The 72,089-nt window shown below is 43.0% G+C and overlaps 2 protein-coding genes across 3 annotated transcripts; both read right to left on the bottom strand.

Moving 5' to 3' along the window:
- Positions 1 to 47,286: 47,286 nt before the first annotated feature.
- LOC123066591 (glucan endo-1,3-beta-glucosidase GI-like) lies at positions 47,287 to 47,958 on the bottom strand. The gene has a single exon (XM_044489642.1). The coding sequence runs from the start codon at positions 47,890 to 47,892 to the stop codon at positions 47,446 to 47,448; it is 447 nt and encodes a 148-aa protein (XP_044345577.1). The 5' UTR covers positions 47,893 to 47,958; the 3' UTR covers positions 47,287 to 47,445.
- A 1,484-nt stretch (positions 47,959 to 49,442) lies between these two features.
- On the bottom strand, positions 49,443 to 53,642 carry LOC123066589 (uncharacterized). Of its 2 annotated transcripts, XR_006431380.1 has the most exons (6): positions 53,132 to 53,642; positions 52,012 to 52,109; positions 51,604 to 51,684; positions 51,410 to 51,514; positions 50,890 to 51,108; positions 49,443 to 50,187 (listed from the first exon to the last, which is right to left on the bottom strand). XR_006431380.1 is itself a non-coding variant. In XM_044489640.1 (5 exons), the coding sequence occupies exons 1-5, from the start codon at positions 53,304 to 53,306 to the stop codon at positions 51,082 to 51,084; spliced, it is 486 nt and encodes a 161-aa protein (XP_044345575.1). In that variant the 5' UTR covers positions 53,307 to 53,642; the 3' UTR covers positions 49,443 to 51,081. The 2 variants fall into 2 exon arrangements, 1 of the variants encoding a protein (XP_044345575.1); XM_044489640.1 differs by having other exon boundaries at positions 49,443 to 51,108.
- Between the last annotated feature and the right edge of the window lie 18,447 nt (positions 53,643 to 72,089).

Raw genomic sequence — 72,089 nt, 5'->3', positions numbered from 1 at the left:
TGTATTAGTTGTCTGACTAGATATCGATAATGGTGTGAATAGTGTTCTGACAAACGTACCCAGTCCTGTCTTTGAGATCTGCTCCTTTCGGATGCCATCATGCGAATGTTCTCGCAAACGTAGTATGCACACAAATTATTCCCCGACGCCTGCTTCAGGACCTTTACGAGAATGGAATTGAATCAGATAATGATTAATCAAGCATGATAATTAGTTAATGATACTGAAACAAGAATTAAAGAGATGGTAGCTAGCTAGCTAGCTAGTACTATTTAATTACTTACCTTTGGTCGATACCAAAACAACTTTTTGCCCATTTGCCTGGAGTCACCTTGATGAACTTTGCCCAAGCCCTGCTCGCTGGCAAAGAAAATTAATAAATGGGTTATTAAATAGTTCATATCAGGAAATGGCTAACTAAATAGGTCAAGATATAGTTAATAATGATTGAAATTACCTGTTGACTATCCCCTTCACGATGGTGAAGTCACTTTCTTCTTTAAGTAGTGAGTCCAGTACTTCAACTTTTCCTTCGTCAACTTTAATGTCTAACAAGATCCAGTGGAAACTGCATGCGCACACGTTTGCATGTCTTAATTAAGCGGGCATGTGCATAACACTAATCAACTACCGTAAACCCTATACACTTAATTATTAACATCTAGCTAGCTAGTAAGCAAAAACAGAATTTATAGTACAAGATAGTGTGACTCACAGGAAGTTGTAAGGAAGTAGTATATCTTCATTGGTTTTGAGGCGCTTGAAGAACTCTAGCATGCTTTCCTCTGAACTTACTCGACAAGTTGGAAGATTCCATGTGTACTCATTAATGGTATTTGGGTCAATGAACCCAATGCCATAGCGTCCAGATTTTTTCATTTCATACATCTTGATCCTGCATATAATACCACAGAAAAGAATATAGTGAGCGTAATTACATATAATGATTGATCAAAATGGTCACTACAGCTAGCTTGAGACTTAAATTACAGAAAGAAATCACTTACAGACAATAGCAACAGACGATAGATTTGTCGAGTGCGTCTTGATTGTATAACTGAAATAGTTTTGAATACTCAACGGACAGAGCTTTCTCATGGAAGTAATGCTCCTCCTTGACATTCACCATGAGGGATTCTCGATTGGAAATCTTGGTAATGTTCATGTACCATTGATGTAATTCATACATTCTCGTTGGGAGGTTCTTGACCTTGTCTGGCTCGACCAAAGGTTGGCCCCAGACATATTTCTGTTTTATTTCATCCTCTCTAAGCGGAGACATGGGCTCGATTTCGAGGAGTTGTCCAACAGTGATCTTGAGCATTTCGTCCTGCATTATATGCTCCTCCGTTATTACCACATCGCCTAGCTGGGGAACGTTAACGGTTTGCCCACAATAATATTGGGCGCGCGTACTCCTCTCATGTGTTGTTGGCATAACAAGCGGGGGGATCGATTGCGTCACCTGTTCTCCCAGCTGGGGAACGGTTTTCCGGCATTTTTTGCGAGTTGCTTGTTGGCTCGAGCTCGAGCTCGCTTCCTTTTGTAGTCGTGCTCGATGTGCCTTCCTGATTTGGCGCTCATAGTTTGAGTCAACAGGCTTGGGAGATGGTGGTCTAGCCATACGAATGAAGTGGTCAATCTTTTCCTCGAGCACTTTCTCCCTTGGCGCCGGTGCCGGTTTCGGTCCAAAATGGGCGTCCACTTGGGCCCGCACTATGGCTGCATTTTGCTCCTCGGTCATGTTGTAAGGCCTCTGAGGAAGAGGAGCGAGGCTTGGACCATATTTATATCGCTTGTCTCCGCCTGTACTTCCTGTACTACCTTGACTCATACCGCTACGCACCATAGTTGCGGCATGTCTCTTCTGCGATTGCCGAGGCGGCGGAGACGGTTGACGTGGCTGAGTTGGAGCAGGAGGAGTGGCCTGACGCTGTGCCGGACTTGAAGGAGGAGGTGTGGCCTGACACGGTGTCGGACTTGAAACAGGAGGAGTGGCCTGACGTTGTGCCGGACTTGAAGTAGGAGTCTGCTCACGCGTTCGTGGACTTGGAGAAGGTGGCAGACTTCAAGGAGGAGTCGGCTCACGCGTTCGTGGACTTGGAGGAGCGGGAGTCTGCTGACTCGGTGGCGGACTTCGAGGAGGAGTCGGCAGACACGGTGTCGATGGACTTCGAAAGATGATGCAATCCTTTCTCCATAGGATGATACGATGTATGGCCTCTCCCAGTGTGCGCTCCTCGTCACCACCAGGAATGTCAAGCTGTAGCCCCAAATATGGGTCCACCACTTCATCAACCAAGACACAAGCATAGCCCACTAGAATCGGGGTGCAATGGAAGGTTGCTTCGGGGGTAATTGTAAAAGCAACGACGTCCGCCACCTTCATGGATATGTTCTTCATTTTGGAGTGTAGCTCACAGTTAGTGTTAACTATGATGTCATCCATAGGGTATGTATCCAGCAGTGTGTCGCCTGGGGCGGAACCAACGATGCTTCTCGGCATGGATGGGACGGTGCTATCCAATGTTGGACAATCATCCGCTTGCTGCTGCCACTGCTGAGACCCCCTTTCCTGGCTAAGTGAGTCGATCTGCTGCTGCTGCTGCTGCTGGAATTTGAGTGCCAAGTCCGCGTGCCTTGCCTCTAGGCCTTGAAGGTGTTCTGTGTCCTGCTTCCTCTACTCCTTCTCCAGCTTCCTCTTCTTCTCGTCTTCCATCTTCTTTCTTGCACGAGTCCTGTAGTCGTCGTTCCATTCCAAAAAGCCCTCATACCAGGGAATAATGCCCTTGCCTCGTGTTCTTCCCGGGTGTTCAGGATTTCCCAGGGCGCGCGTAAGCTCGTCGTTCTCTCTGTTGGGCGTGAACACCCCCTTTCGAGCATCTTCTATTGCGTCAAGTATCTTTTGTTCGGCTCCTTTTAGACTTGCCTTCTTCGAAACCAGGCATGTCTTCGGGTCCAACGCCCCCCATGCACATAGAACCAAGTTCTGCACCTGGGGGGCCAGCTCCTAGTAACCGGAGTGACCCCTGCATCCTCCGTCCCTTGCTCAGACTTATCCCACTTAGGCATTCCCACCGCATAGCCACCTGGACCCAGCATATGGAACTGCGTCTTTTTTGCGGCATTGGCTTTGTTTTTTATCGACCGTTCCTTAGATAATTCTGATTCCTTGAATTTCATGAAATCGGCCCAGTGTTCTCTTTGCTTCTCCAGTGTTCCCTTGAATTCTGGAGTCTTCCTTTCTGCAGCGAGGTAGTTGGCCCATAAAGTTTTCTTGTGGGTGTTGAATGCAATTGCCATCTTCTTAAGAGCAGCGTCCTTGACTTTCTGCACATCTGCATCAGTGAAATAATCTGGTAGGGTGAAATGTTCCATCAGAGATTCCCAAAGGTTTTTTTTGCTCTGTCGTCGACCCAAGTAACACCTGGACGTTTAGTTTTTGGCTCTTTCCATTCTTGAATGGAGATCGGGAGTTGGTCCTTCACAAGAACTTCACACTGACGAGTCCACTTGTTCGCAATGTTCTTAGGCGTGAGGGGTTCGCCACTAGCTTTGATGGAGTCGATGTTGTACTTTACACCCTCCTTCAACTTTTTGCTCAGGCCTCGCTTTGTCCTGTTGTCTGTAGAAGCAGATTTGCTCGATCCGGAGGACTGAAAGAAGAAAGATTGATTCATTAATATATCTTCAAATAAAAACATGTGATGATCACCAGATGCCTGCTTATATAAATATACCTCGCCGGTAGTCTTTGTTATTTCAAGATCAACATTGTGGTCTGTGTCATCATAAACATTGTCTGCGTCATCGTAATCATAATCATAGTTCATGACTTCATCAGTTCGGTCGTCGAGATCGAATATCTTATCATCACCCTCTCCGGTATTGTTCAGATATTGGGAGCCGTCATCTGCTTTATTCAGATCATCTAGCCTGCGAGGGCTGCGTATGATCTAGAACAATTCCTCTTCTCTCTCTCTGCCGGTGTTGTCTGCCATAGCTTTTACTTAACTAATACAGAAGAAATATAAAACAATTTAGTATTTAAATTACAATGCATGGATGCAATCAATAAGGAAAAACTGAATCATATAGTACATAATATGCATCGTCTCGATTAATATATAATCTCGAATACATCGTCTCGAATAATATATATAAGCTCGAATACATCGTCTCAAATATTATATATCGAATACATCACTGGCTAGGTACATAATAAGATCGAATACTATAGAAGAATCTAGGCCACTCGTGGTTCCTGGGGCGCTAGCGGTGGACACCCAAAGGGAAGGAACCATCACAGGATCATATCTCCGGTCATCTGCCCAAAGAACCTGCCAAGTATTGGAGACCCTGACGTCCATAACAGCCATGTAGCAATGGACGTGCTCCTCCTCCTCCCTGACACGGTGACGCACCACCTCCGGCGGGGCCGGCTCCCTCTGCACCGAATGTGGCCCATGCGAACGCCACCAAAGGAGATCAGGGTCGACGACGGGACCCGAGGCCGGGTTCCTCACCAAGCGGCGTGCCCCTCCAGGTAGCACCTCCCATTTCTAGCCCGGCAGAGCCCAGTCCCCGACATGGGTCAGCCGGACATCGTCGCGAACGGGTCGACGGCGAGGATGCGGGGCGGGCATATCGTCGAGAACAAATACTATATGCCCGCAAAAAGTAACATTTTTTAAATGATTGGATTGTGATAACTAAAATTCTATATGCAAATTCTAACAATTTGACATTAATCTAATTCATCTAACTAAAACTAATTCTAAAATTTCTAACGTTTCTATATATATAACTAACATTTCTATAACATTTCTAATATTTCTGTAACTAAAAAATAGAAAAATTGCTAACATTTCTATAACTAAAAAACAGAAAAATTTATAACATTTCTATATAACTAACATTTCTATAACATTTCTAATATTTCTATAACTAAAAATAGAAAAATTTCTATAACTAAAATTTATAACTAAAAAACTAATGTGTGTGTGTGTGGACATGGCGGCCGGGGCAGGAGCTCACTGGCGAGGCGCGGCGACGGGGGGCGGCGACGGGGACGGGGACAGGCGGTGACGACGGGGATGGGGATGGGCCGGGCGGGGACGACGGGACGACAGGACGGAGCGGCGATGACGGGGAGGGGCGCGGCAACGGGGACGACGGGGACGGGGACGGCCGGGCGGCGACGGCGGCGGCGGGGGCGGGGACGGCCGGGGCGGCGACGACGATGGGGACGGCGACGAGGGGCAGCGGCGACGGGGCAGAGGGGAAAGAAGCAGAGGGACAGATGAGAAATGATTTTTTTTTGAAGTGCTTTCTTATATAGAACACCCCTTTAGTACCGGTTGGAGCCACCAACCGGTACTAAAGGTCTGTTTTGGCCACGCCAAGCGGCGGGAAGCGCCCCCCCTTTAGTACCGGGTGGTGGTACCAACCGGTACTAAAGACCCACCCTTTAGTACCGGTTGGAGCCACGACCCGGTACTAAAGGTGGTGCGCTGGCGCAGGTGCGGTGCGGCAAGTTTAGTCCCACCTCGCTAGCCGAGGGGCGTTCACGCTGGTTTATAAGCCCATGTGCGGTAGCTCTCTCGAGCTCCTCTCCAAAGCAGGCCTACTGGGCCTACGTGTTATGTGTTGTCCTGTGGGACTATTGGGCCTCTGCGGGCCTGCATCCTGGCCCAACATCACATTGTGTTTCTAGTCGTATGCAGGCCGCTCTGGCCCAGTAGGCGGGCATTTTTATTTTCTTATTTTTTCTCTTTATTTATTTTTGTTTTCTTTATTTTTGAGTTGTTTTTTGCTGAATTTAGAGTTTCTTTGTGAATATTTTTGTTTTAGGTACAAAAAATTACCAACTTTCTGTAAGTGCCGGTAGTTTTCAAATTTGAATAGTTTAAATTTTGAATTATTTGAAATTTGTGTGAATCACTAGTTTGTGAATAACGTAACTTTGAAAATAGATTTTTCAGTGATTCTTTTTTCTTATGTTTAATATTAGTGTGTTTTATCATTATATTCAATTTGGTAATGCTTAGGTTATTTAAAAAACGAAATGCCTATGTAACAGATGAGTTTTTGTCCGAAACCCTGATACTTCGAAAGAGATTGTCCATTTTGTACACGAAGTGCATCTAGTTTTTGCCGTAACCCTCTCTACTTTTTTGCATATGCTATGTGGGTGAAATTATGATACCATGCCAACTTTCAACCTTTTATGAGTTCATTTGAAATGCTTTTCAATTTCAGGGTCATTTAGTTGAAAAAATTAGTAAATGCATGAAAGAATTTGTTCGCACATAAAATTTCTTCGCGTTTCAAATGCCAAAACACATAACTACCCTAACTATTACAGAGATTCCCTCCTGGGTGTGAAACACAGAAGAAAGTGATGATAGTGAAGCCGATCACATCCCAGATCTTTGGGTGTGAAACTTTTTCTTCGCGTGTGTCCCTTTGCGCCGTAGCCATGGAAAATCTTCATCATTTAACTGGATGCTCGGGTCAATATTCACTGTGAATGGAGCAATTTCATCAAACTTTTCATAATCTTCTGACATGTCTGTCTTGTCATCCACTCCCACGATGTTTCTTTTCCCTGAAAGAACTATGTGGCGCTTTGACTCATCGTATGATCCATTCGCTTCCTTATCTTTTCTTTTTCTCGGCTTGGTAGACATGTCTTTCACATAAAAAACCTGTGCCACATCATTGGCTAGGACGAATGGTTCGTCTGCATACGCAAGATTGTTGAGATCCACTATTGTCATTCCGTACTGCGGGTCTTCCGTTACCCCGCCTCGTGTCATATTGACCCATTTGCACCAAAACAGAGGGACCTTCAAACCACCTCCATAGTTAAGTTCCCATATGTCCTCTATGTAACCATAATATGTTTCCTTTCCCGTGTTGGTTGTTGCATCAAAGCGGACACCACTGTTTTGGTTGGTGCTCTTCTTATCTTGGGAGATCGTGTAAAATGTATTCCCGTCTATCTCGTACCCTTTGAAAGTCATTATATTCGAATATGGTAACTGGGACAGCGAGTACAGGTCATCTTCAATATCGCCATCATGCATGGAACGTTTCTGCAACCAACCGGTGAAAGTCCTCGTTTGTTCACGTGTAATCCAGTCGTCAGACTGCTCCGGGTGTTTGGACTATAGAAAATTCTTGTGTGCCTCCATATACGAAGCCACCAAGGTGGAATTCTGTAGAACTGTGTAGTGTGCTTCAGTGAGAGAATGCCTGTCCATACATATTATTTGGTCCCCTCCTAGCGTGCCTTTTCCATCCAGTCTGCCCTTATGCCGCGATTCAGGAACACCAATCGGCTAAGGTTAGGAATAAAGTCAATACAAAACTCAATGACCTCCTCATTTTCATGGCCCTTCGAGATGCTTCCTTTTGGCCTAGCACGGTTATGAACATATTTCTTCAAGACTCCCATGAACCTCTCAAAGGGGAACATATTGTGCAGAAATACAGGACCCAAAACGTTAATCTCTTTGCAAAGGTGAACTAGGACGTGCGTCATGATGTTGAAGAAGGATGGTGGGAACACCAACTCAAAACTGACAAGACATTGCACCAAATCATTCTGTAACCTCGGTATGATTTCTGGATTGATTTCCTTCTAAGAGATTGCATTGAGGAATGCACATAGCTTCACAATGGCCAATCGAACGTTTTCTGGTAGAAGCCCCCTCAATGCAACTGGAAGCAGTTGCGTCATAATCACGTGGCAGTCATGAGACTTTAGGTTCTCGAACTTTTTCTCTATCATATTTATTATTCCCTTTATATTTGACGAGAAGCCAGACGGTACCTTCATACTGAGCAGACATTCAAAGAAGATTTCCTTCTCTTCCTTGGTAACAGCGTAGCTGGCCTCACCCTGATGTATGTCGTCTTTTCCGTGCATACGTTGCTGGTCCTCCCGTGCCTCTGGTGTATCTTTTGTCTTCCCATACACGCCCAAGAAGCCAAGCAGGGTCACGCAAAGATTCTTCGTCACGTGCATCACGTCGATTGCAGAGCGGACCTCTAGGTCTTTCCAATATGGCAGGTCCCAAAACATAGATTTCTTCTTCCACATGGGTGCACGTCCGTCAGCGTCCTTCGGAACAGGTTGTCCTCCAGGACCCTTTCCAAAGATTACCTTCAAATCCTTGACCATATCATGTACATTAGCACCAGTATGGTGGAGAGGCTTAGTCCGGTGATCCGCCTCACCTTTGAAATGATTGCCTTTCTTTCTTAAGGGATGCATGCTCGGAAGAAATCGATGATGTCCGAGGTACACATTCTTCCTACAACTATCCAAATATATACCGTCGGTATCATCCAAATAGTGCGTGCATCCGCGGTATCCCTTGTTTGTCTGTCCTGAAAGGTTACTGAGAGCAGGCCAATCATTGATGGTCACGAACAGCAACGCCTTTAGGTCAAATTCTTCCTTTCAGTGCTCATCCCACACACGTACACCTGTTCCATTCCACAACTGTAATAGTTCTTCAACTAATGTCCTTAGGTACACATCAATGTCATTGCCGGGTTGCTTAGGGCCTTGGATGAGCGCTGACATCATAATGAACTTCCGCTTCATGCACAACCAAGGAGGAAGGTTTGAAGGAAATACGCCCTAGAGGAAATAATAAAGTTATTATTTATTTCCTTATATCATGATAAATGTTTATTATTCATGCTAGAATTGTATTAACCGGAAACATAATACATGTGTAAATACATAGACAAACAGGGTGTCACTAGTATGCCTCTACTTGACTAGCTCGTTAATCGAAGATGGTTATGTTTCCTAACCATAGACATGAGTTGTCATTTGATCAACGGGATCACATCATTAGGAGAATGATGTGATTGACTTGACCCATTCCGTTAGCATAACACCCGATCGTTCAGTATGTTGCTGTTGCTTTCTTCATAACTTATACATGTTCCTATGACTATGAGATTATGGAACTCCCATTTATCGGAAGAACACTTTGTGTGCTACCAAACGTCACAACGTAACTGGATGATTATAAAGGTGCTCTACAGGTGTCTCCAAAGGTACATGTTGGGTTGGCGTATTTCGAGATTAGGATTTGTCACTCCGATTGTCGGAGAGGTATCTCTGGGCCCTCTCGGTAATACACATCACTTAAGCCTTGCAAGCATTGCAACTAATGAGTTAGTTGCGGGATGATGTATTACAGAACGAGTAAAGAGACTTTCCGGTAACGAGATTGAACTAGGTATTGAGATACCGACGATCGAATCTCGGGCAAGTAACATACCGATGACAAAGGGAACAACGTATGTTGTTATGTGATCTGACTGATAAAGATCTTCGTAGAATATGTGGGAGCCAATATGAGCATCCAGGTTCCGCTATTGGTAATTGACCGGAGACGTGTCTCGGTCATGTCTACATAGTTTTCGAACCCGTAGGGTCCGCACGCTTAACGTTACATGACAGTTATATTATGAGTTTATATGTTTTGATGTACCGAAGGTTGTTCGGAGTCCCGTATGTGATCACGGACATGACGAGGAGTCCCGAAATGGTCGAGACATGAAGATTGATATATTGGAAGCCTATGTTTGGATATCGGAAGTGTTCCGGGTGAAATCGGGATTTTACCAGAGTACCGGGAGGTTACCGGAACCCCTCGGGAGGTTAATGGGCCTTAGTGGGCCTTTACAGAGAAGAGGAGAAGCGGCCAAGGCTGGGCCGCGCACCCCTCCCCCCTAGTCCGAATAGGATAAGGAGAGGGGGGCGGCGTGATACGTCTCCAACGTATCTACTTTTCCAAACACTTTTGCCCTTATTTTGGACTCTAACTTGCATGATTTGAATGAAACTAACCCGGACTGACGCTGTTTTCAGCAGAACTACCATGATGTTGTTTTATGTGTAGAAAAGAAAAGTTCTCGGAATGTCCTGGTAATCTATGGAGGCACTTTTTGGAATTAATAAGAATTTTTGGCGGAAGAATTAATGTCAGGGGACCACAGCCTGTCCACGAGACAAGGGGCGCCCCCCCTAGGGCGCGGCCTCCTATCTCGTAGGCCCCCTGGACCTCCTCCGACCTCAACTCCAACTCCATATATTCCGTCTCGGGGAGAAAAAAATCATAGAGAAAGTTTCATCGTGTTTTACGACACGGAGCCGCCGCCAAGCCCTAATCTCTGCCGGGAGGGCTGATCTGGAGTCCGTTCGGGGCTCCGGAGAGGGGGATTCGTCGCCGTCATCATCATCAACCGTCCTCCATCACCAATTTCAAGATGCCCACCGCCGTGCGTGAGTAATTCCATCATAGGCTTGCTGTACGGTGATGGGTTGGATGAGATTTACCATGTAATCAAGTTAGTTTTGTTAGGGTTTGATCCCTAGTATCCACTATGTTCTGAGATTGATGTTGCTATGACTTTGCTATGCTTAATGCTTGTCACTAGGGCCCGAGTGCCATGATTTCAGATCTGAACCTATTATGTTTTCATGAATATATGTGTGTTCTTGATCCTATCTTGCAAGTCTATAGTCACCTATTATGTGTTATGCTCCGACAACCCTGAAGTGACAATAATCGGGATACTCCTCGGTGATGACCGTAGTTTGAGGAGTTCATGTATTCACTATGTGTTAATGCTTTGGTCCGGTTCTCTATTAAAAGGGGGCCTTAATATCCCTTAGTTTCCACTAGGACCCCGCTGCCACGGGAGGGTAGGACAAAAGACGTCATACAAGTTCTTTTCCATAAGCACGTATGACTATTTACGGATACATGCCTACATTACATTGATGAATTGGAGCTAGTTCTATATCACCCTATGTTATAACTATTGCATGAGGAATCGCATCCGGCATAATTATCCATCACTGATCCATTGCCTATGAGCTTTTCATATATTGTTCTTCGCTTATTTACTTTTCCGCTGCTACTGTTACAACTACTACAAAAAACCCAAAACATTTATATTTATTGTTGCTACTGTTACCTTTATTATCATACCACCTTTGCTACTAAATACTTTGCTGCAGATACTAAGTTATCCAGGTGTGGTTGAATTGACAACTCTTGCTAATACTCAAGAATATTCTTTGGCTACCCTTGTGTCGAATCAATAAATTTGGGTTGTACTTCACCCTCGAAAGCTGTTGCGATCCCCTACACTTGTGGGTTATCACGGCGCCCCCCTTCCTTCCTCTCTCCCTCCTCTTTCCCTCTCCCAAGTCCTAATCCAACTAGGAAAGGGGGGAGTCGTACTCCCGGTGGGAGTAGGACTCCTCCTTCCGCGCCTCTCCCCTTTATATACGGGGGAAGGGGGCATCCTAGAGACACAACAATTGATCGTTTGATCTTTTAGCCGTGTGCGGTGCCCCCTCCACCATAGTCCACCTCGATAATACTGTAGTGGTGCTTAGGCGAAGCCCTGCGTCGGTAGAACATCATCATCGTCAACACGCCGTCGTGCTGACGAAACTCTCCCTCAACACTCGGCTAGATCGGAGTTCGAGGGACGTCATTGGGCTGAACGTGTGCTGAACTCGGAGGTGCCGTACGTTCGGTACTTGATCGGTCGGATCGTGAAGACGTACGACTACATCAACCGCGTTGTGCTAACGCTTGCGCTTACGGTCTACAAGGGTATGTAGACAACACTCTCCCCTCTCGTTGCTATGCATTGATACGTCTCCAACGTATCTATAATTTTTTATTGTTCCATGCTATTATATTACCCCTTTTGGATGTTTATGGGCTTTATTTTACACATTTATATCATTTTTGGGACTAATCTACTAACCGGAGGCCCAGTCCATATTGTTGTTTTTTTGCCTATTTCAGTATTTCGAAGAAAAGGAATATCAAACGGAGTCCAAACGGAATGAAACCTTCGGGAGCGTCATTTTTGGAACGAACGTGATCCGGAGATCTTGGAGTGCAAGTCAAGAAGCTCCCGAGGACCCCACGAGATAGCCCCCCCCTGTAGGGCGCGCCCCCTGTCTCGTGGGCCCCTCGGGAGGCCACCGACGTATTTCTTCCTCCTATATATACCTATGTACCCCGAAAACATCCAGGAGCACCACGAAACACAATTTCCACCGCCGTAACCTTCTGTATCCGCGAGATCCCATCTTGGAGTCTTCGCCGGCACTCTGCTGGAGGGGGAATCGACCATGGAGGGCTTCTACATCAACATCCTTGCCCCTCCGATGAGTTGTGAGTAGTTTACTACAGACCTACGGGTCCATAGTTATTAGCTAGATGGCTTCTTCTCTCTTTTTGGATCTCAATACAATGTTCTCCCCCTCTCCTGTGGAGATCTTTTCGATGTAATCTCTTTTTGCGGTGTGTTTGTCGAGATCTAATGAATTGTGGGTTTATGATCAAGTTTATCTATGAATAATATTTGAATCTTCTCTTAATTCTTTTATGTATGATTGAGTTATCTTTGCAAGTCTCTTTGAATTATCAGTTTGGTTTGGCCTACTAGATTGATCTTTCTTGCCATGGGAGAAGTGCTTAGCTTTGGGTTCAATCTTGCGGTGTTCTTACCCAGTGATGGAAAGGGTTGCAAGACACGTATTCTATTGTTGCCATCGAGGATAACAAGATGGGGTTTATATCATATTGCATGAGTTTATCCCTCTACATCATGTCATCTTGCTTAATGCGTTACTCTGTTCTTATGAACTTAATACTCTAGATGCAGGCAGGAGTCGGTCGATGTGTGGAGTAATAGTAGTAGATGCAGGCAGGAGTCGGTCTACTTGTTATGGACGTGATGCCTATATACATGATCATGCCTAGATAATCTCATAACTATGCGCTTTTCTATCAATTGCTCGACAGTAATTTGTTCACCCATCGTAATACTCATGCTATCTTGAGAGAAGCCTCTAGTGAAACCTATGGCCCCCAGGTCTATCTCTTATCATATTTGCTTTCAATCTAATTTTATTTGCATCTTTACTTTTTGCATCTATATTATAAAATATCAAAAAAAATTATCTTATCATACTATCTCTATCAGATCTCACTTTCGCAAGTGGCCGTGAAGGGATTGACAACCCCTTTATTGTGTTAGTTGCGAGTTCTCAGTTTGTTTGTGTAGGTGCGTGGGACTTTTGAGGAGCCTCCTACTGGATTGATACCTTGGTTCTCAAAACTGAGGGAAATACTTACGCTACACTTGATGCATCACCCTCTCCTCTTCGAGGAAAACCAACGCAAGCTCAAGATGTAGCATGCATCACCGTGATCTTGCATGTGCGTAGGATTTTTTTTGAAATTACTACGTTCCCCAACAGTGGCATCCGAGCCTGGTTTTATGCCTAGATGTCATATGCACGAGTAGAACACAAGTGAGTTGTGGGCGATATAAGTCATACTGCTTACGAGCATGTCATACTTTGGTTCAGCGGTATTGTGAGATGAAGCGGCCCGGACCGACATTACGCGTACGCTTACGCGAGACTGGTTTCCCGCCACGAGCACTAGTTGCTTAAAGGTGACCGGCGGGTGTCTGTCTCTCTCACTTTAGTTGAACCGAGTATGGCTACGCCCGGTCCATGCAAAGGTTAAAATAGCACCAACTTGACAAACTATCATTGTGGTTTTGATGCGTAGGTAAGAACGGTTCTTGCTCAGCCCGTAGCAGCCACGTAAAATTTGCAACAACAAAGTAGAGGGCGTCTAACTTGTTTTTGCAGGGCATGTTGTGATGTGATATGGTCAAGACATGATGCTAAATTTTATTGTATGAGATGATCATGTTTTGTAACTGAGTTATCGGCAACTGGCAGGAGCCATATGGTTGTCGCTTTATTGTATGCAATGCAATCGCCCTGTAATGCTTTACTTTATCACTAAGTGATAGCGATAGTCGTAGAAGCATAAGATTGGCGAGACGACAATGATGCTACGATGGAGATCAAGGTGTCGCGCCGGTGATGATGGTGATGATGACGGTGCTTCGGAGATGGAGATCACAAGCACAAGATGATGATGGCCATATCATATCACTTATATTGATTGCATGTGATGTTTATCTTTTATGCATCTTATCTTGCTTTGATTGACGGTAGCATTATAAGATGATCTCTCATTAAATTTCAAGATAAAAGTGTTCTCCCTGAGTATGCACCGTTGCCAAAGTTCGTCGTGCCCAAACACCACGTGATGATCGGGTGTGATAAGCTCTACGTCCATCTACAACGGGTGCAAGCCAGTTTTTGCACACGCAGAATACTTAGGTTAAACTTGACGAGCCTAGCATATGCAGATATGGCCTCGGAACACTAAGACCGAAAGGTCGAGTGTGAATCATATAGTAGATATGATCAACATAATGATGTTCACCATTGAAAACTACTCCATTTCACGTGATGATCGGTTATGGTTTAGTTGATTTGGATCACGTGATCACTTAGAGGATTAGAGGGATGTCTATCTAAGTGGGAGTTCTTAAGTAATATGATTAATTGAACTTAAAATTTATCATGAACTTAGTACCTAATAGTATCTTGCTTGTTTATGTTGATTGTAGATAGATGGCCCGTGCTGTTGTTCCGTTGAATGTTAATGCGTTCCTTGAGAAAGCAAAGTTGAAAGATGATGGTAGAAATTACACGGACTGGGTCCGTAACTTGAGGATTATCCTCATTACTGCACAGAAGAATTACGTCCTGGAAGCACCGCTGGGTGCCAAACCTGCTGCAAGAGCAACACCAGATGTTATGAACGTCTGGCAGGGCAAAGCTGATGACTACTCGATAGTTCAGTGTGCCATGCTTTACGGCTTAGAAATGGGACTTCAAGGACGTTTTGAACGTCATGGAGCATATGAGATGTTCCAGGAGTTGAAGTTAATATTTCAAGCAAATGCCCGGATTGAGACATATGAAGTCTCCAATAAGTTCTACAGCTGCAAGATGGAGGAGAATAGTTCTGTCAGTGAGCATATACTCAAAATGTCTGGGTATAATAATCACTTGATTCAACTGGGAGTTAATCTTCTAGATGATAGCGTCATTGACAGAATTCTTCAATCAATGCCACCAAGCTACAAGAGCTTCGTGATGAACTATAAACATGCAAGGGATGGATAAGACGATTCCCGAGCTCTTTGCAATGCTAAAGGCTGCGGAGGTAGAAATCAAGAAGGAGCATCAAGTGTTGATGGTCAACAAGACCACTAGTTTCAAGAAAAAGGGCAAAGGGAAGAAGAAGGAGAACTTCAAAAAGAACAACAAGCAAGTTGCTGCTCAAGAGAACAAACCCAAGCCTGGACTAAGCCTGAAACTGAGTGCTTCTATTGCAAGTAGACTGGTCACTGGAAGCGGAACTGCCCCAAGTATTTGGCGGATAAGAAGGATGGCAAGATGAACAAAGGTATATGTGATATACATGTTATTGATGTGTACCTTACTAGAGCTCGCAGTAGCACCTGGGTATTTGATACTTGTTCTGTTGCTAATATTTGCAACTTGAAACAGGGACTACGGATTAAGCGAACACTGGCAAAGGATGAGGTGACGATGCGCGTGGGAAATGGTTCCAAAGTCGATGTGATCGTGGTCGGCACGCTACCTCTACATCTACCTTCGGGATTAGTATTAGACCTAAATAATTGTTATTTGGTGCCAGCGTTGAGCATGAACATTATATGTGGATCTTGTTTAATGCGGACGGTTATTCATTTAAATCAGAGAATAATGGTTGTTCTATTTATATGAGTAATATCTTTTATGGTCATGCACCCTTGAAGAGTGGTCTATTTTTGATGAATCTCGATAGTAGTGATACACGTATTCATAATGTTGAAGCCAAAAAATGCAGAGTTGATAATGATAGTGCAATTTATTTGTTGCACTGCCGTTTAGGTCATATCGGTGTAAAGCGCATGAAGAAACTCCATACTGATGGACTTTTGGAACCACTTGATTATGAATCCTTGGTACTTGCGAACCGTGCCTCATGGGCAAGATGACTAAAACACCGTTCTCCAGAACTATGGAGAGAGCAACAGATTTGTTGGAAATCATACATATAGATGTATGTGGTCCAATGAATATTGAGGCTCGTGGCGGATATCATTATTTTCTCACCTTCACAGATGATTTAAGCAGATATGGGTATATCTACTTAATGAAATATAAGTCTGAAACATTTGAAAAGTTCAAAGAATTTCAGAGTGAAGTTGAAAATCATCGTAACAAGAAAATAAAGTTTCTATGATCTGATCGTGGAGGAGAATATTTGAGTTACGAGTTTGGTCTACATTTGAAAGAATGCAGAATATTTTCGCAACTCACGCCACCTGGAACACCACAGCATAATGGTGTGTCCGAACGTCGTAATCATACTTTACTAGATATGGTGCGATCTATGATGTCTCTTACTGATTTACAGCTATCGTTTTGGGGTTATGCTTTAGAGACGGTCGCATTCACGTTAAATAGGGCACCATCGAAATCCGTTGAGACGACGCCTTATGACCTATGGTTTGGCAAGAAACCAAAGGTGTCATTTCTTAAAGTTTGGGGTTGCGATGCTTATGTGAAAAAACTTCAACCTGATAAGCTCGAACCCAAATCGGAGAAATGTGTCTTCATAGGATACCCAAAGGAGACTGTTGGGTACACCTTCTATCACAGATCCGAAGGCAAGATATTTGTTGCCAAAATTTGATCCTTTCTAGAGAAGGAGTTTCTCTCGAAAGAAGTGAGTGGGAGGAAAGTAGAACTTGATGAGGTAACTGTACCTGCTCCCTTATTGGAAAGTAGTTCATCACAAAAATCGGTTCCTGTGACATCTACACCAATTAGTGAGAAAGTTAATGATGATGATCATGAAACTTCAAATCAAGTTGTTACTGAACCTCATAGGTCAAACAGAATAAGATCCGCACCAGAGTGGTATGGTAATCCTGTTCTGGAAGTCATGCTACTAGATCATGATGAACCTACGAACTATGAAGAAGCGATGGTGAGCCCATATTCCGCAAAATGGCTTGACGCCATGAAATCTGAGATGGGATCCATGTATGAGAACAAAGTATGGACTTTGGTTGACTTGCCCGATGATCGGCAAGCAATTGAAAATAAATGGATCTTCAAGAAGAAGACTGACGCTGACGGTAATGTTACTATCTACAAAGCTCGACTTGTTGCGAAAGGTTTTCGACAAGTTCAAGGGATTGACTACGATGAGACCTTCTCACCCGTAGCGATGCTTAAGTCTGTCTGAATCATGTTAGCAATTGTTGCATTTCATGATTTTGAAATTTGGCAAATGGATGTAAAAACTGCATTCCTGAATGGATTTCTGGAAGAAGAGTTGTATATGATGCAACCGGAAGGTTTTGTCGATCCAAAGGGATCTAACAAAGTGTCCAAGCTCCAGCGATCCATTAATGGACTGGTGCAAGCCTCTCGGAGTTGGAATAAACGCTTTGATAGTGTGATTAAAGCATTTGGTTTTGTACAGACTTTTGGAGAAGCCTGTATTTACAAGAAAGTGAGTGGGAGCTCTGTAGCATTTCTGATATTATATGTGGATGACATATTACTGATTGGAAATGATATAGAATTTCTGGATAGCATAAAGGGATACTTGAGTAAGAGTTTTCAATGAAAGACCTCGGTGAAGCTGCTTACGTATTGGGCATTAAGATCTATAGAGATAGATCGAGACGCTTAATTGGACTTTCACAAAGCACATACCTTGACAAAGTTTTAAAGAAGTTCAAAATGGATCAAGCAAAGAAAGGGTTCTTGCCTGTGTTACAAGGTGTGAAGTTGAGTAAGACTCAATGCCCGACCACCGCAGAAGATAGAGAGAAAATGAAAGATGTTCCCTATGCTTCAGCCATAGGCTCTATCATGTATGCAATGGTGTGTACCAGACCTGATGTGTGCCTTGCTATAAGTCTAGCAAGGAGGTACCAAAGTAATCCAGGGGTGGATCACTGGACAGCGGTCAAGAACATCCTAAAGTACCTGAAAAGGACTAAGGATATGTTTCTCGTTTATGGAGGTGACAAAGAACTCATCATAAATGGTTACGTTGATGCAAGCTTTGACACTGATTCGGACAATTCTAAATCGCAAACCGGATACGTGTTTACATTGAACGGTGGAGCTGTCAGTTGGTGCAGTTCTAAACAAAGCGTCGTGGCGGGATCTACATGTGAAGCGGAATACATAGCTGCTTCGGAAGCAGCAAATGTAGGAGTCTGGATGAAGGAGTTCATATCTGATCTAGGTGTCATACCTAGTGCATCGGGTCCAATGAAAATCTTTTGTGACAATACTGGAGCAATTGCCTTAGCAAAGGAATCCAGATTTCACAATAGAACCAAGCACATCAAGAGACGCTTCAATTCCATCCGGGATCTAGTCCAGGTGGGAGACATAGAAAATTGCAAGATACATACGGATCTGAATGTTGCAGACCCATTGACTAAGCCTCTTCCACGAGAAAAACATGATCAGCACCAAGGCTCCATGGGTGTTAGAATCATTACAATGTAATCTAGATTATTGACTCTAGTGCAAGTGGGAGACTGAAGGAAATATGCCCTAGAGGAAATAATAAAGTTATTATTTATTTCCTTATATCATGATAAATGTTTATTATTCATGCTAGAATTGTATTAACCGGAAACATAATACATGTGTGAATACATAGACAAACAGAGTGTCACTAGTATGCCTCTACTTGACTAGCTCGTTAATTGAAGATGGTTATGTTTCCTAACCATAGACATGAGTTGTCATTTGATCAACGGGATCACATCATTAGGAGAATGATGTGATTGACTTGACCCATTCCGTTAGCATATCACCCGATCGTTTAGTATGTTGTTGTTGCTTTCTTCATAACTTATACATGTTCCTATGACTATGAGATTATGCAACTCCCGTTTACCGGAAGAACACTTTGTGTGCTACCAAACATCACAACGTAACTGGGTGATTATAAAGGTGCTCTACAGGTGTCTCCGAAGGTACATGTTGGGTTGGCGTATTTCGAGATTAGGATTTGTCATTCCGATTGTCGGAGAGGTATCTCTGGGCCCTCTCGGTAATACACATCACTTAAGCCTTGCAAGCATTGGAACTAATGAGTTAGTTGCGGGATGATGTATTAGGGAACGAGTAAAGAGACTTGCCGGTAACGAGATTGAACTAGGTATTGAGATACCGACGATCGAATCTCGGGCAAGTAACATACCGGTGACAAAGGGAACAACATATGTTGTTATGCGGTCTGACCGATAAATATCTTTGCAGAATATGTGGGAGCCAATATGAGCATTAAGGTTCCGCTATTGGTTATTGACCGGAGACGTGCCTCGGTCATGTCTACATAGTTCTCGAACCCGTAGGGTCCGCACGCTTAACGTTACGATGATAGTTATATTATGAGTTTATATGTTTTGATGTACCGAAGGTTGTTCGGAGTCCCGGATGTGATCACCGACATGTTGAGGAGTCTCGAAATGGTCGAGACATGAAGATTGATATATTTGAAGCCTATGTTTGGATATCGGAAGTGTTCCGGGTGAAATCGGGATTTTACCAGAGTACCGGGAGGTTACCGGACCGCCCCCCCCCCCCCGAGCTTAATGGGCCTTAGTGGGCCTTTACGGAGAAGAGGAGGGGCGGCCAAGGCTGGGCCGTGCGCCCCACCCCCCCTAGTCCGAACAGGACAAGGAGAGGGGGGCGGCGCCCCCCATTCCTTCCTCTCTCCCTCCTCTTTCCCCCTCCCAAGTCCTAATCCAACTAGGAAAGGGGGGAGTCCTACTCCCGATGGGAGTAGGACTCCTCCCGGCGCACCTCTCCCCTTGGCCAGCCGCACCCCCCCCCCCTTGCTCCTTTATATACGAGGGAAGGGGGCACCCTAGAGACACAACAATTGATCATTTGATCTTTTAGCCGTGTGCGGTGCCCCCCTCCACCATAATCCACCTCGATAATACTGTAGCGGTGCTTAGGCGAAGCCCTGCGTCGATAGAACATCATCATCGTCACCACGCCGTCGTGCTGACGAAACTCTCCCTCAACACTCGGCTGGATCGGAGTTCGAGGGATGTCATCGGGCTGAACGTGTGCTCAACTCGGAGGTGTGATAACCCACAAGTGTAGGGGATCGCAACAGCTTTCGAGGGTGAAGTACAACCCAAATTTATTGATTCGACACAAGGGGAGCCAAAGAATATTCTTGAGTATTAGCAGTTGAGTTGTCAATTCAACCACACATGGATAACTTAGTATCTGCAGCAAAGTATTTAGTAGCAAGAGTGGTATGATAGTAATGGTAACAGTAGAAACAGAAAAGGTAAATGTTTTTGGGTTTTTGTAGTAGTTGTAACAGTAGCAACGGAAAAGTAAATAAGCAAAGAACAATATGTGAAAAGCTCGTAGGCAATGGATCAGTGATGGATAATTATGCCGGATGCGATTCCTCATGCAATAGTTATAGCATAGGGTGATATAGAACTAGCTCCAATTCATCAATGTAATGTAGGCATGTATTTCGTAAATAGTCATACGTGCTTATGGAAAAGAACTTGCATGACCTCTTTTGTCCTACCCTCCCGTGGCAGCGGGGTCCTAGTGGAAACTAAGGGATATTAAGGCCTCCTTTTAATAGAGAACCAGACCAAAGCATTAACACATAGTGAATACATGAACTCCTCAAACTACGGTCATCACCGAGAAGTATCCCGGTTATTGTCACTTCGGGGTTGTCGGATCATAACACATAATAGGTGACTATAGACTTTCAAGATAGGATCAAGAACACACATATATTCATGAAAACATAATAGCTTCAGATCTGAAATCATGGCACTCGGGCCCTAGTGACAAGCATTAAGCATAGAAAAGTCATAGCAACATCAATCTCAGAACATAGTGGATACTAGGGATCAAACCCTAACAAAACTAACTTGATTACATAGTAAATCTCATCCAACCCATCACCGTCCAGCAAGCCTACGATGGAATTACTCACGCACGGCGGTGAGCATCATGAAATTGGTGATAGAGGATGGTTGATGATGATGACGACGACGAATCCCCATCTCTGGAGCCCCGGACGGACTCCAGATCAGCCCTCCCTAGAGAGATTAGGGCTTGGTGGCGGCTCTGTGTCGTGAAACACGATGAAACTTTCTCCTGGATTTTTTTCTCCCTGAGACGGTATATATGGAGTTGGAGTTGAGGTCGGAGGAGGTCCGGGGGGCCCACGAGATAGGAGGGCGCGCCCCTAGGGGGGCGCCCCCCTGTCTCATGGACAACCCGTGGGCCCCCTGGCCTTGATTCTTCGCCAAAAATTCTTATTTATTCTGAAAAGTGCCTCCGTGGATTTCCAGGACATTCCGAGAACTTCTCTTTTCTACATATAAAACAACATCATGGTAGTTCTGGTGAAAACAACGTCAGTCCGGGTTAGTTTCATTCAAATCATGCAAGTTAGAGTCCAAAATAAGGGCAAAAGTGTTTGGAAAAGTAGATACGTTGGAGATGTATCAACTCCCCCAAGCTTAAACATTTGCTTGTCCTCAAGCAATTCAGTTGACAAACTGAAAGTGATAAAGAAAAACTTTTACAAACTCTGTTTGCTCTTGTTGTTGTAAACATGAAAAGCCAGCATTCAAGTTTCAGCAAATATTATGAACTAACCATACTCACAATAACACATAGGTCTCACAATTACTCATATCAATAGCATAATCAGCTAGCGAGTCATAATAATAAAACTCGGATGACAACACTTTCTCAAAATAATCATAACATGATATAACAAAATGGTATCTCACTAGCCCTTTCTGAGACCGCAAAACATAAATGCAGAGCACCTTTAAAGATCAAGGACTGACTAAACATTGTAATTCATGGTAAAAGAGATCCAGTCAAGTCATACCCAATATAAACCAATAATAATGAATGCAAATGACAGTGTGCTCTCCAGCGGGTGCTTTTAATAAGAAGGATGATGACTCAACATAAAAGTAAATAGATAGACCCTTCACAGAGAGAAGCAGGGATTTGTAGAGGTGCCAGAGCTCGATTTTAAAATAGAGATTGAATAACATTTTGAGCGGCATACTTTCGTTGTCAACGCAACAACTATGAGATGGTTGTATCTTCCATACTACATGCATTATAGGCAGTTCCCAAACAGAATGGTAAAGGTTTATACTCCCCTAACCACCAACAAGCATCAATCCATGGCTTGCTCGAAACAAAGAGTGCCTCCAACATACAACAACCCTGGGGGAGTTTTGTTTAATTATTTTGATTTGCTTTGATCTTTTTGGATCATGGGACTGGGCATCCCGGTTACCAGCCCTTTCTCGTGAATGAGGAGCGGAGTCCACTCCTCGTGAGAATAACCCACCTAGCATGGAAGATATAGGCAGCCCTAGTTGAAACATGAGCTGCTCGAGCATACAAAACAGAATTTCATTTAAAGGTTTGGAGTTTGGCACATACAAATTTACTTGGAACGGCAGGTAGATACTGCATATAGGAAGGTATAGTGGACTCATATGGAACAACTTTGGGGTTTAAGGAGTTTGGATGCACAAGCAGTATTCCCGCTTAGTACAGGTGAAGGCTAGCAAAAGACTGGGAAGCGACCAACTAAGAGAGCAACAACAGTCGTAAGCATGCATTAAAATTAATTCACACTGGATACAAGCATGAGTAGGATATAATCCACCATGAACATAAATATCATGAAGGCTATGTTGATTTGATTCAACTACATGTGTGAACATGTGCCAAGTCGAGTCACTCAATTCATTCAAAGGAGGATACCATCCCATCATATCACATCATAATCATTCTAATAGCATGTTGGCACGCAAGGTAAACCATTATAACTCATAGCTAATCAAGCATGTCACAAGAAACTATAATCTCTAAGTGTCATTGCAAATATGTTTACTTCATAATAGCTGACTCAGGAACGATGAATCATCATATTTACATAAACAAGAGAGGTCGAGTTCATACCAGCTTTTCTCATCCCAATAAGTCCATCATATATCGTCATTATTGCCTTTCACTCGCACGACCGAACGAAGTATATAATAATAGGAGTGCACGTGCATTGGACTAAGCTGGAATCTGCAAGCATTCAACTCAAGAGAGAAGACAAGTAATATGGGCTCTAAATACAAATAATCAATCATGCATATGAGAGCCACTAAGCATTTTCAATATGGTCTTCTCGACCCTCAAAAGAAAGAAAAGAAAAGAAAAGTATTTACACGGGAAAGCTCCCAACAAGTAAAAGAAGAACGAGAAATCTTTTTGGGTTTTCATTTTAATTTCTACTACAAGCAAGGAAATTAAAGTAACTAATTCTTTTTGGCTTTTCTTAAGGTTTATCAAACAGACAAGAAGAAAACTAGAAAAATAGATTTAAACTAACATGGATAATACAATGAAAAAGTATGAGCACCGGCAACTAGTGTGTGAACATGAATGTAAAGTCGGTGAGAATTGTACCAAGGACCGGCAACTAGCTTTTGGCCTAAGTTGGTTTAATACCAAGGACCGCCTGGCTGATATCCAAAAGTGAAACTGGGATTGTACTGAGATGTAGAGGCAACGGCCTCCTGGGCAGCAGCGTGTTGGCGAGCTGCCTCCATTCCCCTCTCATATTCAGTGGCTTCTTCCCTGGTGATAACATATCCTCCTCTTGCCTGATAATCAAAAAGGTAGGGGGCAGGAAGAGTGACAGGGACGACGTTGCGTCTATCATAGATTAGTCGATAATGGAGGAATTGTTCATTCCTCTCAAGAAATTGATGATCAAACATAGCTTCTTTATCTAAATAGGCAGGAGGTACAATCATATCCCCCTCTCGTGGAGCTATATTAAGAAAATTTGCCACACGGGTTGCATAAATTCCTCCAAAGAAATGTCCCTTTTTACTATTATTATGCAACCTACGTGCAACTATTGCCCCCAAGTTTAACCTCTGTAACCAGACACAACACTCTTGAGGACACAAAGATCAGGGGCACACAAGTGACTTACTTCGTCCTTACCGTTAATGCATTTACCAATAAAGAGAGCAAAGTAGTGTATAGTAGGAAAATGAATGCTCCCTATGGTAGCTTGTGCTACGTCCCTAGATTCTCCCACAGTAATACTAGCAAGAAAATCTCTAAATTCAGATTTGCGAGGATCATTGATATTACCCCACTGAGGGAGTTTGCAAGCAGTTGTAAATGTTGGAAATATGCCCTAGAGGCAATAATAAAATGGTTATTATTATATTTCTTTGTTCATGATAATTGTCTGTTATTCATGCTATAGTTGTGTTATCCGGAAATCTTAATACACGTGTGAATACATAGGCCAGAATGTGTCCCTAGTGAGCCTCTATTTGACTAGCTCGTTGATCAACAGATAGTCATGGTTTCCTGACTATGGACATCGGATGTCATTGATAACGGGATCACATCATTAGGAGAATGATGTGATGGACAAGACCCAATCCTAAGCATAGCTCAAGATCATGTAGTTCGTTTTGCTAGAGATTTTCTAAATGTCAAGTATCATTTCCTTAGACCATGAGATTGTGCAACTCCCGGATACCATAGGAGTGCTTTGGGTGTGCCAAACGTCACAACGTAACTGGGTGACTATAAAGGTGCACTACGGGTATCTCCAAAAGTGTCTGTTGGGTTGGCACGAATCGAGACTGGGATTTGTCACTCCGTATGACGGAGAGGTATCTCTGGGCCCACTCGGTAATGCATCATCATAATGATCTCAATGTGACCAAGTGTCTGGTCATGGGATCATGCATTACGGTACGAGTAAAGTGACTTGCCGGTAACGAGATTAAACGAGGTATTGGGATACCGACGATCGAATCTCGGGCAAGTAATGTACCGATTGACAAAGGGAATTGTATACGGGATTGATTGAATCCACGACATCGTGGTTCATCTGATGAGATCATCGAGGAGCATGTGGGAGCCAACATGGGTATCCAGATCCCGCTATTGCTTATTGACCGGAGAGGCGTCTCGGTCATGTCTGCATGTCTCCCGAACCCGTAGGGTCTACACACTTAAGGTTTGGTGACGCTAGGGTTGTAGAGATATTAGTATGCAGTAACCCGAAAGTTGTTCGGAGTCCCGGATGAGATCCCGGATGTCACGAGGAGTTTCAGAATGGTCCGGAGGTTAAGAATTATCTATAGGAAGTCAGGTTTCGGCCATCGGGAAAGTTTCGGGGGTCACCGGTATTGTACTGGGACCACTGGAAGGGTCCCGGGGGTCCACCGGGTGGGGCTACCTATCCCGAAGGGCCCCATGGGCTGAAGTGGGACGGGAACCAGCCCCTGGTGGGCTGGTGCGCCCCCCCTTAGCCCCCCCTGCGCCTAGGGTTGGAAACCCTAGGGGTGGGGGCGCCTCCACCTGGCTTGGGGACAAGTTTTCCCCCCTGGCCGCCGCCCCCCCTTGGAAATTGGATCTCCTAGGGCCGGCGCCCCCCCCCCCCTTAGGGGGCCTATATAAAGAGGGGGGAGGGAGGGAAGCCGTACCCATGCTCTTGGCGCCTCCCTCTCCCTCTACAACACCTCTCCCTCTCGTAGAGCTTGGCGAAGCCCCGCCAAGATCGCTGCTGCATCCACCACCACACCGTCGTGCTGCTGGATCTTCATCAACCTCTCCTTCCCCTGTGGGGACCGATTCTCCGGGTACTAATTCCTAGAAAATGGCCCTTGTGCTCATCAGCCCCAGGATAACTGTTAGCTGATGAGGCACCAACTTGATACAGAAGTTCCAAGCAAATACAAAATATGTAGTATAAGACCATTCTGGTCTGTGAGTACAACAATTGGTTTCTAGTGATTGATGGCGGAAGCGGGCTGTGAATCATCAGTGTCTATGGGACTCCATTTCCCACGAAAACAGCTGACCAGGTTAACTCCTATCTTCGCGGGGCTGCTATCACCATTACGTGGGTTTCGGGGCTGTCCTCACGGCCGCTCCTCTTCACGCAAGAAATCTGGCCAAGACAATAGCCAGGGACAAGCCAGTGAGTACTTTGAATGTACTCGCAAACATTATGAACACGGGTATAATATAACAACGATGTTCCGAAATATTAATGCTCATGACGTCAGTCACAAAAATAAATCTCTGATGCATGTAAGCAGGTTATTTATGAAAATGCAATAACATAGCAGTATTAAAATTATGAAATAAATAACAAATATGCCACAGTCGGGCGTCTTAGCGACACCACATAAAGGGCTTTAAAAGAAATGCCACAGTCGGGCGTCTGAGCGACATCACATAAAGGGCTCTAAAAGAAATGCCACAGTCGGGTGTCTGAGCGACACCACATAAAGGGCTTTAAAAGAAATGCCACAGTCGGGCGTCTGAGCGACACCACATAAAGGGCTTTAAGAGAAATGCCACAGTCGGGCGTCTTAGCGACACCACATAAAGGGCTTTAAAAGAAATGCCACGGTCGGGCGTCTGAGCGACACCACATAAAGGGCTTTAAGAGAAACAATCATAGTGAATATACCGGAGGTAAAACCATCCTAGGGATATTCGATAATACCAAAAATATCACGGTTAGTCCACAACAAAATAATAATCATCATTATCACATGTCACAAGTTGTAATATCAGTTCTGATTTAACAGTTTCACCTCCGAAGACCGACACTAAGACCGACACTTGACCCATCCCAGACTGTAATCCTTAACCATGGACACGGCTATTAGAATAGGTTTAATCTCTGCAGAGGGTGTACTCTTTACCCACGAGTAACGGATTCCTTTAGTCCATCGGGACTAATTCCGTCTACGGTCTTTTAAATGAAAACGCACCTGACTTGCACACACCAGCTTAACTCACCGGTGTCTGGAATCACCCATGACACTCGTTAAGCAAAACTCTAAGTGGGGAGGCTACAACCTTGATTAGCATGGGATCACAAAATTTATACCGCGTGCAAAACTGGGGAAGCTACCCCCTAGGCTACAACCGAAAACACCCATGCCCCCTGACCGGATGACTGGCTTTAATCCATGGCCGTGGTACCCTCATCCCGGCCCCTCTGTACGGTGTGTGCTAGAAAGGGGTTGACAAATTACTGAACCGTACTCTACTTGTTGTAGAGATGAGTGGTAGTACGAAACAAGTATGGGGGTTACTGGAACAAGACCCGATCTACGGTCGACTCAGGAGGTTTATAGTTTTCCTGCATGACATGAATAACAGATATATTTCAACCAACACAATCAACACTCATTATATCTTACTATGCCATACCGAACATACCCGTCCCGACGGAGACCGGCGACAAGCTCACGCCTACCCAAGGCAGAGGCTTTCCCGGATTCCTTTCCGGCATGCATGCAAGATACATGAGGATGATTACCTTCACAAGTATACTTATTTCCAACAGTATGGAAATCACTAATATGTATCCATGCAAATGATCATATCACATGAAATAACAAGTCCTTCGAAATGAGGTGGTGTTATAAACGTGTCAACGAACACACCAAAAATATTATGCCGGGGTTCAGAATGCTTGCCTTCAATGTGTGGAAAGGCAGGGTGCACTCCAAAACTTTTTTGAAAGTTTTCTTCTCTCTCTCTCCAAGGTCCTATTGTAAATAAATTTGAATTAACACACAAATTCAAAAACAGCACAAAAAGTTGTTTGAAATTTTTTTAAATAAATCTTAAAATAAACTAGGTTAAATTTGAGAGAGGTAGGAAAAAGAATCAAATCATTTGGAGTTATATTTTAAAAGATATAGCCAGTCAAACATTTGGTCAAAATCTGTTTTTTTATAAAAAAAAATAAAACAGAATTAAAAGAAAACGATTCGAAAACACGTACACGTCAAAGACGTATTCCGACTATACGCCTCCACTTACTCCAGCGTGGACGCGCGTGGGTCACTGACAGTGGGCCCGCCTGGCCCACTGGTCAGGTTTGACCAGTCGCCCTCCCTCCTCTTCCTCTGGCCAAACAGAGGCGGGGGCTCCGGCGATTCTTCGCCGGCGTTTGGCAGCTCTTCGCGGGCATCCGAGTGCAGGAATGGATCCGCCACTCCTAGGCGGTCCTTCCGGTGGTCGCAGGGTCGCCGGAGGTGGAGGGAGTCGCCAGCGGCGAGCTCCGCGGCGGAGGGGGGCTTCGGTGACAAAGTGATTTTTGGGCTGCGGTGGTCTCCGACGAAAATTGATCTATGGGTTGCACTCGCGAGAGGGAGGGGGAGTTCTTGGTGGAGAGATTGGAGAAGGAGAGGCCCTGGTGGTGACGGAATTGACCGGGGCTTGGCGGCGACCGAACTGGCCGGACTTGGGGAAGAAGACCTTCCCCTCCTCGAATGCTGGCCAGGGTAGCTCTAGGAGGATCACTAGAGGTTGATCAAGGGCTAGATGGAGCTCCAGGGCCCTTATATAGGCGGTGGAGGTCGGTTCGATGCGGCCTGCGATAAGGACGACGGCGAACCGCCTCCCTGTAGTGTCAGGGCGTCGTGGCGACGACGGTAGCTAGCCGGCGGGCGAGGTGATAAGTTTGTGCTGTTCACAGGGGCAGGTGGCGAGCCGGGGTGGCTTGGGCGGCGCTGGCTTGAGCAGGGTTGTCGGGCGGCCGTGGCGGCTAGTCCTTGGCTTGCCGGGGACGCGGCGAGGCTCTGCTTGGCGCGTTGCGGTGAGGGGGGGCATGCAGCGTGCAAGGGGACACGGCGTGCTGGCTGCGGTCGGTCACGGGCTGGGGTGAGTGCGGGGCGTGACGTGGCGGCTCGGGCACACGCGCATGCAATACGCGCGCTCTGGGCACGTCCAGTGCACGCACGGAAGGTGTTCGACACAATGTCGTGGCACGCTACAGGTCATAGGTGAGGTTGGCAAGCAACATAACTAGGCTAGTGATAGAGGGAAACTCCAGGGACAAGGTGGTTTGGTCAGGTGGCCAAGTTCATAATGTATACCTGAGATCATGCCAAAACAGTCCATGCACTCCAGGTGTTTGTCAAAATGCCAAAGGCACCTAGGCTATTCTTGGAGGGGCCAAATCTTCCAGATCAGTGTCTCATTGGATGCACAAGAGGGTGGTGAGGTTAGTTGGTGAAAAGCACAAACTTGCTAGTGCAAATTTTGCAGAACTTCAAATCTGGACAGGATGTGAGTGGCATTATTTCATGAACCAAAAATATGCCAATGGTTGCATGCTCCTGGACTTAGGGGTTTAGCATGGAGGACTACAAGTAGGAGAAGGAATCAAGGGCCAAAGAGCAAGCAATAATAGGGATGCTGAACAAACCATCTTGATGGTCCAGAACGAAGATTAGGTTGATTTACTCAAAATTTTCAAAGAACATCATTGGGTCTTTGCATATAATGGAAACATATGCTGCTACTGACATCCCATAATTTTGGTGGAAGCTAGAAACAAATATTTAAAAGGATTGCGGTGCAAAAATGCCTACTGGACCAGAGAAGAAAAACATGTGTAGCACTCAAAATATGCAATGAATGAACTATATTATTGCATAAAAATGATTTAGAGGCATCACATGACATCTCCAAATTTTGCTAGAATTTTAGTTAATTTTATCAAATGGTTGTAGTACAAAAAGAGCTCCAAACTTAAAACAAGTCATTTTAATGTTTAAAGCTCAGGGTGAAATAATTCTATAAATAAATTTACTGATTAGGAAATTGTTTTAATGAGATGGCATAGAAGTTCAATAAGCTTGGAAGGATCCACTTGGGAAAAATAAATCCTTAACATTAAAAGAAAGGTTTTAAAAACAACAAAAATTCCTTGCAGGCAAAATTTTAATAACTAAAACCTGGTTAAATTTTTGGGGTGTTACAACCCCCTTGCTGGATCAAGAAGGAAGAGACGTCTTCCCAATCGTACGTGTGTTGAACGCGGAGGTGCTGTCCGTTCAGCACTAGGATCATCGGTGATTTGGATCATCACGAGTACGACTCCCTCAACTCCGTTCTCTTGAACGCTTCCACTCGCCATCTACAAGGGTATGTAGATGCACTCCTCTCTCTCGTTGCTAGATGAACTCCATAGATTGATCTTCGTGAAGCGTAGGAAAATTTTATTTTTCTGCAACGTTCTCCAACAGTAAAATCCTCTAAATCCATGGTATAAGATGTATCATAAATATCAAACATAACACTAGGATAATTACGCGAAGAAATATATTCGAACCTCCGCACAAAGGAATCAGTCAAATGATAATATTGAGAAAACTTATCTTGTAAGAAGTCCTCCAGCTCGGCATTACGCACATACGCGTCAAATTCCTCCTTGAAGCCTGCTTCGACCATAAAATCATTGGATGGCCACTCACAAGCCCGTACATATGCATCCCTCGGCAAATTAACATCTTGTTCACGTATAGCAATCCTAGGCCCTTTCTTTGCCGAGGAACCACCTTGGTACATTCTTCTAAGCATATTTCTTTTTCTGAAAATTTCTGAAATTTTAGTAACTTCAAAATAAAAGTGAATAAACTAAACAAGATTGATAGCAACTACTCCTACAAGTGCCTAGAGCATATATCATGCATTGAAATTGCTTGGGACCTCAAAAATTTAACATGCAAGCTCAAGGACAGGGTCACCAAGGCAGCAAGGATTTGCAATGAATAAAGCACTAGAACAAAAACTAATTGGACCAATGGAGGAGTCACATACCAAGCAACAATCTCCCAAAGCAGTTTTGCGAATGGAGCTTTGAGCTAAGAGATCGAAAATTGCAGCAAAACGAGCTAGAACTCGTGCTTGAGATGGATGGGGATTTTTTTGGGTAGAAGATGGAGTGTGTGGGTGCTGGCATAAGTGGAGGGGAGTCACCAGGGGCCCACGAGACAGGGGGGTGCCCTATAGGAGGGGGCGCGCCCTCCTCTCTCGTGGCCTGGTGCTTGGCCCTCCTGCAGTGTTTTCAGTGCCTAAAATCCTCAAATATTCCAGAAAAAATCATACTAAAATTGCAGGGCATTTGGAGCACTTTTATTTCCGGACTATTTTTTATTGCACGGATAAATCAGAAAACAGACAGATAATACTATTTTTTTCTATATTTATTCTAAATAACAGAAGGTAAAAGGAGGGTACAGAAGGTTGTGCCTTCTAGTTTCATCCATCTCGTGATCATCAAAATGAATCCACTAACAAGGTTGATGAAGTCTTGTTAACAAACTCATTCCGAATAACACGGAACGGAGAAATTTCGAATAACACTAAGTTACCTCAACGGGGATATGAAAATCCCCAACAATAAGAATATCATTCTTTTTCTTGACAGTAGGGAGAGGAAATTCAAAACCTCCAAAAATGATAGTTGGAACTTTTTCAATAGAATTGATGATATGAACTTGAGATTGTTTCCTCGGAAAGTGTACCGTATGCTCATTACCGTTAACATGAAAAGTGACATTGCCTTTGTTGCGATCAATAACAGCCCCTGCAGTATTAAGAAAAGGTCTACCAAGGATAATAGACATACTATCGTCCTCGGGAATATCAAGAATAACAAAGTCCGTTAATATAGTGACATTTGCAACCACAACAGGCACATCCTCACAAATACCGACAGGTATAGCAGTTGATTTATCAGCCATTTGCAAAGATATTTCAGTAGGTGTCAACTTATTCAATTCAAGTCTACGATATAAAGAGAGAGGCATAACACTAACACCAGCTCCAAGATCACATAAGGCAGTTCTAACATAATTTCTTTTAATAGAGCATGGTATAGTTGGTACACCCGGATCTCCAAGTTTCTTTGGTATTCCACCCTTAAAAGTGTAATTAGCAAGCATGGTGGAAATTTCAGCTTCCGGTATCTTTCTTTTATTTGTGATGATATAATTCATATATTTAGCATAAGGATTTACTTTAAGCATATCAGTTAAGCGCATACGTAAGAAAATAGGTCTAATCATTTCAGCAAAGCGCTCAAAATCCTCATCATCCTTTGACTTGGATGGTTTAGGAGGAAAGGACATGGGTTTCTGAACCCATGGTTCTCTTTCTTTATCGTGCTTCCTAGCAACAAAATCTCTCTTACCATAACGTTGATTCTTTGATTGTGGGTTATCAAGATCAATAGCAGGTTCAATCTCTACATAATTATCTTTGCTAGGTTGAGCATCAACATGAACATTATCATTAACATTATTACTAGGTTCATGTTCATCACCTGATTGCGTTTCAGCATCAGAAATAGAAATATCATTGGGATTCTCAGGTGTGTCTACAGTAGGTTCACTAGAAGCATGTAAGGTTCTATCATTTTTCTTCTTCTTCTTAGAAGAACTAGGTGCCTCTAAATTATTTCTCTGAGAATCTTGCTCGATTCTCTTAGGGTGGCCTTCAGGATACAAAGGTTCCTGAGTCATTCTACCAGTTCTAGTAGCCACTCTAACAACAAAGTCATTTTTATTATTCAATTCATCAAACAAATCATTTTGAGCTTTGAGTACTTGCTCAGCTTGAGTAGCAACCATAGAAGCATATTTGCTAATGCGGTGAAGTTCATCTTTAACTCTAGCCAGATTATCACCTACGCGTCCTATCTCGAAACCATTATTCTTTAACTCTCTACCAACATAAGCATTAAAACTTTCTTGTCTAGCCATAAAGCCATCAAATTCATCTAAGCATGGGCTATGAAATTTAGTAGAGGGTATTTCAACTTTATCGTATCTATAGAGAGAATTTACCTTCACTACCCGTGTCGGGTTATCAAGACAATGTGGTTCTTCAGGCGGTAAATTAAGACCATGTATTTCTTCAATAGGTGGTAAATTCTTAACATCTTCAGCTTTAATACTTTTTTCTTTCATTTATTTCTTTGCCTCTTGCATATCTTCAGGATTGAGAAATAAAACACCTCTCTTCTTCGGAGTGGGTTTAGGAATAGGCTCAGGAGTTGGCTCAATTGGTTCAGGAATTACTTCAGGAACTGGCTCGGGAAGAGTCCAATTATTTTCATTAGTCAACATATTATTCAATAGTATTTCAGCTTCGTCGACTGTTCTTTCCCTGAAAACACAACTAGCACAACTATCCAAGTGGTCCTTGGAAGCATCGATTAGTCCATTATAAAAGATATCAAGTATTTCATTTTTCTTAAGATGATGATCAGGCAAAGCATAAAGCAACCGGAAAAGCCTCCCCTATGCTTGTGGGAGACTCTCTTCTTTGATTTGCACAAAATTATATATTTCCCGCAAGGCAGCTTGTTTCTTATGAGCAGGGAAATATTTAGAAGAGAAGTAATAAATCATATCTTGGGGACTACGCACACAACCAGGAACAAGAGAATTATACCAAGTCTTAGCATCACCCTTTAATGAGAATAGAAATATCTTAAGGATATATAAATAGCGAGACTTCTCATCATGAGTAAATAGAGTAGCTATATCATTCAACTTGGTAAGATGTGCCACAACAGTTTCAGATTCAAAGCCATAAAAAGGATCAGATTCAACTAAAGTAATAATATCAGGATCAACAGAGAATTCATAATCCTTATCAGTAACACAGATAGGTGAAGTAGCAAAAGTAGCATCAGGTTTCATTCTAGCATTAAGAGACTGCTGCTTCCATTTAGCTAATAATTTCTTAAGATCAGATCTATCATTGCAAGCAAGAATAGCTTCAGTAGCTTCTTTGTTCATAACATAACCCTTAGGAACAACAGGTAAAACATAATCATTGGGGGAACGTTCATCATCACTATCATCAATAGCATCTTCAATATTTTCATTCCCCCTAACTCTAGCAAGTTGTTCATCTAAAAATTCACCTAATGGCAAAGTAGTATCATGCACAGAAGTAGTTTCATCATAAGTATCATGCAAAGCAGAAGTGGCATCATCGATAACATGCGACATATCAGAATTCATAACAGTAGCAGGTTTAGGTGTCGCAAGCCTACTAATAACGGAAGGAGAATCTAGTGCAGAGCTAGATGGTAGTTCCTTACCTCCCCTCGTAGTTGAGGGAAAAATCTTGGTCTTAGCGTCTTTCAAGTTCTTCATAGTGATCAACAGATATAAATCCCAAGTGACTCAGAGAAGAGAGCTATGCTCCCCGGCAACGGTGCCAGAAATTAGTCTTGATAACCCACAAGTGTAGGGGATCGCAACAGCTTTCGAGGGTGAAGTACAACCCAAATTTATTGATTCGACACAAGGGGAGCCAAAGAATATTCTTGAGTATTAGCAGTTGAGTTGTCAATTCAACCACACATGGATAACTTAGTATCTGCAGCAAAGTATTTAGTAGCAAGAGTGGTATGATAGTAATGGTAACAGTAGCAACAGAAAAAGTAAATGTTTTGGGGTTTTTGTACTAGTTGTAACAGTAGCAACGGAAAAGTAAATAAGCGAAGAACAATATGTGAAAAGCTCGTAGGCAATGGGTAAGTGATGGATAATTATGCCGGATGCAATTCCTCATGCAATAGTTATAGCATAGGGTGATATAGAACTAGCTCCAATTCATCAATGTAATGTAGGCATGTATTCCGTAAATAGTCATACGTGCTTATGGAAAAGAACTTGCATGACATCTTTTGTCCTAACCTCCCGTGGTAGCGGGGTCCTAGTGGAAACTAAGGGATATTAAGGCCTCCTTTTAATAGAGAACCGGACCAAAGCATTAACACATAGTGAATACATGAACTTCTCAAACTACGGTCATCACCGAGAAGTATCCCGATTATTGTCACTTCGGGGTTGTCGGATCATAACACATAATAGGTGACTATAGACTTGCAAGATAGGATCAAGAACACACATATATTCATGAAAACATAATAGGTTCAGATCTGAAATCATGGCACTCGGGCCCTAGTGACAAGCATTAAGCATAGAAAAGTCATAGCAACATCAATCTCAGAACATAGTGGATACTAGGGATCAAACCCTAACAAAACTAACTTGATTACTAGGTAAATCTCATCCAACCCATCACCGTCCAGCAAGCCTACGATGGAATTACTCATGCACGGTGGTGAGCATCATGAAATTGGTGATAGAGGATGGTTGATGATGATGACGGCGGCAAATCCCCCTCTCCGGAGCCCCGAACAGACTCCAGATCAGCCCTCCCGAGAGAGATTAGGGCTTGGCGGCGGCTCCGTGTCGTGAAACGCGATGAAACTTTCTCCTGGATTTTTTTCTCCCCGAGACGGTATATATGGAGTTGGAGTTGAGGTCGGAGGAGGTCCGGGGGGCCCACGAGATAGGAGGGCGCGCCCCTAGGGGGGGCGCCCCCTGTCTCGTGGACAGCCCGTGGGCCTCCTGGCCTTGATTCTTTCGCCAAAAATTCTTATTTATTCTGAAAAGTGCATCCGTGGATTTCCATAACATTCCGAGAACTTTTCTTTTCTACACATAAAACAACATCATGGTAGTTCTGCTGAAAACAGCGTCAGTCCGGGTTAGTTTCATTCAAATCATGCAAGTTGGAGTCCAAAACAAGGGCAAAAGTGTTTGGAAAAGTAGATACATTGGAGACGTATCAAGGTGCCATATGTTCGGTACTTGATCGGTCGGATCGTGAAGACGTACGACTACATCAACCGTGTTGTGCTAACGCTTCCGCTTACGGTCTACAAGGGTATGTAGACAACACTCTCCCCTCTCGTTGCTATGCATCACCATGATCTTGTGTGTGCGTAGGAATTTTTTTGAATTACTACGTTCCTCTACAAGGTTATACAAACATAGAGTCACAGGCCAGGTGCTATGGTTGCTGCTCTGCTCCCCAAAAGGATTAATGCCATCTGCACTTAGACCAAACCATATGTTCCTTGGGTCACCTGCAAACTCCTCCCAGTACTTTCTCTCGATTTTTCTCCACTGCGACCCGTCAACGGGTACTCTCAACTTTCCATCTTTCTTACGGTCTTCTCTGTGCCATCGCATCGCCTTCGCATGCTCTTTGTTTTGGAACAAACGTTTCAACCGTGGTATTATAGGAGCATACCACATCACCTTGGCAGGAATCTTCTTCCTAGGGCGCTCGCCCTCGACATCACCAGGGTCATCGCGACTGATCTTATAACGCAATGCACCGCATACCGGGCAAGCGTTCAAATCCTCGTACTCACCGCGGTAGAGAATGCAGTCATTAGGGCATGCATGTATCTTCTGCACCTCTAACCCTAGAGGGCCGACATCCTTCTTTGCTTCATACGTACTCTCGGGGAATTCGTTGTCCTTTGGAAGCATATTCTTTATCATTACCAACAACTTTCCAAATCCCTTGTCAGATACACCATTCTCTGCCTTCCATTGCAGCAATTCCAGTGTAGTGCCCAACTTTTTTTTGTCAGCTTCGCAATTCGGGTGCAACTATTTCTTATGATCCTCTAACATGCGCTACAACTTCTTCTTCTCCAAATCACTTGCGCAGTTTCTCTTTGCATCAGCAATGGCCCAACCTAGATCATCAGCGGGCTCATCTGATGCCTCTTCTTCAGCTTCTTCCCGCATTGTCGGCTCAACTTCTTCCCCCATTGTTGTATCATCGTATTCAGGGAACCCATGGCCAGGATAGTTGTCGTCGTCCTCTTCTTCTTCATTGTCTTCCATCATAACCCCTCTTTCTCCGTGCTTGGTCCAAACATTATAGTGGGGCATGAAACCGGACTCAAATAGGTGGACGTGAATGGTTCTTGACGTAGAGTAATTGTGACCATTCTTACAGCCAGCACATGGACAAGGCATAAAACCATCCGCCCGCTTGTTTTCCTCAGCGGCAAGTAGAAAAGTATACACGCCATTAATGAACTCGGGAGAGCATCGGTCATCATACATCCATTGTCGGCTCATCTTCATTACACAACACCAAATAGACCAAATTAATACATGTTCATACATAAAGTTCATATACAATACTTAATTAAATGCAACATACAAATAACTCTCTAGCTAAAGAATTTAAATGCAACAAAAAATGCGATCAAGATCGCAACTAAGGTAACAATTGATCCAACAGCATAATGATACCAAGCCACACTATCAATGGCATATTTTCTAATCTTTCTAATCATCAACCGCATTCTCTCCATCTTGATCTTGTGATCATCGACGACATCGGCAACATGCAACTCCAAATTCCATCTTCTCCCCCTCAATTCTTTTCAATTGTTCTTTCAAATACTCGTTTTCTCTTTCAACTAAATTTAACCTCTCGACAATAGGGTCGGTTGGAATTTCCGGTTCACATACCTCCTAGATAAAAATATCTATGTCAACTTGATGGGCATAATTTGTCATAAACACGAAATGCAACAACTAGTTTTAAAATTGAATATACCACATCCGAATCATAACAAGGACGAGGGCTGACGGGGACGGATATCAAAACCATGGCACTATGTATAACAAACAACGTACGGGTAAGATAATTATACGAGTAACTATATATCCAAATCACACAAACATCAATTTGGTAATGTAAAACATTCATGAACAAGAGCCTCACCACAAGGTGGTTCCACCGACGGGACGGTGCGGGCGATCGACGGTGGTTATGACGGAGATTTAGAAGGCACTAAGTAAACCACACCTACATATGCAAACTAAGTGTTATTTTTTTACCTCAAATTGCATATAAATCAAATTCTAGCACATATAATTCCTCCCAAATTACTAAACTCACAAATTAATCACTATACAAAGCATTACAAGAGCTAATCCAGCAATGAGAGATGAAAGGACAAAGTTGCTAACCTTTGTGATCATTTGAATGGATGGGGGCCTTCAAATCTTGACAAATTTTGGGCAAAATGTGTGATGAGCTCGAGGAAGAGGGGACGAACAGAGGAGGAGATGGGAAAGGGGAAGAACAGAGCAAGCTCGGGTGTACGGAGCATTTATGTAGGGCGACCTTTAGTACCGGTTCGTAACACAAACCGGTACTAAAGGTGCTGGAGGGGTCCCAGACTGACAACATCCTGCCACCACTCACTTTAGTACCGGTTCGTGTCACGAACCGGTGCTAAAGGTTCGCCACGAACCGATACTAATGAGAGCAGCCGGCTAGCCGTTGGAACCGGCACTAAAGGATTCATTAGTGTCGGCTCAACATCAAACCGGCACTAATGTGATTCACATTTGACCCTTTTTCTACTAGTGTATATACGGATGTATATAAATATATTTCAGAGTGTATATTCACTCATTTTGTTCCGTATGTAGGCCATATTGATATATCTAAAAAAACTTATATTTAGGAACAGAGTGAGTACAAAAATAACATATCTTTTTTCTTCTCACGAAATCATATATATATATTTTCTTATCTTGCCAAATCAAATATATCCCTACTCTTAAATGAGGAGTCAGTAGCTTCTAGTCACCGGTTTTATTTCCGTCTGACTTTTTCTCGCCTCATCTCCCTCCACCCCTCCCACTGGTTTTTTCCCCTCGCATTAAAAAACCAAATCTCATTAAGGTGGATCTTGTTTCGTGCTTGTTTTGCCATGTGTTGATTCAATTCAATCACATAAATGATAGTGAATTAATAATTCACAAATCACACAATGTATGTGAGATCACTTTCCTAAAAGACAGAAATAAGATTTATGTCGACGAAACAAAAATAATCCTCAATGTGCTGCCACTTCAAACTTTCTTAATACATCAAAAATATAATATATATTTTTCTTATCTTACCAATTCACATATATTTTCTGATCTTACCAAATCAAACACATACACGGTTTATTTTCACATCCATGGTTTATTTTTGCCTTCACCTCCCACCACCACCCATCCATGCTATTTTTTTTCTTCATTGCACACACCCACCTTCGTGGTGGCAGGACGGTCATCGGACCGCCACGTACATGTGTTTGTGGACGTAGTCATATAGAGATTCATGCAAGCTACATTCTCAACTCAAGTGTGTCCATTCAAACGTCAAAAAATTCAAGCTTTCACTAAGATTGATGACAACCAAGCTTTGTAGGATGTTAACACACTGATGGTTGCTGAAACGTTCATGGGCGAGGACAACATGACACCATATTGACCAGGTGGTTCGTGCTATAGTAGAAAGGAAGAGTGTTCCAAGAATAAGAAGGAAAAAAGAACTAAAGTGGCCAAGTGATCCATGGTGTTGGAGAAGGAAAGAGTGCTCCAGAAAACAAAGCAAAAACATAAAGGAAGAGTATTTTAGGAAATAGTAGGAACGAGAACTAAATCTGGTGAGGAAGAGGAAGAAGAAGATGAGGCGTCACTGACAAACACATTGATGTTGACGTCGTGTTGGTTGGCGAAGAGGCTAGAAGTAGAACACGTAGTGGGGGGAACTTGAAACAAAAGAATAACATATATTCCTTCCAACAATGAATGGTGTGTTGGCTGGAGGTGGAGTTTATTGATGACTAGGAATCTCTACTTCTAAAGTCTCACTTGGTATTCTCGCCTCACATTCCATCACTCCTATCTTTCGCCCACCTTTCACGTCACGTCACGTCACAATGGCTTACTTGGGCTGGCCCATTAAGCCTACATTCATGTAAGTCTGGATTGGAGGCAATCCTCCCGACGCTGGCCCTCATGAGACCTGCTATGCGCCGCTTATTGCGGCAAGGAGTCGAAGTTTCGCACAGGAGACGACTCATCTGGGCCGGCCCACTAGCTCTCCTCCGCAGAATGAAAAAACGCTAAAATATAAAGACCGCTAACCAGGAATCGAACCCGTGAACTGTTGTAGATGCGCACCGCGTGCTCGCCACTGGGACAAGCAAGCTACTCTGACAACCAAGCTTTGTAGGATGTTAACACACTGATGGTTGCTGAAACGTTCATGGGCGAGGACAACATGACACCATATTGACCAGGTGGTTCGTGCTATAGTAGAAAGGAAGAGTGTTCCAAGAATAAGAAGGAAAAAAGAACTAAAGTGGCCAAGTGATCCATGGTGTTGGAGAAGGAAAGAGTGCTCCAGAAAACAAAGCAAAAACATAAAGGAAGAGTATTTTAGGAAATAGTAGGAACGAGAACTAAATCTGGTGAGGAAGAGGAAGAAGAAGATGAGGCGTCACTGACAAACACATTGATGTTGACGTCATGTTGGTTGGCGAAGAGGCTAGAAGTAGAACACGTAGTGGGGGGAACTTGAAACAAAAGAATAACATATATTCCTTCCAACAATGAATGGTGTGTTGGCTGGAGGTGGAGTTTATTGATGACTAGGAATCTCTACTTCTAAAGTCTCACTTGGTATTCTCGCCTCACATTCCATCACTCCTATCTTTCGCCCACCTTTCACGTCACATCACGTCACAATGGCTTACTTGGGCTGGCCCATTAAGCCTACATTCATGTAAGTCTGGATTGGAGGCAATCCTCCCGACGCTGGCCCTCATGAGACCTGCTATGCGCCGCTTATTGCGGCAAGGAGTCGAAGTTTCGCACAGGAGACGACTCATCTGGGCCGGCCCACTAGCTCTCCTCCGCAGAATGAAAAAACGCTAAAATATAAAGAGCGCTAACCAGGAATCGAACCTGTGAACTGTTGTAGATGCGCACCGCGTGCTCGCCACTGGGACAAGCAAGCTACTCTGACAAATATGCAGCGCCAAGTTAAAGAACTGGAACGAGTCCATAGCCACTATAGTAACTGAGGTTTATTGTATACAATTACATATTAAAACTTCTATTAAAATTTCAAGCGTAAAAAGGAAAAACTTTTTGAAACACAAACATTATTTGGGAACTGAATAGAAACTAAAACCAAGTAGGAACACAAAATTCAATACAAGAATATTTTCTAAATTATGAACTATTTTCGTAAACGAAAAACATATTTTCCAAAAAAAATATCAAAATTGAAAAGGTGATAATTTTTCTCAAAACAAAACTATTTTCAAAAAACACGATCATATTTTGAATCTGTGAACTAACTTCTAAAAAATGAACATTTTTTAAATTTCTGAAATTTTTTTGAAAACTGTAGCTTTTTAGAATATGTGAACAAATTTGGAAAACAAGAATTTTTTTGAAATTCCAAATGTTTTAGAATTTGCGACCAAAAATTAAACATGCGAACAGATTTTGAATTTATCAACACATTTTCAAAAATGAACAGTTTTTGAATATGTCAACAAATTTTGAAAACGAAAATATGTTTTTTAATTTTCAAACAAATTTGAAAAATGGGAATAATTTCTGAAATTCCAGAACATCTTTGAATTTGTGAACAAAATTTGGAAAAATGAAATACCCAAACATTTTTTATTTCTGAAAAAAAATTAAATATGTAAACATTTTTTCAATTGGTGAACAAATCTTTGAAAATGGGAACTTTTTTGAAAACAAATAGTTTTTGGTTTGTAACAAAATTTAAAAATGTGAACATTTCTTGATTTATCGGGCATTTTCTGAAACGAAAAGAACATTGTTGGATTTACCAAACATTTTCTGGGACGAAGCTAACAAATTTTTAAATTACTTTATAACAATTTATGAACAAAATTTGAAAAAAGGAAAAACAAATTGTAAAAATGACCAAAATTTGTAAGAGGCTAACATTTTCTGTAAAAAAGAACAATTTTTGAGAAAGGAAAAAGGTGAACAATTTACAGACCAGTAAACAATTTGTGAGAAAGGGAACAAATACTCTAAATGCGAACATTTTTTAATTTTTTTAAGAACATGAATATTTTTTAATTTGTGAACAAATTTTGAAAACAAGATCATTTTTAAATTTATGAACAAAATTTGAAAATGGGAATATTTTTTAAATTTTCAAAAAAATTCCTTGAATCAGAAACAAAATCTTCAGATATCACAGTTTATTTAAAAATTACAAGCATTTTTTCAAATTAGCATACATTTTTCAAAAATGTGAACATAATTTGAAAATAGGAACAAAATTTTGAATTCAGAACAATATTTGAAATTTCAAAACCTTTTTGGGAAAAGGTAAAATAAACTTGAAAACGGAAAAAAAATGAAAAGGGAACAGAAGAAAAAGGAAACAGTAAAAAACAGAAACTAAAATCGGGAGGAAAAAAAGGTTCCAAACTGGAACGAACGAACAGGTCGAATGGGCCGGCCCGGTAGTTTCGTTGGTGCCCTTCCCTCTGTGCGATAAAGCGACAATTTGCCGCAACGCGTGGCAAATAGGGATTTCCGACCCTCATCGCGTCCTCAAGACGCCGTCCTCTTCTTTCCGATCTCTTTGTCCGACCTTGATGTCACCCCATTGACGCCGGCGAATCCTCTCTGCCCCGGGCCCTGGCCGACGTCGGCTACTCCTCGGCACTCCGCCGCCGCCTTCGCACCGACGTCAGCCACTCCTCCACGGCCTCAGGCCCTGCCACTGTTGGGGAACGTTGCAGAAAATAAATTTTTTCTACGCTTCACCAAGATCAATCTATGGAGTCATCTAGCAACGAGAGAGAGGAGTGCATCTACATAACCTTGTAGATCGCGAGCGCAAGCGTTCGAGAGAACGGGGTTGATGGAGTCGTACTCGTCGTGATCCAAATCACCAAAGATCCTCGTGCCGAACGGACGGCACCTCCGCGTTCAACACACGTACGGTTGGGGAAGACGTCTCCTCCTTCTTGATCCAGCAAGGGGGGGTCCCTTCCGGTGGTCCCGGTACAATACCGGTGACCCCCGAAACTTTCCCGGTGGCCGAAACTGGACATCCTATATACAAATCTTCACCTCCGGACCATTCTGGAACTCCTCGTGACGTCCGAGATCTCATCTGGGACTCCGAACAACTTTCGGGTTACCGCATACTAATATCTCTACAACCCTAGCGTCACCGAACCTTAAGTGTGTAGACCCTACGGGTTCGGGAATCACACAGACATGACCGAGATAGCTCTCCGGCTATTAACCAACAGCGGGATCTGGATACCCATGTTGGCTCCCACATGTTTCACGATGATCTCATCGAATGAACCACGATGTCATGGATTCAAGTAATCCCGTATACAATTCCCTTTGTCAATCGGTACGTTACTTGCCCGAGATTCGATCGTCGGTATCCCAATACCTCGTTCAATCTCGTTACCGGCAAGTCACTTTACTCGTACAGTAATGCATGATCCCGTGACCAACCACTTGGTCACATTGAGCTCATTATGATGATGCATTAACGAGTGGGCCCAGAGATACCTCTCCGTCATATGGAGTGAAAAATCCCAGTCTCGATCCGTGTCAACTCAACAGATACTTTCGGGGATACCCGTAGTATACCTTTATAGCCACCCAGTTATGTTGTGACGTTTGGTACACCCAAAGCATTCCTACGGTATCCGGGAGTTACACGATCTCATGGTCTAAGGAAATGATACTTGACATTGGAAAAGCTCTAGCAAACGAACTACACGATCTTGTGCTATGCTTAGGATTGGGTCTTGTCCATCACATCATTCTCCTAATGATGTGATCCCATTATCAATGACATCCAATGTCCATAGTCAGGAAACCATGACTATCTGTTGATCAACGAGCTAGTCAACTAGAGGCTCACTAGGGACATGTTGTGGTCTATGTATTCACACATGTATTACGATTTCCGGATAACACAATTATAGCATGAATAATAGACAATTATGATGAACAAGGAAATATAATAATAATCATTTTATTATTGCCTCTAGGGCATATTTCCAACAGTCTCCCACTTGCACTAGAGTCAATAATCTAGTTACATTGTGATGAACCGAACACCCATAGAGTTTTGGTGTTGATCATGTTTTGCTCGCGGAAGAGGTTTAGTCAACGGATCTACGACATTCAGATCTGTATGCACTTTGCAAATATCTATGTCTCCATCTTGAACATTTTCACGAATGGAGTTGAAGCGATGCTTGATGTGCCTGGTATTCTTGTGAAACCTGGGCTCCTTGGCAAGGGCAATAGCTCCAGTGTTGTCACCGAAAAGAGTGATCGGCCCTAACGCATTAGGTATGACTCCTAGGTCGGTGATGAACTCCTTCATCCATATTGCTTTATGCGCTGCCTCCGAGGCTTCCATGTACTCCGATTCACATGTAGATCCCGCCACGACGCTTTGCTTGCAACTGCACCAGCTTACTGCCCCACCATTCAAAATATATATATATATATATATATATATATATATATATATATATATATATATATCCGGTTTGTGACTTAGAGTCATTCAGATCTGTGTCGAAGCTAGCGTCAACGTAACCCTTTACGACGAGCTCTTCGTCACCTCCATAAACGAGAAACATATCCTTAGTCCTTTTCAGGTACTTCAGGATATTCTTGACCGTTGTCCAGTGTTCCATGTCGGGATTACTTTGGTACCTTCCTACCAAACTTACGGCAAGGTTTACATCAGGTCTGGTACACAGCATGGCATACATAATAGACCCTATAGCCGAGGCATAGGGGATGACACTCATCTTTTCTCTATCTTCTGCCGTGGTCGGGCATTGAGCCGAGCTCAATTTCACACCTTGCAACACAGGCAAGAACCCCTTCTTGGACTGATCCATATTGAACTTCTTCAATATCTTATCAAGGTATGTGCTTTGTGAAAGACCTATGAGGCGTCTCGATCTATCCCTATAGATCTTGATGCCTAATATGTAAACAGCTTCTCCAAGGTCCTTCATTGAAAAAACTTATTCAAGTAGGCCTTAATGTTGTCCAAAAGTTCTATATCATTTCCCATCAAAAGTATGTCATCTACATATAATATGAGAAATGATACAGAGCTCCCACTCATTTTCTTGTAAACGCATGCTTCTCCACAAGTCTGCATAAACCCAAACGCTTTGATCATCTCATCAAAGCGAATGTTCCAACTCCGAGATGCTTGCACTAGCCCATAAATGGATCGCCGGACCTTGCATACCTTGTTAGCATTCTTAGGATCGACAAAACCTTCCGGCTGCATCATATATAGTTCTTCCTTAAGATAGCCATTAAGGAATGCCGTTTTGACGTTCATTTTCCATATCTCATAATCATAGCATACGGCAATTGCTAACATGGTTCGGACGGACTTCAGCTTCGCTACGGGAGAGAAAGTCTCATCGTAGTCAACCCCTTGAATTTGCCGATAACCCTTAGCGACAAGTCAAGCTTTATAGATGGTAACATTACCATTCGCGTCCGTCTTCTTCTTAAAGATCCATTTATTTTCTATCGCTCGCCGATCATCGGGCAAGTCTGTCAAAGTCCACACTTTGTTTTCATACATGGATCCTATCTCGGATTGCATGGCTTCAAGCCATTTGTTGGAATCTGGGCCCGCCATCGCTTCTTCATAGTTCAAAGGTTCACCATTGTCTAATAACATGATTTCTAGGACAGGGTTGCCATACCATTCTGGTGTGGAACGTGTCCTTGTGGACCTACGAAGTTCAGTAGCAACTTGATCCGAAGTACCTTGATCATCATCATTAACTTCCTCTCTAGTCGGTGCAGGCACCACAGGAACATCTTCCTGAGCTGCGCTACTTTCCGGTTCAAGAGGCAGTACTTCATCGAGTTCTACTTTCCTTCCACTTATTTCTTTCGAGAGGAACTCTTTCTCCAGAAAGGACCCGTTCTTGGCAACAAAGATCTTGCCTTCGGATCTAAGGTAGAAGGTATACCCAATGGTTTCCTTAGGGTATCTTATGAAGACGCATTTTTCCGACTTGGGTTCGAGCTTTTCAGGTTGAAGTTTCTTGACATAAGCATCGCATCCCCAAACTTTTAGAAACGACAGCTTAGATTTCTTCCCAAACGATAATTCATACGGTGTCGTCTCAACCGATTTAGACGGTGCCCTATTTAAAGTGAATGTAGCTGTCTCTAGAGCGTATCCCCCAAAATGATAGCGGTAAATCGGTGAGTGACATCATAGACCGCACCATATCTAATATAGTGCGATTCCAGGCGGACACACCATTATGCTGAGGTGTTCCAGGCGGCATGAGTTGTGAAACGATTCCACATTTCCTTAAGTGTGTACCAAATTCGTGACTTAAATATTCTCCTCCACGATCTGATCGTAAGAACTTTATTTTTTGGTCACATTGATTCTCTACCTCATTCTGAAATTCCTTGAACTTTTCAAAGGTCTCAGACTTGTGTTTCATCTAGTAAACATACCCATATCTACTCAAGTCGTCAGAGAGGGTAAGAACATAATGATAGTCACCGCGAGCCTCAACGCTCATTGGACTGCACACATCAGTATGTATAATTTCCAATAAGTTGGTTGCTCGCTCCATTGTTCCGGAGAACGGAGTCTTGGTCATTTTACCCATGAGGCATGGTTCGCACGTGTCAAATGATTCGAAATCAAGAGACTCCAAAAGTCCATATGTGTGGAGCTTCTTCATGCGTTTGACACCAATGTGACCAAGGCGGCAATGTCACAGATATGTGGGACTATCATTATCAATCTTACATCTTTTGGTATTCACACTATGAATATGTGTAACATCACGTTCGAGATTCATTAAGAATAAACCATTGACCAGCGGGGCATGACCATAAAACATATCTCTCATATAAATAGAACAACCATTATTCTCGGATTTAAATGAGTAGCCATCTCGTATTAAACGAGATTCAGATACAATGTTCATGCTCAAAGCTGGCACTAAATAACAATTATTAAGGTTTAAAACTAATCCCGTAGGTAAATGTAGAGGTAGCGTGCCGACGGCGATCACATCAACCTTGGAACCATTCCCGATGCGCATCGTCACGTCGTCCTTCGCCAGTCTCCGTTTATTCCGCAGCTCCTATTTTGAGTTACAAATATGAGCAACGGCACCGGTATCAAATACCCAGGAGCTACTACGAGTACTGGTAAGGTACACATCAATTACATGTATATCACATATACCTTTAGTGTTGCCGGCCTTCTTGTCCGCTAAGTACTTGGGGCAGTTCCGCTTTCAGTGTCCGCTTCCCTTGCAATAAAAGCACTCGGTCTCAGGTTTGGGTCCATGCTTTGGCTTCTTCCCGGCAACTGGCTTACCGCGCGCGGCAACTCCCTTGCCGTCATTCTTAAAGTTCTTTTTACCCTTGCCTTTCTTGAAACTAGTGGTTTTATTGACCATCAACACTTGATGTTCCTTTTTGATTTCCACCTCCGCTGATTTCAGCATTGAAAATACTTCAGGAATAGTTTTCACCATCCCCTGCATATTGTAGTTCATCACAAAGCTCTTGTAGCTAGGTGGGAAAGACTGAAGGATTCTGTCAATGACCGCCTCGTCCGGGAGGTTAATGTCCAGCTGGGACAAGCGGTTGTGCAACCCAGACCAAGCGGTTGTCTAGGAGGTTAATGGCCAGCAGCGGCGCAACGGTGCTCGCGAGGAGCCGGGCCACGTCTGTCATGTAGGCCTACGCGAACACGCCGTTGGAGGGCGGGAAGGTGTTGGTCACCGCGTCAAACCGGATCGGGGTGGACACCTTGATGGCGTCGAGGCCTACGCCGGCAAGGGCCGAGTTGAGGTTCCGCATGGCCGGGACGATGTTCCACGTGTCGCTGCCCAGGACCTCGTTGCCGGCGGTGATGTCCTTGATGTTGACCGCCGGGTAGTAGGGCCGCACGTTGTCCCGGACCCAGTTCGCCGCGTTGGAGGCGTTGGCGGCGAGGTTGGCCAGCACGTCGGTGCCGCCGACGTGGAGGATGAGGGCGATGCCGGAGCCGCGGAGCGCAGAGAGGGCCTTGGCGTCGGTGAAGTAGATGCGCATGCCGGTGAGGCCCTTGGACTTGTAGAGCTGCACCACGTCGTTCGCCGGCGGGAGGTTGTTGGCCACCACGCCGTAGCAGACGCCGATCGTCATGGCTAGCTGCGGTGTCAAACGAGAAGAAACCAACAATCGAGCTTAAATTTCTGGTTGATGACTTGATGCTTTGCTCTCTTTGCTGCGATAAGAAACGCGGAATTATTTATACAGGGAGAGACAAGAGATGCATGCATGTGATATGTTTGCATTATTAGACGGTTCCTTATTCCGTCATCTTATCGTCGATGATGATAGGGGCTCCCCATCTTCCTAGTTAATTAGGTGTCATCCTAGCCTTAGCATTCCATGATCCCTAACGATGAGTCCATGATAGAGGCTGCTATGGTGCCAGATTTTCATTTATGTAGTTTATACTACACAAAATTGGAAACTTGTTGGACTTTTGGTCGACAACTCTTTAGGTATGTACATACATCAATGGCCATTATTTAGTTCTTGAAAATCTTCGTGGACTAAGCCTAGCCGCCTATGCATGTGAGTACAGTAAGCTCATGCATGCACAATAAGAGAATACTCCGTTGACATTGTTATGGTGGATGAGATCGAATTTAAGTAAGATATGATGACAGCTAAATCTTACAAGACTCACATGCATGATTGGTAAGTCCGTGTCTTTTTCTTACACCTAGTCGAGTCATCGTTGCTCATTTGGCACATGCATGCCTTGGCCCCGCCGGTCACCCTCGTACCCTCAATCACGTTTAACTTTTTATTGCTTATATTAATACATGTTGCGAACGAATTTATGGACTGCATTGTGATGATATGACTTACATCACGATCATGATATGACTTACATCACGATTGTATAGGGCGTCCAAATCCAGTCAGTGCAAAGTAAATCTGGTTGCAACATTTGGGTCGTGCACGCAAATGCAATATTGTTGCAACTGGTTACATCAAGTCACTAGGTGTAGGCCAATCTTAAAAGAAAAAGTCACTAGGTAGGCCAGCCCAAAGAGAAGAGATGGGCAGAGCGAGAAGCTTCTTACGAGGGAAACAAAGACAAAGAGATTTTGAGGTCGTTTCTACAAAATTATGGCTGCACATTTCGAAAAAACAAAAAACAAAATTACTTTGCCCATTGTGCGACTTCAGGTGCCACTATGGCAAATCACGTTCTGGTGCACGGAATTTGGACTTGGGCGAACCTGTGTGCCAAGTTTAGTTTGCAACCAAAGTGTTCTCATGTGACAAGTTCATTGACCGCGAGTGCTATAGACATGGGCCTGGTGCGAGCTAGATGCCCTCTTTGTCCGCAAGCGTGGCAAACCAGTCATGGAAGGAAATGCAATCCCGTCTGATTGTGGCCGCATAGTGCAAATAGGTACTTCTTGGCTTTGGCATCACACTCCTCGAACGCGACCTCACCCCTATGGCCAATGTGGATCCTTTGCACTCTTTGCCGGCGGCACCGGATGAACCCTACTAGATCAGCATCGCGCCTTGGCGCGAGGGTGCCGGTCCCAACAACTTGGCCAAGCCCATAAAGATCAAACACATTGCGACAGTAGGAAGTTAAATTTAGCACACATTGCAATCATATATGCAGAACATCAAATGATATAATGCATTGCCCTATAAAGTATAAGAGCCTTGGTCCAACCCACCAAATCCAAAACAAATAAAGTCAGTACACATTTTGCCAAGAGCACATAGTTTTACATCGCCTCAATCTCATAATAAGGATCTTAATTTTCAAGAGTCATCCCTTCAGTCACCATGCTGATCAAGGACCAGTTACAACAACATAACCAATAGCACTCGAACTACCAAAACTAAAACCTGAAGCCTGAGAATCTGCATCTCCATACATAACACAACAAAAGAAAAAAAAATCAACAAATAAGTGGATAAATTCACTATCGAACCACTATCTTTCAGACAGGATCAACAAATTATTCTCAGATCCCAGAGTGAATGCATACATCATGGTCATACGCAATGGGCCTCCTATCACAACAGCAATTGACACAAGGATTTGATTCTTGTTCTAGGTGAACTGAAGGTCCATGTTTGCACCTAAAGCCAAGCAAGAGCTCAGACTCGAGCCACAATACCAGGCCGAGATTGTCCATGATTCACAAGCATGTCCATTAACTTCTTGATCCACAATCTCATCAGATGCAGCAAGCATGCCAGCATCTATCTATTTCATATGTGAAGAACATACTCTTGAATTTTTGTTTTATTTGGAGTTGAAGGTTCTAAGGATACTTACTTAGCAGAAGCTGCTAAACATGTCTTGAGCTTGTTCCTCCTTTGGTTGTTCTCTCTAAACTCACATGGTTGAATACCAGGATAGCTGATTTCTGAAATGAGAAGTGCCAACTACAAACAACACCATAATCACTTACAATCAGAGAGACAGTCTGTAATCAAAAATCAAAGAGATCAACTAAGGACCACTGAAAAAGAGTAGAAACCTGCATATATTTGTGAAACATAAGTTGTAATCAGAATTAAAGAGATCAACAGATAAAAAGGAGTGCAAGTATCATTAGTTTGGAAGTCCTATTTGATTAGGGAAAGGGAGCAGATGACACTCTTAATCCATCCTAGTGAGGCTACAATATCCTAGAAAAAGAAAACCAGGGGCAGAAAGGAAGCAGTAATTCCTTGAAAGATCACAATGTAGTACCAGAGGTAAAATAGAATAACATAGAAATTGTGATAAAGTTTAATGACATATAAATGGTATGTGTCTTACCCTTATTTGCTTGCGATTAACACCAGAACTTAATATTTTTAGAATGATGCCAAACACAAGATGTTTGTTAGAATGCATATTGAATAATATAAACTGAATTTCAACTTGGACCATCGGATATTAACACATACAATATTTTTCGACTTGCAATACAACTGTACCAAACCACAAGTATTTTTCGATTTGGATATGCAGGGGACAAAAAAAGGTAACTATGGCAAAGAGATAATGCATCGTCTGTAGAAACAAAATGGAGGCAGAAAAATATGAATCATTGTAAGGGGAGACGTAGAGAGATAAGACCAAAAGTAGCAGAAGTTCACCTGGGACCTTTGATTTGACAATCAAACCATAGTCAAACCCCGTGAACCACATCCTTAAGGACCACAGGCACATCCTTCCATGAGAAATACAAAATGTTGTATTATAGCCTCAGATATGGCAGCACGCCTACACACAGTCGACTGTCAATGCAAGCGAGCTGCTAAACCGACCAATATGAATTTGCGCTTAGTTCATACAACATGCAACTCGCTCTCACACTGAAAGCAGAATAAGATTTTGTCAGCAATATTATGAAGTAACAAAAAATGCAATCCTGTTAATAGAGCACCAACAGAATCCCTTATAGCATTTGGAGACTATATAAATGGAATAAATAAAGGAGATATAAAACCAGTGGTTTAACTTTACATGCTTGATAAACAAAACGGTAGAGTGGGCAAATATAAGATGTCGATCAAATTCTTAGAGTATGCAAAATACATCTGGAACAATTGTACTTTGTTGTAAGCAACCTGCATATTTAAGAAACAACAAAACGTCACCACGAGATCAACTCACCGGGGCAACCACGAAGGCACCATTTTTCAGCAAATCTTCTTGAACAACCATGCTCTTCATTTTACTTGGAGCGGCACCTGCAGATTTTTTGCTCTTGCGACACTTCTGGAAGCACAAATATTATGTAATTAAATACTACACTGTCAGGGAATATGTCAAATATCTGAATACTTAATCATGAGCTGAGCACATACTCTCTTTTCCATCCAAAGGATACATGAGCGCATTTGTCTTATAGTCTTTGACCCTTGAGGAGTTCCAGGCTCTAACAAAACCTTAAAATGAATCGTGTTTATCAGATACAAAAGTAAAAAAGATATCCCCCATAAGCACGCACAAACATGAGAGACAAGGGGTCATTATACCAAAACATCTTTTGTTAGGTCCCAAAGTTGCCTCACAATTGTTATACGGTTATTCAATGAAGGAATCTCCCCAAGTGCGTAAGACTACGGATTGAGGAAAATATTCAGTGCAGGTTGAGGAATAAGCAACTATAACAGAAACAATTCAATACAGCATGATGTGTAGTAATTTCTCAATTGTGCTGCCTACTGAACCACCATCATGGAACATTACAGAGGAAAGAGGTCAGAACTTACTGATATTACAAGGTCGTGACGTTGCTCATGTTTCTCGATGCTGCGGTTCAACTCTTTGATGCTATCATTGCTGTGGATAAGTGGCAACTCCTTCAAATCTGTGAACATTTGCATATTATACAGTGCCAATAAATTTATCAGCAACCTTTGTAGACAGTGGCAAGCCCCTCAAATATATAAACATTTGTGCAGCAAACACTATAGCCGAAAATCTATCAGCTATGGTAGCATCAAAGAAATTATTGACCAAGGAAAAGGAAAAGGAGGATTTCAGAAGATTTTTAGTTCAAAGGCAGAGGCATTATTGACCAAGAAGGGGATACATGGCCTTGGAAAGGAAATAAAAACAATGGTGAGTTTCTAGGCTAATGTGAGCAAGCGCAGGAAAATCGTCAAATGTCTGTTCGGCTAAATACAACACCTAGGTCTTGACAGATACAGCAGGCCGGTGACAATGCACACCAATTCCAACCATCAACAGTTCAATACACTTCTATCTAGAACTGTCTCTATGCTTTGCATATATATAAATTATAGCATCTGGAATCTGCAGATTTGCATACTTCTTTCTTTTGTACGGTGTACCAGCTCTTTGTTCTGAATCCAAGTGACACTAAACATTAATACATGCAGAGTATCAAACCAACGTAAAGGAAATAAGGGGGTAAATCAGCTAGCTGATACAATAACCAAACCCCTGGCATAACATGAGGCCTAAAAATCATATTGAAGATGTAGGATTTATGTGCAAACTCCAAAGAGAACTGGCTGGCTAGTCTAACTCTTTCACTTAATAAACCCAAGAAAGCCTGAGGCCTACATCGAAAATTTCTTTCATAAACATACAAAGGTCATCCCTATATAGCAGTTTCTTCTACTGAATCTCTATCTAGCAAGCGCCTCCTCTCATAAATAAATGTAGCAGGGCTCTCTAATCAATCAAGCATGTGGAAGAACATGATGCACCAAAGAGAACTGCTTATTAGGAAGCCATACACGCATCAACATGTGCTCTGCGTACACGTGAGGCAGTAATCCACGACAAGCATAGTACCAGCAAAACAAATTAGGAAGACCTAGATAAGCAGCGTGAAAGAGGAAGCAGTGTCTCCCTCCTCACCTGCTCTGCTCGGTCGCGCCATGGCCAACCTGTGGGCAGCTCCTCGGCGATCTGGACGCGCCACCTGACCTGCTCGGCCACGGTGGCCCTCCTTGTCCTGGCTTGTGATGAGGGGAGGAGGAGAGGAGAGGGTGGGGGCGCTCCTCCTGGACCAGCGGTGGCCGGCGTCGCACATGCCGTGGATGACGCCCACGGGCTTCGTCTTGCTAACCGCCACCACGCGCCCCAACCGCACTGCCGCTGCTGCGCGCACGACAGCACCGGACGGAGCGCCGCGGCCGCGCCCTCCACCGCCGCCACGAACGCCATCGCCAGCGCGGCTGATCCGCCGCCCTCCTGCGTGGCTGCTACCGCCGTCGCCGTGGTTGGTGGGAACCGGCGGATGGGAAGGATGGTTGGTGGGAGCCGGCGGACGGAAAGGATGGTTGGCAGCGGCGGCGGATGTGGAGGATGGCTGGCGGCGGCGGCTTGAGAGAGAGAGAGATGTACGGAAGAGAGAGAGGTGCGGCGGTAGAGCCGGAGGGAGGAAGAGGCTAGGTCATCTCCCAGGGGCTGATGCTATTTATACCCTCACGTAGGAAATGACGAAAATGCCCTCGGGGGCACCGATTTTACAGGCGGTGGCAGCGCGGTTTGGACACTGTTTCAATACACAGTGTCGCGTTTTTGTCCGACGGCCGCTGTCATCCCGAGGCGAGATCCGGTGGCCGAAATCCAATCAAGCAAGAGATCCAACGGCCAGGAGCTCCAAATCGCTGAGGAGGCTGGGGTTCTCCCGGTATGTATCTTACGCGATAAATCAGGGTAAAGGAGGAGGTCATGCAGATTCCTTAAAAAATCAAGAATATTGGGGAGAACGAGTGGGTCTCGCCTTCTCTCGTAATATAAGGAGAGGGACGAGACAGAGGATAGCGTCATGGGGAGACCGTGAAACAAGAGAGTGCCGAACGAAATAGGGCATAAACCGGTTGACAAAGCATGATTAAGGATAAATGAACCGGTTGACTTTTTCTTTTGCGCACGGCAATACAAAACTCATTTGTCCATAAAAATGTGCATGATAGTCAGAGCACATACATGTTTGTACATTGTAAAAAAAAAAAGAACTTTTGAAACTGCTTTGCTATTCTTTTTTATTTTTCCCAACCAATTTTTTTAAAACTTTTCCCTATCAGTTTGTGCGAAATCACTAGTTGAGGAGCGCTCCCCGCAACGGTTAATCGGGGAGCGCTCCGGGCTCGACAAGTGTCATGTGCGGGGCACTCGTGAGACTTTTCCAGGGCGCCCCGTGATTTCCGGTTTTCGGTTTACCTTTCTAGTTTTTCCTTTTTTTCACTTTAATCCTTATACTTTTAGTGTTTTTTAATACACTTTCGATCTGTTTTGAGATATGTTTCTCTCTGGTGTCGTTGAATCGTTGCCGTCGTCCCCGCCCGTCGAGCCCGTCGCTCTAGTGGCCTGCTTACGGCGGCCCTTCTTTACCGTGGACGGCGCTTCCCTGTTCGCACGATCGTCGTTCCTTACCGGTTGCATTCATCGGTTCCCTGTTTCCTTTTTTTTTCCTATTTGTTCCCATTATATTTCCGGGATATGGAGATTTATGGGGTAGTTACCGGTGGAGGCTTCCAATACTATCAGATGTCAACTTTCAACTCGTTTTGTGCAATTAGTTCTTGATAATCATTGGGTTCTTTGCAGGTATGGGTTGTCCTTTTTGCCGTATGCCGGGTGACCCTTGTACGTCTGTTGATTCTTCTGTAGATGTGTTCACTATGGTTCTGGATCGGCGTTGTTCGACTCGTTTTGTAAGAATAACATTTTATATTTAATCAATTTTTGGCACACACGTGCTTATTTCTTTTGGTGCTTGTTGCTGTTTTGAATGGAAATTATTCTAGGTCTTTTTTTTTATTATGATCATTGGTTTTGCAGTATATTCCGTGCAGTGTTAGAGCTCATCTTGCTCGTTTCATCGAGGAGTGTATGGATTTAGCCATAAGGAGGGGTGACAAAGATACTGATCTTGCTCTTTACTCTAGTGAGGGTTATTTGTATGGTGTTCTGTTTAGTCATGGTTGGGTGAGGAGCAAATTCCATGGTTCTTTCTGGGAAGATTTGGTCATTGATTATGGTCTTCGTCATCGTGATAGAATGACCGTTAGGCTTGAGCGCTATGGAACGTTGATTGGTGTTGATTTTTATCGGGGTGGAAATATGTTGTCTCCTTTACCTTCTGTTGATAAGGTTTATTTTGAAGGAAATATTTAGTTTGTTTCATTTCATATGTTTTTTCTTTTCCCTTGAACTTGTGTAATTTTATTGCTCTTGATGGATTGAGCGACTCCGAGAAGGAACTTGTTGGAGTTGCTTTTACACTCGTGGTGTTTATCTCAATTATCAGCAGATGTATTTCATGACGCATCAACTCTTTGATGATGAGTACATACTCTGTTGTCCTTTTGTTCACAGGATTAATTCCATGAATGTTAATGCTCATAAAATGGTCAGATTTATTTTTCATTGTTTTTATTTGTTTATGTTTATTTATTTATTATTATTTCTTCTATTTATAGTATTTAATTTTTCTTCTATTACTAATAGTTGGATGTTTTTGTTAGGTTATTCCTGGTATGGTTGTGAAGAGTTTGAAGGAGTTCGTGTCATTTCCGAGGACTGGAGTTTTAACTCGTGAAGTTACTTTGGAATCTCGTGATGATGATATATATGTGAGCACTCCTTGCTCCTACTTCATTGGCTTGGGTAATAGAATAGTGTTCAAAAAGGAAGGGCTCAGTGATTTTCTGTGGGCATCGTCTGTTGAAGTAAACAGCTTGGTGCTCACAACTTTCAAAGAGCGTGATGGGAGGCTTGTTGTTATCTTCAATCTTCTGCCGCAGTGATGTTAGTTATAACCTTTGAACATAATGGATATTGTTTAAAAATCTATGCTACAGTATAATGTTATTTAGATATATAAAACGAATATAAACCTAACTGTTCATTCATTGTACTTCGTTTGTAGAAGAGGCATGGATGTGCATCTCTTTTTTAGATGTTTTTTGGACGGATGTTAGTTCGTTGGAGTCATAGTTATACATAAATTAGAGGCACGTGTGTGCCTTTTTTTCTATGTTTCTTCTGACATGGGTTGTAAAGAGAGGAACGTCTGTGCAACAACAAAGAGGCACGGGCTATCACGCGTGAGGAGCTTGTAGAGTCACGCCGCGTGTTACGCGAGGCACGGGTGTGTAGGCACGAGAGTCACATGAATGAAGCATGTATAGGCAGGGTGCACATGTATAGGCAGGGTGCACATGTATAGGTTGGCGGCATGCGGCAACACATTGTTGTACAGAGAGGAACGTGTGTGCATCACCAAAGTTGCACGGGAGATCACGCGTGCGGAGCACGTAGAGTCACGGCAGGTTTCATATGAGGCATGTGGATTGAGTGACCGGAGGCATGGAAGTGAAGTCAGTACAGGTATGGAAGTGAAGTCACTACAGGCTTGGTTGTGTGGCTTCTCGAGGCACGGGTATCAACCCTCTTGATGTACAAAAGGTGTGAAGTTCCTAGAGGCACGAAAATATGGTAGCAGAGGCATCGGTCCGAATACTTGGTTAGAGAGGCTTGTGGATGCACAGGTGTGAAGTCTCTAGGGTCACGGGCGTATGGCACCATAGGCATGGGTTCAAATAGACATTTAGAGAGCCACGGCTATACATAGGTCAGTTGCACACAACAGTGTAGTTTTGTGGCATCCTGCAGAATGGGTGTACGGAGAGGAACATGAGTGCAATAGCAAGGATGTTCTCAATGGACAGAGCAGTGTTTGATGTGAAATTGTTGTTGTGTGATTTTAATTTTTTTAATGTGGTTAAACTAACAAAGTTCTTGTCCCTTGCCTCTGTGTACCGAATGTTCTTCTGCAATATTTATGAATTGTTCACACCAATGTTGAATAAGCATTTTACATTAAAGATAACAATGATACAATCACATATTCTTGTAAATGCCTCCCATGAATTTCTAGGTCCCGAGATTTCTTACCATCAAGTTGGTAAAAAACACTGATTTATTGGCAATTGCTAGAACTATCTATGATCTATTTTGGAAATCCTTTTTTTTTTTGCTTTAGACTAATTTTTGTTTATGAGATGTCTGTAATTCCTTATTTTTGTCCCATGCAAAAGAAGAGAATCCATGGCAAAGGCGAGAACAATAAAATTAAAATTTTATGTGAGGCACGTGGATTGAGTGACCGGAGGCACGGAAGTGAAGTCAGTAAATGTATGGAAGTGAAGTCACTGCAGGCTCGGTTGTGTGGCTTCTTGAGGCATGGGTATCAACCCTTTTGATGTACAAAAGGTGTGAAGTTTCTAGAGGTACGGAAGTATGGCAGCAAAGGCATCGGTCCCAATACTTGGTTAGAGAGGCTCGGTTGTGGATGCACATGTGTGAGGTCTCTAGCATCATGGGCGTGTGGCATGATAGGCATGGGTTTGAATAGACATTTCGAGAGACACGGCTATACATAGGTCAGTTGCACACAGCAGTGTAGTTTCGTCGCATCCTGCAGAATGGGTGTACGGAGAGGAACCTGTGTGCAATAGCAAGTATGTTCTCAATGGACAGAGCAGTGTTTGATGTGAAATGGTTGTTGTGTGATTTTAATTTTTTTTTTCAATGGGGTCGAACTAACAAAGTGCTTGTCCCTTGCCTGTGTGTACCGAATGTTCTTTTGTAATATTTATGAATTGTTGATGCCAATGTTGAATAAGCATTTTACAGAAAGTTAACAATGATACAATCACATATTCTTATAAATGGATGATGCATCTTGTAGAGGATAAGTAGGAAAATTATAATACAATACCGTTTGATATATCCGTCCTTCTATAATCATGGGTACAACATATGTTTGCTTAATACTAGGAGATAACTTAGTAATTGCATTTAGACATGCAAAACGTACTTTGCATTTGTATATGAGCACATATGTGTTCAAACGTAAAATAGTAATACAATACACACAGAATCTTTTAGCAACAACAATCATATTTACAACATAGGTTCATTCAATCTAAATTATCATAATAGTGCTACTACTAGTTTAATGTAGACATCCATTTTCTCGCAATTTACCAACCACAGTTTCCCTTCCTGTGCTTCCAGTCGCTCGAAGATCCGTCGTCTTTGTTCTTACGTGGGCGGAGTCTTTCCTTTATTAGTTGTTGTGGAGGTGACGTAACCCGCGCTTGATGATTAGGATTCTACGGTACAACTCATAGCTAACATATCCGTCTTTTGCTGCGTACTCAAGGTGTAACGGGGATAGCGGCTTCCCCTCCCAGAACTGGTGCTTCTTTTTTGGGAATGATTTCTTTGTGTTCTTGTAGGCAGGATCGATGATGGCCGCTGCAAGGTCTCCCATGGAGTCCCTTTCTACATCACCCTTGATACAGAATTGCCTCTGCATGTCGACATGGTGCTCGTCTGAAATTTTAATCCATGCACGGGCAAGCATGGTCTTGTCGCCCCTGGTGTCGACGCTAGCGAAAGTTACCACTTTGCGATGCAGGAAGTCAAGTAACGCCTGGGAGCGCTCGGACCTGGAGTAGTGGTATACAAGGACATGCTCGTGCATGGCGAGTTGGACGACGGGGATCCCTTGACGTATGTAACTAGTCTTACGTGTGTACTCGAGGTCGAGGCCGACAAACTTGTTCTTCTCCTCCTTCAGCCATTCCTCGTACTTTTCGATCATTCACTCCACGGTCTTTGGGTCGTTGGTGTACACCACCTCAAGCACGGTTGTACAGTGGGTAGTGATGTGTTCGGTGCGTGTTGTTAGTTTCCCTCGTCCATGGCTGCAGGTGAGATATGGTGAATTGTTGCGGCCGACGAGAAACGTATGAGGAAGAAGATGGAAATAGACTCGGTGTAATTAAAGGAATCTTTAGTTTGTCGTGCAAAAAGGTAACCATCAAAGAGCAGTTGTTAGTCATCCGGCAGTTCGAGGGATAGATTTATGGAAACAGACGTTTGTTGGATCAGTTTTTTTAATATTTTCAATTATCTTGTTCAATTAAATGTCTGATTCGTCGTGTGCTGCCTGCGTGATCCATATGTGTGTATTCCGTCCTTGTCTGTGAATGTAGTCGAGTAACGGTGGAATACTCAGCAGAGTCATGGTCATGCCTTTGTTGTCGAAACATTTTTTGGGGTCATCAACATTCCTTAGTCAACGAGGCACTATTGTTATGTTATTCAGTGCACATTTGTATATTTAAAAAGAAGTTGGTGAAGTAAACATAGTGTGCATTTGAAAATGGAGTCCTCTTTGGTGTTTAATTGAGATATGTTTCACTAGATGGTTTGAATAACTTTGATAACATGCCATTGCTATAGATTTTGATTCAAAAACTGATTTTTTGATTTGTTTGGTTTTTGAATCAGAGTTTAACATGAAATGATTTGTTTTATTTATTTATTTATTTATTTTTGGAACTATGAATATTTCAAAGGTTAACCAGCTACTTGAGTGTCCATAAGAACTACATTAGTTCCAAAGGATATTCCGACAATTCAAACAGTGAGTTGAGGGTCTATAAGAGGTACATACGTTCCAAAAGATCATTCCAATAGTTCAAGCAACTGGCCATGCCTCTCACAGAAGCAAAACCATGCCTCTCGCGGAAGCAAAAAATATGCCTCTCGCGAAAAAAAGAAAATCCATTTTTTTTTCGTTTCCGAATGGCAGGGCCATGTCTTTGGCGGAAGCAAAACTGTGTCTTTCACGGAAGCAAAACCGTACTTCAGAGAAAAAAATGAAAACACATTTTTTCTGCCTCTCACGGAAGCAAAACCATGCCTCTTAAGGAAGAAAAAAACACATTTTTTCGCGTAAATTATTATTTTTAGTTTTTTTGTCTAAAAGCTAAGATAGACCGATGGAAAACTAAAAAGTTGAAAAGACCAAAAAAAACATCTAAAAGGTGAAAAAGTGTGCGAAAAAAACCCGGAGGGAGCGTCCAGAACATGACACATGGCAGCGACTGAGAGCGCGCCAAGTGGCGCTCTCTTAGCTCATCCGCAAGTGATTGTTGCGAGTGCTCCCGAAGGAGCGCTCGTCAACTAGTTGCTCTCGCGTTTCTGAAGCTCGAAGGGACATGCTACTGGTCCGGCCCAAATAACCTTAGATCGATCGAATGGGCCATGGCGCGAGGAATTCACTCGCTCGCTTTGAGCGGTCTGGTTGACTCCTATAAAAAAATTGGTTTAGTTGGCTGGTTGACCGGTCTATTTTTGATTTTTTTTAAAAAAATAAAAACTAAAAAAAGAAAAAACAACAACAATCTGGAAAAAGTTCTTTAATTCAAAATTGTTTAACGGATTTTCAAAAAAAGTTCACAAACATCAAAAAGGTTCATCGATTGGGAAAAAGGTTCATCAAATTTGAAAAATTCATTAATTTTAGAAAAAAATCGTTGAATTAAACTTTATTGAGTTTTTTAAAAAATTCAACAATTCTAAAAAAAGTTCATCGATTTTGAAAAAAAATCATTTATTTTGAAAAAAATTCAACGAATGTAAAAAATATTTCATATTTTTTAAAAAGTTCACAAATTTGAAAAAACATGTACATCAATTTTGAAAAAAGTTCACAAATTTGAAACATAAGTTCATCGAATTTGGTAAAAAGTTAATGGAATTCGGAAAAAGTTCATCGATTTTGATGGAAAGGTCCATGAATTAGTTCATCAATTTTGAAAACAAATCATGAACTTGAAAAAGTTTAAGAAAAGAGAAAAATGAAAAATGAATATCCGTGATCTGAAAAAGAATAACAAGAAGAAAATAAGTGGGGAGTCACAAGCCTTCAGTTTTACTACTGCTTACCGTTGGCCTTTCTGAAACGAGACGTCAAGGGTTCGAACCCGCTTCGTGCACCATGTTTTATTTTTCTAATGATGGAACAAAACTAAATGGGCCGGCCCAGCGAGGAGCGTTTGTGTGCGTCCGATTGCGAAAACAGTACAAACGGGCGCTTAAGGCACTGTTTAGGAATCACCGTCCACCCGTTCCTAAAAAAACTAAGCTTAGTTCAACCTTAGTTCAAAACTATGGTATTTATTATCGATCAGAGGGAGTAACTTTTTTCACAGTAAACATGTGTATTCTAACTACGTGCAGATTTGTATAGACAAATGACTTTTCTAGTGCCCTGCGCAAAAGAAAAAAAAATAGTGTTCTAGAATGCTATTTTTGAAACAAGTTAGAGCACTGGTTTTATATTCCTCGCACATACCACTATGGATTTCGCTTGTTGATCAACATGTTCAGGCGGTTAGACACATTTTACCTGTGAAAAAGGAATTTTAATTTTTATTATTATTCTTTGCCAACCAGATGGGAGAGCTTTCGTTCAACTTTGAATACCCCTGAATGGCTTTCTCCCAACCTCTCTCTCACTCTGCGGCCACTCTGGATGTTGGTCGTCATGTTTGGCTTGATACTCTCATATCATACGTATGCCTTTGAACATTATTCCTACATAAAGTTTGACTACAAAAATTGCATTCTCCCTTAACATATTTTTCACTACAATAAAACACCTAGTTAGGTACAATTAACCTGATATACAATTGAACTGGTCTTTTTATCTTCCCTAACCATGCTTAGTCAACTTATGTAGGGCCTGGTTTGTTCGGTACTTCTCCCGTTTCGCTATCTCTCCATGATACCTTCCTCTGTCTCGTCCTTCACTCCTTCTCGTGCAGCCAGAGACAGCGGCAACAATGGCAGTGCGACCTTGAAGATCTAGAACACTATATTTATTTCCAACTAAAGCTAGAAGAACCACTTTGGAATGTCCTTGTGCCTATATTCATCAACAATTGTAGGCTTGTAGCGGTGTAGAGGTACATTCTTGGGAGTACCATACAGCTCACCCATGATCAATACCCCCATGCACCCAATTTCCATCCATGGAGCTGCAGAAAACACACAAAAACAAGCTCTCTCTTTTTCTTCTTCTTATTTTACATCAATGGAGTTGCAAAAGCACACAATAAGAATCTTGATATTTCGGTTACATTTAATTTTCATACATGAAAAGGAATTTCTCGATTTCTAGATAACTGCACCTTTTTCCTGACCAAATTACTTATATGTTACATTCACTATTTTTTTGCAGGTAACAAATAAATAGCAGATTTTGGGATAATCAGGTTTAATAAAACTTCAGGAATGGATAACATGGAAGAACAGGATATTCTGAACAAGAAACTGGATATTGAATGAACAGTATATCAGGAATGAACAACATTTTTTTCCTTGTTTTCTTGGATTTACATCTACAAAATAATCAAAGGCCCCTGCATAGCTGGTGTTACTTCTATAGAAACACTGGTTTCTCCACATGTATATCATCTACATGCATGATAAACTTTTGGTACATCTACCACTTCTTTTTTGTGTTCCTGCTGCACATGTTTCTGATTCACATGGATTGATCCATCAAAATAATGTGAAACACATTAGTCCCGGTTTGTAACTGGACCGGCACTAATGTGACCATTAGTGCCGGTTCCAACGGGTGGGCGGGCGGCTAGCATTAGTACCGGTTCATGGCGAACCTTTAGTACCAGTTCGTGCCACGAACCGGTACTAAAGAGGTGGTGGCAGGCTGGTGTCAGGCTGCGGCACCACCAGCACCTATAGTATCGGTTCATGCCACGAACCGGGACTAGAGATGCACCTTTAGTCCCGGTTCATAGAAACAACCGGGACTAAAGATGCCCCTATATAAACCCTTCGTCGAGCACGAGCCCATTTCTCTCTGTTTTCCCCTTTCATTCCTTCCTCTCCTCTGTTCTTCCCCATTGATCGAGCTCACACTTCATTTTTGCCAATTTTTTTTGAAGATTTCAAGGCACCCCATCCATCCAAGTGATCACAAAGGTTAGCAACTTTGTCCTTTCATCTCTTATTGCTAGATTAGCTCTTGCAATGCTCTATAAGTATAGTGATTTGTGGGTTTTATTTTGGGAGGAAATATATGTGGTAGTATTTGATTTATATGCAATCCAAGGTCAAAATAACTCTTAGTTTGCATATGTAGGTGTGGTTTACTCAGTGCCTTCATGTCTCCATCCTAACCACCGTCGATCGCCCGCACCGTCCCGTCGCCGGCTCCATGTTGTGGTGAACCTCTTGTTCTTATCTTTTTAATATAAGAAAAAATCATGTTTGTGTGATTTAGATATACACTTACTTGTATAATTCTCTCACCGGTACGTTGTTTGTTATACATACTGCCAAGGTTTTGATATCCGTCCCCGTCGGCCCTCGTCCGGGTTATGATTCGGATGTGGTATACCCTCTTTTATAACTATTTTTTGCATTTCGTGTTTATGACAAATTATGCCCATCAAGTTGACATAGATATTTTTATCTAGGAGGTATGTGAACCGGAAATTCCAACCGACCCTATTGTCGAGAGGTTATATTTAGTTAAAAAAGAAAACGAGTATTTGAAAGAAAAATTGAAAAGAATTGAGGGGGAGAAGATGGAATTGGAGTTGCATGTTGCCAATGTCGTCGATGATCACAAGATCAAGATGGAGAAAATGCGTTTGAAGATTAGAAAGATTAGAAATATGCCATCGATAGTGAGGCTTGGTATCATTATGATGTTGGATCAATTGTTACCTTAGTTGTGATCTTGATCGCATTTTTTGTTGCATTTAAATGCTTTAGCTAGAGAGTTATTAGTATGTTGTTTTATGAGAATAAGTGTTGTAGGAACTTTATGTATGAACTTGTATTAATTTGGTCTTTTCGGTGTTGTGTAAATGAAGATGAGCCGGCAATGGATGTACGATGACCGATGCTCTCCCCAGTTCATTATTGGAGTGCATACTTTTCTGCTTGCAGCTGAGGCAAACAAGCGGAAGGATGGTTTATGCCTTGTCCATGTGATGGCTGTAAGAATGATATGAATTACTCTAAGTCAAGAACCATTCACTTCCACATGTTTGAGTCCGGTTTCATGCCCCACTATAATGTTTGTACCAAGGACGGAGAAAGAGGGGTTATGATGAAAGACAATGAATAAGAAGAGGACGACGACAGCTATCCTGGCAATGGGTTCCCTGAATACGATGGTACAACAATGGGGGAAGAAGTTGAGCCGGCAATGCGGGAAGAAGCTGAAAAAGAGGCTTCAGATGAGCCCACTGATGATCTAGGTTGGGCCATTGCCGATGCAAAGAGAAACTGCGCAAGTGAAAAGGAGAATAAGAAGTTGCAGCGCATGTTAGAGGATCACAAGAAATTGTTGTATCCGAATTGCGAAGCTGACAAGAAAAGGCTGGGCACCACACTTGTGCAATGGAAGGTAGAGAATGATGTATCTGACAAGGGATTTGAAAGTTGTTGATAATGTTAAAGAAGATGCTTCCAAAGGACAACGAATTGCCCGAGAGTACGTACGAAGCAAAGAAGGATGTCTGCCCTCTAGGATTAGAGGTGCAGAAGATACATGCATGCCCTAATGACTGCATACTCTACCGCGGTGAGTACGAGGATTTGAACGCGTGCCCGGTATGCGGTGCATTGCGCTATAAGATCAGCTGCGATGACCCTAGTGATGTCGAGGGCGAGCGCCCCAGGAAGAAGATTCTGTTAGGGAATGCAGTAATTTCAAAAAAAAATCCTACACACACGCAAGATCATGGTGATGCATAGCAACAAGTGGGGAGAGTGTGTCCACGTACTCTCGTAGACTGAAAGCGGAAGCGTTAGCACAACGCAGTTGATGTAGTCGTATGTTTTCACGATCCGACCAATCCAAGTATCGAACGTATGGCACCTCCGAGTTAAGCACACGTTCAGCTCGATGATATCCCCCGAACCCTGATCCAGCAGAGCTTCACGGGAGAGTTTCGTCAGCACGACGGCGTGGTGACGGTGATGATGTTGCTACTGACACAGGGCTTCGCCTAAGCACCGCTACGATATTATCGAGGTGGAATATGGTGGAGGAGGGCACCGCACACGGTTGGAATAGATCAATAGATCAACTTGTGTGTCTAGAGGTGCCCCCTGCCCCCGTATATAAAGGAGCAAGGGGGAAGGCGGCCGGCCAGGAGGAGGGCGCACCAAGGGGGGAGTCCTACTCCCACCGGGAGTAGGACTCCTCTTTTCCTTGTAGGAGTAGGAGAGGGGAAGGAAGGGAGAGAGGAGAGGAAGGAAAGGGGGGCGTCGCCCCCCCTCCATGTCCAATTCAGACTAGAGGGGAAGGGGGCGCGCGGCCTGCCCTGGCCGCCCCTCCTCTTCTACACTAGGGCCCATGAGGCCCAATAAACCCCCCGGGGGTTCCGATAACCCCCCGGTATTCCGGTATATGCCCGAACTCACCCGGAACACTTCCGAAGTCCAAACATAGTCATCCAATATATCGATCATTATGCCTCGACCATTTCGAGACTCCTCTTCATGTCCTTGATCATATCTGGGACTCCGAACTATCTTCGATACATTAAAACACATAAACTCATAATACCGATCGTCATCGAACTTTAAGTGTGCGGACCCTACGAGTTTGAGAACTATGTAGACATCACCAGGACACGTTTCCGGTCAATAACCAATAGCGGAACCTGGATTCTCATATTGGTTCCCACATATTCTACGAAGATCTTTATCGGTCAAACCGCATAACAACATACGTTGTTCCCTTTGTCATCAATATGTTACTTGCCCGAGATTCGATCACCGGTATCTCAATACCTAGTTCAATCTCGTTACCGGCAAGTTTCTTTACTCGTTATGTAATAAATCATCTCGCAACTAACTCATTAGTCACATTGCTTGCAAGGCTTATAGTGATGTGCATTACCGAGAGGGCCCAGCGATACCTCTCCGACAATCGGAGTGACAAATCCTAATCTCGAAATACGCCAACCCAACAAGTACCTTCGGAGACATCTGTAGAGCACCTTTATAATCACCAAGTTACGTTGTGACATTTGGTAGCACACAAAGTGTTCCTCCGGTAAACGGGAGTTGCAGAATCTCATAGTCATAGGAACATGTATAAGTCATGAAGAAAGCAATAGCAACATACTAAATGATCAAGTGCTAAGCTAACAGAATGGGTCAAGTCAATCACATCATTCTCCTAATGATGTGATCCCGTTGATCAAATGACAACTCATGTCTACGGTCGGGAAACTTAACCATCTTTGATTAACGAGCTAGTCAAGTAGAGGCATACTAGTGACACTATGTTTGTCTATGTATTCACACATGTATTATGTTTCCGGTTAATACAATTCTAGCATGAATTATAAACATTTTATCATGATATGAGGAAATAAAGAATAACTTTATTATTGCCTCTAGGGCATATTTCCTTCAGTCTCCCACTTGCACTAGAGTCAATAATCCAGATTACACAGTAATGATTTTAACACCCATGGAGTCTTGGTGTTGATCATGTTTTGCTCATGGAAGAGGCTTAGTCAACGGGTCTGCAACATTCAGATCCGTATGTATCTTGCAAATCTCTATGTCTCCCACCTAGACTTGATCCCGGATGGAATTGAAGCGTCTTTTGATGTGCTTGGTTCTCTTGTGAAATCTGGATTCCTTTGCCAAGGCAATTGCACCAGTATTGTCACAAAAGATTTTCATTGGACCCGATGCACTAGGTATGACACCTAGATCGGATATGAACTCCTTCATCCAGACTCCTTCATTTGCTGCTTCCGAAGCGGCTATGTACTCCGCTTCACACGTAGATCCCGCCACGACACTTTGTTTAGAACTGCACCAACTGACAGCTCCACCATTCAATATAAACATGTATCCGGTTTGCGATTTAGAATCGTCCGGATCAGTGTCAAAGCTTGCATCGCCGTAACCATTTACGACTAGCTCTTTGTCACCTCCATAAACGAGAAACATATCCTTAGTCCTTTTCAGGTATTCAGGATGTTCTTGACCGCTGTCCAGTGATCCACTCCTGGATTACTTTGGTACCTCCCTGCTGAACTAATAGCAAGGCACACATCAGGTCTGGTACACATCATTCGATACATGATAAAGCCTATGGCTGAAGCATAGGGAACATCTTTCACTTTCTCTCTATCTTCTGCAGTGGTCGGGCATTGAGTCTTACTCAACTTCACACCTTGTAATACAGGCAAGAATCCTTTCTTTGCTTGATCCATTTTGAACTTTTTCAAAACTTTATTAAGGTATGTGCTTTGTGAAAGTCCAATTAAGCGCCGTGATCTATCTCTATAGATCTTGATGCCCAATATAGAAGCAGCTTCGCCGAGGTCTTTCATCGAAAAACTTTTATTCAAGTATCCTTTTATGCTATCCAGAAATTCTATATCATTTCCAATCAACAATATGTCGTTCACATATAATATCAGAAATGCTACAGAGCTCTCACTCACTTTGTTGTAAATACAGGCTTCTCCAAAAGTCTGTATAAAACCATATGCTTTGATCACACTATCAAAGCGTTTATTCCAACTCCGAGAGGCTTGAACTAGTCCATAAATGGATCGGTGGAGCTTGCACACTTTGTTAGCACCTTTCGGATCGACAAAACCTTCTGGTTGCATTATATACAACTCTTCTTCCAGAAATCCATTCAGGAATGCAGTTTTGACATCCATTCGCCGAATTTCATAATCATAAAATGCGGCAATTGCAAACATGATTCAGATAGACTTAAGCATCGCTACGGGTGAGAAAGTCTCATCGTAGTCAACCCCTTGAACTTGTCGAAAACCTTTCGCAACATGTCGAGCTTTGTAGACAGTAATATTACCATCAGCGTCAGTCTTCTTCTTAAAGATCCATTTATTCTCGATGGCTTGCCGATCATCGGGCAAGTCAACCAAAGTCCACACTTTGTTCTCATACATGGATCCCATCTCAGATTTCATGGCTTCAAGCCATTTTGCGAAATCTGGGCTCATCATCACTTCCTCATAGTTCGTAGGTCCGTCATGGTCAAGTAACATGACTTCCAGAATAGGATTACCGTACCACTCTGGTGTGGATCTTACTCTGGTTGACCTACGAGGTACGGTAGTAACTTGATTTGAAGTTTCATAATCAATATCATTAGCTTCCGCACTAATTGGTGTAGGCGTCACAGGATCTGGTTTCTGTGATGAACTACTTTTCAATAAGGGAGCAGGTAAAATTACCTCATCAAGTTCTACTTTCCTCCCACTCACTTCTTTCGAGAGAAACTCCTTCTCTAGAAAGGATCCATTCTTAGCAACAAAAATCTTGCCTTCGGATCTGTGATAGAAGGTGTACCCAACAGTTTCCTTTGGGTATCCTATGAAGACACATTTCTCCGATTTAGGTTTGAGCTTATCAGGTTGAAGTTTCTTCACATAAGCATCGCAGCCCCAAACTTTAAGAAATGACAACTTTGGTTTCTTACCAAACCACGGTTCATAAGGTGTCATCTCAACGGATTTTGATGGTGCCCTATTTAACGTGAATGCAGCCATCTCTAAAGCATAACCCCAAAATGATAGCGGTAAATCAGTAAGAGACATCATAGATCGTACCATATCTAGTAAAGTACGATTATGACGTTCGGACACACCATTACGCTGTGGTGTTCCAGGTGGCGTGAGTTGTGAAACTATTCCGCATTGTTTCAAATGTAGACCAAACTCGTAACTCAAATATTCTCCTCCACGACCAGATCGTAGAAACTTTATTTTCTTGGTACGATGATTTTCCACTTCACTCTGAAATTCTATGAACTTTTCAAATGTTCCAGACTTATGTTTCATTAAGTAGATATACCCATATCTGCTCAAATCATCTGTGAAGGTGAGAAAATAACGATACCCCCTGCGAGCCTCAATATTCATTGGTCCACATACATCCGTATGTATGATTTCCAATAAATCTATTGCTCGCTCCACAGTTCCGGAGAACGGCGTTTTAGTCATCTCGCCCATGGGGCATGGTTCCCAAGTACCAAGTGATTCATAATCAAGTGATTCCAAAAGTCCATTAGTATGGAGTTTCTTCATGCGCTTTACACCAATATGACCCAAACGGCAGTGCCACAAATAAGTTGCACTATCATTATCAACTCTGCATCTTTTGGCTTCAACATTATGAATATGTGTGTCACTACTATCGAGATTTAATATGAATAGACCACTCTTCAAGGGTGCATGACCATAAAATATATTACTCATATAAATAGAACAACCATTATTCTCAGATTTAAATGAATAACCGTCTCGCATTAAACAAGATCCAGATATAATGTTCATGCTCAACGCTGGCACCAAATAACAATTATTTAGATCTAAAACTAATCCCGAAGGTAGATGTAGAGGTGGCGTGTCGACGGCGATCACATCGACTTTCGAACCATTTCCCACACGCATCGTCACCTCGTCCTTAGCCAGTCTTTTCTTAATCTGTAGTCCCTATTTCGAGTTGCAGTATCAAATACCCAGGTGCTACTGCGAGCTCTAGTAAGGTACACATCAATAATATGTATATCGCATATACCTTTGTTCAACTTGCCATCCTTCTTATCCGCCAAATACTTGGGGCAGTTCCGCTTCCAGTGACCAGTCTGCTTGCAGTAGAAGCACTCAGTCTCAGGCTTAGGTCCAGACTTGGGTTTCTTCTCTTGAGCAGCAACTTGTTTGCTGTTCTTCTTGAAGTTTCCCTTCTTCTTCCCTTTACCCTTTTTCTTGAAACTGGTGGTTTTGTTAACCATCAACACTTGATGCTCCTTTGGCAATAGTCATCAACTTTGCTTTGCCAAACATTCACAATGTCTGCAGATGCATCTGCAGCAGGCCTAGCACCCAGCGGTGCTTCCAGGACGTAATTCTTCTGTGCAGCAATGAGGATAATCCTCAAGTTACGGACCCAGTCCATGTAATTGCTACTATCATCTTTCAACTTTGCTTTCTCAAGGAACGCATTAAAATTCAACGGAACAACAACACGGACCATCTATCTACAATAACATAGACAAGCAAAATACTATCAGGTACTAAGTTCATGATAAATTTAAGTTCAATTAATCATATTACTTAAGAAGTCCCACTTAGATAGACATCTCTCTAATCATCTAAGTGATCACGTGATCCAAATCAACTAGACCATAACCAATCATCACGTGAAATGGAGTAGTTTTCAATGGTGAACATCATTATGTTGATCATATCTACTGTATGATTCACGCTCGACCTTTCGGTCTCAGTATTCCGAGGCCATATCTGCATATGCTAGGCTCGTCAAGTTTAACCTGAGTATTCTGCGTGTGCAAAACTGGCTTGCACCCGTTGTAGATGAACGTAGAGCTTATCACACCCGATCATCACGTGGTGTCTCGGGACGACGAACTTTGGCAACGGTGCATACTCAGGGAGAACACTTTTATCTTGAAATTTAGTGAGAGATCATCTTATAATGCTACCGTCAATCAAAGCAAAATAAGATGCATAAAGGATAATCATCACATGCAATCAATATAAGTGATATGATATGGCCATCATCATCTTGTGCTTGTGATCTCCATCTTCAAAGCACCGTCATGATCACCATCGTCACCGGCGCGACACCTTGATCTCCATCGTAGCATCATTGTCGTCTCGCCAACTATTGCTTCTACGACTATCACTACCGCTTGGTGATAAAGTAAAGCAATTACAGGGCGATTGCATTGCATATAATAAAGCGACAACCATATGGCTCCTACCAGCTGCCGATAACTTGGTTACAAAACATGATCTTCTCATACAATAAAATATATCATCACGTCTTGACCATATCACATCACAACATGCCCTGCAGAAAGAAGTTAGACGTCCTCTACTTTGTTGTTGCAAGTTTTACGTGGCTGCTACGGGCTGAGCAAGAACCGTTCTTACCTACGCATCAAAACCACAATGATATTTCGTCAAGTTAGTGCTATTTTAACCTTCACAAGGACCGCGTGTAGCCACATTCGATTCAACTAAAGTTGGAGAAACGGCATGTGATATGTTTGCATTATTAGATGGTTTCTTATTCCACCATCTCAACTCGTCGTCCATGATAGATTGATAGGGGCTCCCCATCTTCCTAGTTAATTAGGTGTCACCTCAGCCTGGTCATCCTAGCCTTAGAGCATCTCCAGCCGTTCGGCCCCCCAGGGCGCCGAAAAAGAGCGGCCTGGGGGTGCGCCGGCGATAATCTCGGCGCTAGGGGCGGAACGGCACCCAGCCGTCGCCCCTAGGCGTCGATTTCGGCCCAGTGTTCGACCCAATTATGTTCAAAAACGGCCCGATACCTGCATGAATCAACCCATATTCGGCATTCGCCGTGTTTCGGCGTGAATTCTCGCAAACAAATGGAAATCAATTGGTTCGTCACATAGTTTGGCGTGTTTCGGCGTGTTTCATCACATAAATCAAATAGTTCAACAAATAGTTCACGCTGTCAAATAGTACAACAAAATAGTTCAATACAAATTATATAGTTTAAAAAATAAAAACTCAAGTTTCATCACACGTCATTCCCGGCCTCGCCCTTGAGCCTCCATAGGTGCTCCACCAGATCGTGTTGCAGTTCTTGATGCACCTGTGGGTCTCGAATCTCCTGACGCATATTGAGGTAGTCAGTCCAGTTTGCCGGTAGCTGGTGATCAACTTGGGCAAGAGGACCCTGCTTGTAATATGGTTCAGTGTCAAACACTGGCTCTTCCTGCTCGCTCTCAATGATCATGTTGTTCAAGATGACACAGCAAGTCATGATCTCCCACATTTGATCTTTCGACCAGGTTTGAGCAGGAAACCGGACAACAGCAAATCGAGATTGGAGCATACCAAATGCCCGCTCGACATCCTTTCTGCAAGCCTCCTGAACCTTCGCAAACCAGACGTTC

Source organism: Triticum aestivum, chromosome 3B, assembly GCF_018294505.1.
Source record: "Triticum aestivum cultivar Chinese Spring chromosome 3B, IWGSC CS RefSeq v2.1, whole genome shotgun sequence".
NCBI classification, from domain to species: Eukaryota; Viridiplantae; Streptophyta; class Magnoliopsida; order Poales; family Poaceae; genus Triticum; species Triticum aestivum.
Note: the sequence above shows the minus strand (reverse complement) of the source record. Positions and strands in the feature narration are given on the sequence as shown.

Bases quoted from the DNA above. Each gene is read 5' to 3' on its own strand.
- LOC123066591 (XM_044489642.1), bottom strand. From the start codon at position 47,892: ATGACGATCGGCGTCTGCTACGGCGTGGTGGCCAACAACCTCCCGCCG.
- LOC123066589 (XM_044489640.1), bottom strand. From the start codon at position 53,306: ATGTGCGACGCCGGCCACCGCTGGTCCAGGAGGAGCGCCCCCACCCTC. The intron at 52,110-53,131 runs GTGAGGAGGGAG...AAATGTTCACAG, and splicing joins GGCGCGACCGAGCAGAGCAG to ATTTGAAGGAGTTGCCACTT. The intron at 51,685-52,011 runs GTAAGTTCTGAC...ATTCATTTTAAG, and splicing joins GTCACGACCTTGTAATATCA to GTTTTGTTAGAGCCTGGAAC.